The 72089-nt window shown below is 42.7% G+C and overlaps 1 long non-coding RNA gene across 1 annotated transcript; it reads right to left on the reverse strand.

The window, feature by feature from the left end:
* Positions 1–6920: 6920 nt before the first annotated feature.
* Positions 6921–41339, reverse strand: LOC140250455 (uncharacterized). Its single transcript, XR_011903176.1, has 3 exons — positions 41253–41339; positions 7472–7599; positions 6921–7158 (listed from the first exon to the last, which is right to left on the reverse strand). It is a non-coding gene; the product is annotated as an uncharacterized lncRNA (long non-coding RNA).
* Between the last annotated feature and the right edge of the window lie 30750 nt (positions 41340–72089).

A 72089-nucleotide genomic window follows, 5' to 3' on the forward strand; every position in this document is an offset into this window, starting at 1 on the left:
CCTTCCCACAAAATCAAATTACACCTGTTTGTCATTTGCCTTGCACTGTGAGAAGGGGCAGGTCAAGGCCATTCTCTGCTTTTGGCTGAACTGACAGGGTCTGAAGTCCTGGTAATCAGGACTAAGAATGATCAAGTGAAGTGGGTTTATCGTGAGCTGCAGGCATCCTCTGTGAAACTGGAAGATTTCAGGGAAATCTGGTTTTTGTTCCTGCCCCCTTCATCTTTGCACTAATTGGGATGTTTGCAAAGACTCTTCAGCACCTGTTTATCACCTCAGATGCAATGGATGTGCCTTTCTGTTTTGTCCAGCTAGAAAAAAAAGGAGGTAAAGTGACAACAGAAGGATATATGATGATAGAGGGGCCTCCTGCAAGGTGCTGTAGAAGATTCCATGCACATCATTAAAATTAAAAAGAAAGAGCAAATTCATATCAGGGTATAATATATATCAGGCTGTATTCATTGTCATCTGCTGCAAGCAGGCCCATTAAGAATCTTTTCCATGTCCTTTCACCTCTGCAAAATCATAGTACAGCCGAACATCTGAGAAGCAGCAGGCAGACCATTAGCTTGACCAGAAGGTGGTTTCAGCTGAATTTGCTCTTCAGGTATGACTGGGTGTGTGTGGCTGCAGGCTCCCGGGGAGTGAAGGACCCATCATTATAGTGCTTTGTAGACCTGCTCCTTCAGGGCTGTGAAGTTGGGACAGCTGGAACATGTGGGCCCCTTCTGTCACAGGGGCTCAGGAAAGTGCAGTTAAGCACCCAAAGCCGTTCTGCTTTCTTTAAGGAAAGGGCTTGCTAAGTGACAGACTCATGGATCATCTGCAAGAGAACTAACAGAAGCGGGAGCAGCACGAGTCCAAATGCAAGAATACTGCTGGTATTTTATTTCAGGGAAGACACTGAGAACAAACCTGATAGGTAATACAAGCAAGAAAAAGGAAAAGTATTAAGTGTGTTTAAGAAACAGAAGAGATGTGATGTGCTGTGGGCACAAGGTCTCCAAAACAATGAGGGTCAGTTTAAGATAAAGTTTTGTTGCTAGGAGACTGTAACCATGAAATAGAAATGCCAATGAGTTGACATAGTTGAAAGAGGATAGGAAGAGACATCTCAGTCTGTATTATGTCAAAACAACATAAAACAACATGGTCATTTTGGAAAAACTAAATACAACGATACAAATCCAAACAGCAGTAAATTCAGCCCAAGCGCAGCTGGTCACAGGCTCTGATTTAAAGTTTGATTACAAGAAGATAGCTGGAGTTAATAATTTAGATGACCCAGCAGTTAAATCCTCTGGGGAGGAGGAGGAAAAAGATTGGAAAGGACAAGCTGAACATATGCAGCTCCATTACTCTTTTCACACTGAATCAACCCAAACCTATTGGAGAGGGGACGGCTCAGGTGACAGGAGTTCATACAATCCATTTGTGCCTTGCTTTGCTTGTACTTTCCTAAAGACCTTGAGACTTCCAAAGAGTTACTGCGGAATGAAAACTATTCTAAATTTCAGGTGAGCATCAAAGAGAATAACTTGGAAAGAAATCTGAAAGATTTCCGAAAAATCTGAACAACAAAAAAAGGAGAGAGACAGTACAGTGATAGAACTGCACAAACCTGGGACACAGGCACAGCGGGAAGTTCCCTAAAGCTGTGGGTAACAAGAATGAAGAGGACAGTGGGATCCAACAAAACTCTCTGAAAGCTGGCAATCTGAAGTGAGGGGAAGGTTAAAGTCATGACTGTGAAGCTGTGTTGGGATTATATAGTCGCCCCCATTGCAGATGATGCCCATCAGTAACGTTTGCCCATTGTGCAAACGTGGATCAAAACGCTTATAAGAAGATGGGCCCCCAAAGCCAGGTTGGGTTATCAAGTTCTCTCTTAATATTAACAGGAAAAGAACACCTGGCAAATAAATAAATAAATAAATAAATAAAAAATAGTCTGCTCTTTCACGTCCTTCATAGTCAGAGGGAAAAGATATCTGTCCATCTGACGAGGTAGTTTTGCACTGCATCTTGTTCCTGACAAAGCTGGCAGATATCTGTGTAAAAGGAAACATCTGCAAAAATGTTTCTGCAGCCCGTGGCAACACAAAGCAAATTCCAGATGAAACCATTTTTCTGTGCTGATCCACTTTGAAATCTGATCAGGTGTGGAGAGAATCTGCAGTTATGAAAGCTTGCAATGCAAAATTTTGTCTTCAGTATTAATAATATTATCAAGTCAATAAAGTATGTTAAAGATACTTCAATATTGCAGAATATAATTATATTACCAGTGGGGAAATAGTGGGAACAAAAAATAAATAAATAAATAAATAACACCAAGAAGCAAGTTGCATCTTTTTAACTGAATTTTGGTTTCTTAGCATCAGTTTTGTAATTGCTTTAAGTAAGCATGTTTTCATTAGCAGTAGTTGGATGGTAAACATGACAGTAACATGCTTTCTCTCAGAAAACTCCACACTAGTCTCTTCTGTAAGAAGCTCTGATTGAAAATACCATATGGAGAGGATCTCGAACATGTAACCCTTGAGAGTGGCTGCCCTCAACATAATGCATCCATCACAAAGTAGGAACCGCAGGTCCACATGGGTTGGTGTCTTAATGTTGCAGGTTGCAGAGATGAGTGTGTGAACTCAGGAATGCACTCCCCAAGCTGTGCTTAGACATCTTTATAACGCCTCAGCAACTGGAGAAGCTTTATTTATGTAAGCCTGGCTCTAAATTTGAAAGAGGGAGCATAGATCAACCTGCTTGCAAATATCTTTCACCTGTGCCTCTAAGACTAAGAAGCAGCCTGAAGGAAACGTTCCTGCTGAGAATACCATGAGTACAGCTTGAAGACACAAATTTCTCCAGAAATTATTATTTAAAAACAAACAAACAAACAAACAAAAAACACAAACAATTTATCTTTACTCTTTCTTTATATGCTGTTCTGATGTCTGTAGTTCAGCAGCAAAGGCAGGTGCAATAACACACTCCAAATTACCCATTTGAGCTCAAATACTCATCTCTGGTTAGATTCAGCATAAGCATCAGTCAGTGCTGTGTCTCCTTTTACAATGACCTTACCTGTCAGCACAGATATAATATAATACGAAGGAGGGCAGGTTTGGATTGGATGTCAGGGGAAGTTCTTCACAGAGAGAGTGGTGAGGTGCTGGCACAGGCTGCCCTGAGAGCTGTGGATGCCCCATCCCTGGAGGTGTTCAAGGCCAGGTTGGATGGGGCCCTGGGCAACCTGGTCTAGTACCAGATCAGGAGGCTGGTGGCCCTGACTGTGGCATGGTGTTTGGAACCTGATGATCCTTGGGGTTCCCTCCATCCCAAGCCATTCTATGATTCTGTGATAGCATAAAGGGAAACCCAAAAGTAACACTCGTTACATCCTCAGCAAGAGTAGGCAACATTACCACATATGCAAAGTTTCAAGTCGTCAAGCACTCTTAAAAATCAAGAGGTTATAAGAAGGAAAACTTCTTCTCATAGGCAGAGTTTTCCTTACGGACCATAAATAATCACAAGTAGCTAAAGGGGAATTACAGAAAAGGCCAATTGAGGAGACCACATAGAAAACAACAGGGAAATAAACAAAATTATCACCCAGAAAAAGGCAGTGCTAATTGATTTGTACATTGTGGTGCAGCAGTATCTTCATTACACCGGTAGACAACAAAAATCACTCATAATGGGAGTGTTCAGCTAAACAGCATCGCTTGCAAGCTCTGATATCACAGATCAGTTACACAGCCAGCAGATCAGCAACGTTCATGGGGCAGCCACCTCCCTGCCGTAAACAAGTGCCTTTTGTTGGTGTAAGAAGGCTGGCTGAGGATTACAGGGACTCACATGTGTGATCTCCAGGCAATCCTTGTTTCAGGTTTCTTACTTCTTCTTAAAGGCTTAGAATAAATAAAATATTGATTTCCATTAAGACTTAAGAATGTGTTTGCTGTTAAAGTATTCACACTGCTTCAAAAGGAGGAGGGATTACTTTGCTTTTATGGCCTTCAGTACCAGTGTGGAAAGATGGCAACTCTGCCAAACCTGTCCATGACCTTATATCTCTCAGGAAGGAATTGTATACACATACGTTTAACCTACACAGGTTACTTCTTGGCTACTGATTGGAAGGGAAAAGGTATTTGAGAACCGTTTGTTCTTATGACCCTGTTGATACATGAATGTAGAGACAGAGGAGGGCCTTTATGTTGGGATTGGTGCAGTGGTCTGCCTGTGCTCTTTTCCTGCTTACCCTGCACTTTGGGCTGCCTGGTGTGGCAGCAGTATCTGTTAGAGGACAGGGTATATCTAAGAGCAAATGCCTACTTTACATAGTCTCTCTGTCTCTAGATTGTATTGTTATGTATCCTGGAATTTCTTAGTGCCGAGCTCCCAGCCTGTCCATAACATCTTGCTGCACTTAGCTGGTATGTAACCTCTTCTAAGTGCTTGGTTTCAGCAGACACACACACACACAAAACCCACCATTCTCAATAGCTGACCCACAGCAAAATGTATCCTGAGAGAACAAAAGAGATACAGATCTCCTGCTGGGGATTAGCTGATCAAATACACCAGGAAGAAAGCATTGAAGCCCTGCCACTTAAGCTTTGCTGGGCTTCAGAGTTCCCTTTCTCTTAAATGCTTATTGTTAATGATATTTCTCAAATCAGATTTATGTTATCAAGACTGAAATAGGATGCATTCACTGGGGGGTAAAAAGTAAGTGTTGGAAGGCATTGCTAACAGCATCTATCCTGTAAGTGAGATACTCAGCCCTCAAATAGGTTAAGAATAATGCATGCTAATACCTTGCTGGTTCTAGCATTCCATTTTCAGAAACTGCTTGTAGCAGGAACATTGCTGCCGCATCTGGAGCTCGATTGTTGCATGTAAGCTGCCTAAATATTAAATGTTCATTGATTTCCTGTCCTGATAGTTTCAGCCACCTGACATCTCTGTATAAAATACTCAGTCCTTGAGGAGGCTGAAAGCGGGGTGGTTTAGAGGGAGAACACTGTGTAACAGCTTTATGGGGCAGGGAGGAATGGAAGGAATAGGCATTACTGCAACCAAAGTGTTGCTTAGTGCTAAGCAGAATGGCCAGAAAAAAAGTGACTTCATTTTGTCTGCAGCTCTTTTGAGACCAAACTCTGGTCTCATTGGCCGCAGTGCAGGGTTGAGGGTGAAGGGGTTGTTTTCAGTGAATATTTATGCTAAGAGAATCTGATCTCTGGACAAGTGCACCGTCATCTGTGATGGGTAAGATTCAGAAATTAGGTAGTTCTTAACTCTGGGACTGAAGATAAGGGGTGCAGCCTTCTCCTTTTCCAAATCAACTGATTAGTCACTTGTCTGCATGTGCAGCGAATAGGAGTCCCACACTTACACCATCAGTAAAGGATTTTTCTTCTGTTTCTTCTGCATTTTTGTCTGTCTGAAATTTACTCCATAGCAGTCTGTCTGGACCCAGTGTCTATTCAAGCATGAAATGGAGCGCCCACTTCGCAACACATTTCTTGAGAAGGTTCCGTGTTTCAAAATCTTTGTTTGCTATTTGTTTCATGTTACAAAACCTGTGCCATATACTTTTTTTTTTTTTTTTTTTTTCACATGGCTTCAGTGGGGTCCAGGTTTGATCTTGATCTTAGGTCCATATTTTCATTTATTTTAATACTATTGTATATTTTACAATGAGCAAGCTCCTGACGAATAATTAATTTACTTTATCAAACTGTTCCTGCTGGGGTGTTACCTGAAGCTAACTCATGACAGCATCCCAACGCGTGCAGGAAGTGTTCTCCCTGCTTTGAGGTTAATCTCGTTAGCCACTTACAAAGTAAAGGTAAGTAAATTAGTATTGATTCCTTTGCATGATGGTACCACTTGTGAAAGATGTCTGGCTAATCCTTGTTTCCCTTCCTGTAGTGGGAGAGGAGTACTTTGAATGTTAGTTGCAGTAAATCAGTAGTTCTGTCCTCCAAACTTCATGGTTTCCTGAACTGCTACTATTGCTGACATGGACGTGAGTTCTGCTTTTGAAAATCTCATGGTGTTCTTGTTCCCATTTTGGTAAGCCGTATTCACACTCTCACAGCTGTCAATACAGACTTAGCAGCAGAGCTTTGGGAAAGTCTTCCTTTCGCTTCAGCTGGGTGGATCAGGAATTAATTGCTACAGTTAACTGGGAAGGGCACGTAAATGCACATAAAGAGAGAGAGATCTGAAATGGTAAAGATTGCTTCAGTAACTCTGTTCTCCTCTAGCCTACTTCATTTGTAGTAATTCCCTCCCTGGGCCTTCAATAAGCTAAAACCATCTTTCTTCCTGTAAACAAACAGTGAAGCACCAAGGCAGGATGATGCTACACTGGGCAATTTACATAAATTGCCATGCATAAAATCTTCTTCCAACAAGGATCTAAATACTTGTGCTGCTGTCAGACATGTTGCTGGTTTTTCCAGAACAAACAAAAGCAAAACGGGTGGGGGGGGGGGGGGGGGGGGGAGGGGAAGGAGGAAAAGCTGTACACCAGAGTAGAAAGGGTGTGCAATTCCTATTTCTTCTGAGAAAGGTCACTCAGATGTTGAAAAAAGGTCGTGCACAGCTTTTGCAGCGCATTTAAGACCAGAAAGAAGCTGTAATTAGTGGTGTTCCTCAGTGGTCAGTGCTGGGTCTGGTCTAGTTCAATATCTACTTCATTGCTGTGCATGATGGAATAGAGCGCACCCTCAGCAACTTTGCTGATGAACCAGAGCTGGGAGGAGGGACTGACATGCCAGGAGACTGTAATGCTATTCAGTGAGACCTGGATGGGCTGGAAAGTTTGACAGAGAAGAATCTAATGAGGTTCAACATAAGCAAGTGTAGAGTCCTGCGCCTGGGGAGGAATAACTGCATGCATCACTACAGGGTAGGGGCTGAACTGTTGGAGAGGAGCTCCAGGTAAAAGGACCTGGGGGTCCTGATTGGCCATGAGCCAGTGGTATATTAGGATGCATCACAAAGGGCATGGTCAGCAGGTTGAGTGAGGTTCTCCTAGCTCTCTACTCTGCCCTGGTGAGGTCACATCTGCAGCACTGTGTCCAGTTCTGGGCTTCTCAGTTGAAAGAAGGCAGGGATCATGTAGATGGAATCCTGTGGAGGGCAACAAAGACAGTTAGGGCCTGGACCGTCTCCTGTATGAGGAAAGGTTGAGAGACCTGGGGCTGCTCAGCCTGGAGAAGGCTGAGAGGGGATCTCATCAATATTTATAAATATCTCAAGTGCAAAAGTCAAGTCAATGGGGGCAGACTCTTTTCAGTGGTGTATAGCTATAGAACAAGGGACAATGGGCAGAAAGTGGAACACAGAAAGGTCCATACAGACATAAGATCTTCACTGGCACAGGAACCAGAGAGGTGGTAGAATCTCCTTCTCTGCAGAGAAGGAGACACATCTGGACACTTACCTGCTCAAAATACTGTAGGAAACATGCTTTTAGCAGAGGGTTGGACTCAGTGATCTCCAGAGGTTCCAGTCCCTACAGTTCTGTGATTGTGTGGAGAAAATTCCATCACACAATAATCTATTTGGTTGCTGTTCATGCGCAATGGGTAGAGACAAAAAAAACCAACAAGTTAGAACTGAATGTCTGAGAAATCAGTGCCTGAGCAATGCAATAGTGGGGCAATAGAACTTAGTAACAACTAAGGTACGTGTCAGAGGACAGAAAAAAAGGAACTGTTCAGAAAGGCAATGCAGATATTTTAAGAAAGCTAAAGAGTCAATACTACAATATCTTCATCCTCATCCACAATTATTATGTAATCAAATGTTGCATTTGTCATTGTGACATCCCCCAGCTGCTAGAGATGATCCCCAAATGTTCAACACTTTCACTCCTGAGTGCTATCAAAACACATCAGAACAACTTTATCTGTTCAGTCTTGTTGTTTTGTTGGTGATATGGTAGTGGCAACAAACTCCACAGCAATTTACAGTAAGTTTTACCTTCCAGAGCTGAAGATGCCTGACACTCAGAACTCCTTTGCCCAGCACCCAAAGGGCAGCCCAGGAATTGGTCAGCAAACCTATTCCCAGGATGGAGCTGTGTGTTGTGTGTTTAGACGGTAGTTCCCAATGCAATTACCTATGGAGTAAATTAATTTCTGTTTTCTTTCTTCAATGTGATAATATGACGTGAAAGAAATTCATTCTGCTCTTGGGATGTACAGCAAGATGAATTTCCCCATGTTCAGAGCATTGAAGCCCTTCGGGATGCCTTTATTAAGCATGAGCTGCTACCAGGCTGCCTCAGAAGTTAAAAAAGGAAAAAGCAATAACATCAGTCTGAAAACTTCGGGTCTTGCAAAGCCTCTTCAAAGCCATCTTTCACCTCAGCTTTTATTCCATTCATTTTTTTCTCACTCAGTCATTCATATCTGCTTAATTCTCCCAAAGCGCAGATCACGTTTGAAGTGAAATGTTCGTGTTGTAAGATGAATGCAGTTGCAGGTGTAACTGCTGCCATAGCGCAGTAATTATCACCAACAAGTGCTGTGGTTGTCTTTAATGGGGAGAACCAGCAGAAGTGTTACTGATCTGTTCCCAAAAGCGCTTGTAAATGGCTAGATGAAATTGAAGCCATTGAGTGTGATCCGGGTAAAACCTTGCACTGGTGCTTTGTTCAGGCTTTGATGAACCATGTGTGATGTGACTGCAAGCGTTCAATGGGCATGTTAATTTCAGCCAGGTTTCTGAGCTCCATGAAGTGAAGACATTTATCTGCTGGTAGAGAGTGACACTACCTACACTTGATCCCCTTCGACATTATTAATAAACCCCAATGTATCTCATAAAGAGTTAAATAACCTCTTATCTTGTTCTGTATGGTTGCTGAAGCTTATATACGTTAGAAGCTATGAGCTGTCCCTGTGGGCTTCATTACTGGGGGGGATACCTTGCATATTAAACAGAATCCCTCTTGTTATTACAGACTGGCTGGAACGCTTGTGCTACAGCTGGAAAACCATTCTCATCTCTACTTTTACTCCCTAATGGAGAAGCAAACACTGTTTGCTGCTTCCAGGAACGATCAGTGAAATGGCAGTAAAACTATCCTTTATGTGTTTTAATTATTATTTCCAGTTTTTTCTTAAATACAACTGCTGAGAATATACTGCGAGGAGCTGTAGTTTGCAGGACTAGCTTGTCAGCTGGCAATGGGTGTTGTTTTACTGTCTCAATTGTCAGCCGCAAGCAGATAGGGAAGCGAGGTTTAAAATAGCAGCATACCCAGAACATGATCAGCATACCTAGAAATGTTGGAGGTTTGAGCATGTTTATTCCCAGTCATGAGAAAACGCCATGAAATCTCTGCTCTGCTGAATCCTGAAATAAATCTCCCCTTGCATTCTCAATAGCATTAGGTTGTCACTTTCTTTCCATTTAAATTGCAGAATTGATCATCAACAGGTATCCTGCTCAGCTCAGAGTCTCACTGAGCATGTCAGAGTACCCCAGGGCTTGGAGCTGGAGTGTGCTGTCCCTGCGGCCCACCATGTGCTCACCCCATACATGGCAGGACAGCCGTACTTGGTGCTCCCTGTGCCACAGCTCCACCTGGGCAGCACTCCTTATGCCCAGCCTGGAGGCAGATCCCTTCTTGCTGGGTTGCACGGGTGTCATTGAACCAAATCTGGGGTGTGGAGATATTACACTGAGGCTACGGAGCACCCCAGCAAAAAATAGTGAGCCTCTTTCTCCCCATCACATCTCCTCTCAGCTGTGTTGTAGCTCCAGGTAAAATACTGACAATTTTAGCATCAATGTAGTTGACACACTTTTTTTCCTCTTTCTGTGATTTTAGCTTTTTTCTTTTTCTTTTTTCAGTTTCCATGGATTAGACAAACAGTAAGATCCCTTTCTTTCCTTCGAGCAATTTTAGCACTTGCCGCATGTGCTAGTCCAACTGATGTCTATCAACACATCTGTTGCCTATTTTTTCCTTTTCTTCTCTTTATGGAGGAGGAAATGTTAGCACAGTTCAGCATCTCGTAGTTGCTGGTCTAGGTTATCGAGGATATTTATGCACTGCTAAAACACAGGCTTCTAAGGGAGTTTCTGTAGGAATGGATTCTTTTCTCAGCTCTCTGCTAAATTGGTTTTTAGTGAAATCTGCCCACAGTACTTGAAACGAAGCTTGAGGCACTGTTTTCATTTGCCTAATGCACAAACTAACTGATAAGCAACAGATGGGCATTTGGGTCAGCACAGAGTTGGGCAGCCAGTGCAGCTGAGCGCTTCTAGCTGGTGTTAGGGGCTGTAGGACAGGTTTTCTTCAAGGCTCACTGCTAAAGGTGGGCACAAAAGGTGGAGACAGTAGGCTAATTGTAAGTGATGGATTAGGGGGAAAGTTATTATTCCTATGGAAAAAGAAATATCTTCATGATAAGTAATATTGAGAATAGTTTTCTGGCCGATCTGAATGCACTGATGATTAATATAAAATTAAGATAAATCCTCAGTGAGAACTCCACTAGATATGCACTGGAATCAGTCAAGTGTACATCATACCCAATTAATCATAGGGCTGTCTTCCCTCAGCCCCTGTTCAGCTGTGTTCACTGTGTTTTCACCCCAAGTCACAGTCACCCCTGCCATGCTGACACCTGAAGTGTCTTGCAACCACACCACTCCCCTTGTCCCAAAGGCTTTTTCTTCCACTTGGTACCCAGTTATGTCCTAACAAATTAACCATCACATATTAAATAGCATGGCACTCACACAAGGACATTCTGCATTGAAGGTGACAAGATATTTGTGGGTATTTAGTGTTGATAAGTATAACTGGATAGTTCTTAGTGTTTCCCACCCTCCCAGCCCCTCTCAAAATATCAGCATGTCCTAGAACTTTATTTGCACTGACTGCATGTGACAGGATGCAGGCGGAAAGCAAGCAGGAGCTACTGAAAGTTTGCACTGGGCCTCCCAGCTCTGCCTCTGCGAACCCATCATATCCTGCAAGCACTGCCCTTTGGCACAATGCTTTTGCCAATTACAGCCTCAGTGGGCTTTCCGGCTGCCAGCAGATCCTACCGCTGCCTATCTGCCCTGTGCTGGGGGCACCACATTGTTTGCAACATGCAATCCTTGCTACACGCTTTTTGCAGAGCCTGATGAAATGTCAGATACGGATGGCATTTCAGTTCATAATATGGACGTTTTTTTTTTTTAGAGCTTCATTTAAAATGCCAAGACTGTCTTTTTGCTCCACTGTGATTATCTCCTTGTCAGGCTACTTAGAATCACGTAATCATTAAGGCTGTAAAAGACCTCTAAGATCACCAAGTCCAACCATCCACTCCTAGCATGCCCACCCACTGACCTTATCCCTCAGTGCCACATCTCCACTGTTCTTGAACACTAATTGGTGATAACCCCAGCTCCCTGTGCAGCCTGTGCCAGCAATGTGCACTTGCAGCCCAGAGGGCCAACTGTATCCTGGGCTGCATCAGGAGAAATGTGATCAAGCAGATCAACTGGGGTGATTCTGCTCCTCTGCTCTGCTTTCATGAGACCCCATCTGGAACTGCATCCAGTTCTGGAGCCCCCAAGACAAGAAGGACATCAAACTATTGGAGCAGGTCCAGAGAGGGGCCACAAAGATGATCAGAGGGCTGGGGCACCTGCCCTGTGAGGATGGGCTGAAACAGCTGAAGCTCCAGCCTGGAGAAGAGGAGGCTCTGGAGGGACGTTATAGCAGCCTTCCAGTACCTGAGGGAGTCTACAAGAAAGCTGGCATGGGACTTTTTGTAAGGGCATGTAATGACAGGACGACGGGAAATGGTTTCAAACGGAAGGAGGGTAGATTTAGTCTAGATAATAAGATGAAATTATTTACTGGAGCGGTGGTGAGATACAGGAACAGGTTTCCCAAGGACGTTATGTCCCCTCCCTGGAGGCATTCAAGACCAAACCAGATGGGATTTGAGCAACCTGGTCTAGAGGACCTGTCCCTGCCCTGTAGAAGGGGATTGGAACTAAATGATCTTTAAGGTCCCTTCTAACCCAAGCCATTAAATGATTCTATATTTCTATGTAAATGAGTGCAGAATATCCACAATCCATATTTTTTGTTCACTTTTTTTGTTTGTTTTTCCCATTGATTGGCTGCAATGTCCAAATCAGTAACGCCTGCCCTTCTGCTGCATAATTTTTTGCATTTTTCTGCCCCAGTGATTTGGGGCTTTTACTCTCTTTGTTACCGAGTCTGACAAGCTGGCTGCTGCTCATTTTGTGTGACTGACAGGAACCTGGAGATATGACCCTCTCTGCTGCGTACGTGCTGTCAGCTCGGGTTATTCACATCCTGTGGTAGTGTTGAATTGCCCTTCTGATGTAGGCTGAGAGCCTATTTGTCTTTGTAGCTGCAGAACTGGCAGACTTGCTGAAGTTTAACCAGAAGGCCCTTCCAAGTCCCTACGGCTGATTTCGTTATGGCTTTTTTCTTTTTCATTATGTTTGACATTTTGAAGGCTGAGCCTCATTATGGGCAGGCAATCTACAGCACCAGACTGGGGAAATGAGTTCTGTAAGATGGTGAGCACATGAAAAAAGTGAAAGAGTGACCACAAAATTAAAATGAGATTTGAGGTACGTTTTTGTCCTGTGATGTAATCCTGTGCAATATCCGTTTGATACAGTGTGCCTGGAAACCAGAGAATGTTAAAATGGGAGGAAATGTGATCCCTTTTCCCTGGGCATCCAAGAAACGGAGAAGTATTCAGGTCACCGTAGCATTTATTCTGCTCAGTGCATAAATATCCTCAGTAATGTTTCAGCATTAAAATTTGCAAGGCTAATTCTGCTTCTGTAATGATGGAAATGTGATAGCTATTTGAGATTGCTCCTTGTCAAAGTTCTCCAAACCAAAGGCAAAATATCAGTGAAAAAATCCCAGTGAAGGAGGAGCCCCGTGCACTTTCTTTTAAGGTGATCATGCTAAAGTAACCTCAAAACACACCCAAAGCCATCCCATCTCAATTGTTTCATTGGACTGAGTCCCAGCTGAGGATGTCCTGGCATATAAAATGAGCTCTGCTTTCTTTGTCTCCCTCTGCCCTTCCCGAGGCCAATTTTATTCCCTATTATAGTTGTATACAGATTGTGTAGAGTTATACACCAGATTACGTTGTTTTTGTTTTTAAAATCCATCTCTCCTACTTCACTGTACTATACACATGCAACCACCGATGGGCTGCTGCACCAGTAAACTCCTGTGTAACTCAGGGCAAGGATAGGCTAAAGCAAAACATGATTCACACGCACTGAAATGCTGCACCTCCTGGCTGCCTCAGAGCAAGCAGGCAGATGACACAATGTGAGTATTTGATAAGATATTAACATATCACTGGCTAATTAGGTTTCATTTGTAAGCTTTGTTTCTGCCTTTCTTTGCCTCTTAATGAAGGTGATGTATCTTCTGAGAATGTTGAACGGCGCTTCCAAAATACAGTAAATTCTTAATAATGTAATTGGATGATTAGACGTTAGCACTTGTGACAATTCTGACATTAAGTGTTCTCATTAAACTCAATTTCCCCCTTGCCTGTGGCAGAGAAGAAGAGAAATGCTGAGGCAGCAAGATCCGAGTCTCCTGCTTCAGAGCCACCCCACTGCCCAGCTCCACATTAAAGTGATGTGGTGACCCTATGTGAGTACCTGAGGAACAGAGCCCTTCTCCAGTAAGGGGATGAGAGATGCCGCCTCTTCCCTGAGGCTTGTCAGAGTATCAGTTACCAGTAGATTATTCTATCTGATCTCCTTTCTGTGAGATTTTGCTCAGGTCGAGCTTTTGGGGTTGTGGATTTTGTTAAAATTGCGTGTATCAAATGAAAATGTGAGAGGAGAGGTCTTTTGCTGGAGTCAGCTGAGAAAAATGCTGGAGAAAATCAATAATGGTACGCAACATTTCTGCAAAACCAGAGAGAAATCCTGAAATGTGGGTTTTTGTGTGACATGATTGATTGTAGCTTTGCCTTCTGCTGAAAGCTGAGTGAGGCTGTGCCCATCTTGCTCTTTGGTGTGAAATAGTGGGCATTCGGTCCATAACTGCACAAAGCCACAGTTATAGTAACAAAAAAAAACATTTGGAAGTGGTGATTAGAAAGTAATTTTCAGAGGAAGTGAAAACTTCTCATGGGAAGTTGACAAAGTTGTAGATTTCCACCAGAAAATCTCAATGGTCGGTACTTAACCTGTATGAAGAAGGAAGAGCATCGCTTCAGTGGTTTTCAACATTAGGTCTTCCAGTGTATTGCACTAGTAGTTACTTCACATGGAAAAATCTGTCCTGAAGTACATCCCGCAAATAGGATGTAGAAACAGATTGAATTGTAAAGTTGTAAAGCCCCCGTGGCTCAAGGAATAATTCTTCAAAACAGATCATCTTTTAGAACCGCTGCTGGGGTCAAATGATAACATCTACTGAAGTCTCAGAACAAGGTGAAATAACAGAAACCACAGAGGGATGCGATCTCTGAAAGCGTCTGTATTCTGGGGAAAGAAGAAAAGTCTGATGTTCTCAGCTTGGATCTAGGAGTTGTCCAAAGTGCTGTTGAAAAACACTCTGGATAAATTAGAATTATTATTATTATTTTAACTGTGTGGAGAAAATAGCTTATCTAAGTGGAACTGGAGCTTTGCAGAAAGAAATATGTAGTACTTTTGCATTTTCTGATGTTGAGCGTCCGGTCTCCTAGCTTTGCCATTCTGGAGCAGGGCAAGACAAGAGAACACAAGCACTGTGTCCAGCCTCAGCTACCAGCAGCTGAAGCAGCCATAGGCATCTCTTAGCCCAGCTCTTCTCCACGGTGCTCCCCAGGAGCTGCCACGCTGCAGCCAGGCCCACTTGGCCACAACAGCACCTTTGGCAGCAGGCAGGCACATCGGCATCTCAGTTCTGCTACCCTTTGATGTTAACTCCCATTGCACTAGGTCATATTCATCTTTCTTGCTGAACCTGCTTTTATCCACTTGTTGCTGAGGCTGTTGGGAAAAAGCTTCTCGGCATCTCTGATATCAGTTTTAATCTGTTAGATTGACAGCTCCTACAGCTGCTGATGGGAGCTTCCCTGTCAGGACAAAAGGAGTCTGCAGACTTGGAAATCTTAGTTCAAGGAGAGAAAGAGAAGGAAGGGAAGAAGAAGAGATGGCAAAGAAAGAAAGGAAACATTCTCTTTAAAGCAAACTGAAAGAAAAAAAATAAATCTTAAAATCAGGCTATATAATAAAATGAACTTCTTACAGTGATGACAGACAAAAGTCCACTTTGGAAACAGGGAAGGTATTGTATCTCACTCCAGATTATTTTACTGGAGTGCAAAAAGAGCCGTGCTGAACTGAATTTTGTGCATGGCATCCCACCTTCAGATTAGCTCAGTAATCCACTGACTTTCATTAGATTTTTTTTTTTTTTCTGAGCACTGACTTTAAAGTGAAAAGTGTTTCAAATAGCCACTAAGCCTTTACTGTGACGAACAAAATAAAGGCTGCAAGGTATTACTATTTAAAAAAAAACTATTTGGATACCTCTTTGAAATGCCTTTCCAACATGAGTGCCATGCGTTTTGTTAAATAGATTGCATTCATATCTCTCTTTTAATTTAAAAGGAAATTTGATAGGTTTCATTTAAGCTACAATATACATGAAGGGATTCGTTTGATGGTTTCTCAAAGCTTTATACACTGTAAATTCGGAGAATACCTGCAGGACAAAGACAAGGGAGAATGATTTTTAACTAAAGGTGGGGAGATTTAGATTAGATGTCAGGGGAACTATTTCACTGAGAGAGTGATGAGGTGCTGGCACAGGCTGCTCAGAGAGGCTGTGGATGCCCCATCCCTGGAGGTGTTCAAGGTCAGGTTGGATGGGGCCCTGGGCAGCCTGGTCTAGTGCTTGATCCAGTGGTTGGCAACCCTGCCTGCAGCAGGGGGTTTGGAACTTGGTGATCCTTGAGGTCCCTTCTAACCCCAACCATTCTGTGATTCTAATACTTCAAGAAAATGTGAGCTATTTTCAAACATTTTCTTCATGGAAAGATGAAAATCCCATAGGTTACCAGTTCTCAAAGCATTTCTGCTGCTGGCCCTGGATATATTCAGAAAGCAAAACACGAAAACAAAGTGAATATTTGAGAACTCTGTGTTGGCTCTCTCCACTCAACTGAATTGGATGGCAGCAAAAACCCAGCAAGCCCCAAGTTCTCAAATAAAGGTATGTGCATGTTATACCTTTTGATAGTATGTTTCTGTATCCATGGTAAATGCTGAACTGCATTCTCTGCAGTGCTGAGTTCAGCTAAACTGATGGATAACCTGCAAATTTCTGGTATCCTCAGAAGTACAGAAAATCAAGTGGCCACTAAACCTGAAGGACATGCTTCAGGGAATGAACGTGATGCCAATACCCCCTTTTATTTATTTATTTGTTTTTAATTTACTAATTGAACTTAATTATCTTTTAAGTACTTAGTTGGCAAACAGAGTTTTTCTAAATGTGATAATTACTGAATAAGGATAATAATCTGCGTGCTCCTCCTCTTCCTTAGTAGGAAGGCACGTTGAATCGTCTGTATAACCATATTTTGGTTGAATGCCAGGCTGGCATAGAGTAGAGCTGAGTATCTTGGAAGTTAATAAAAAGCATACACATCCTGCTGCCATGTTTAAAATACTTCCAGTGAAAATGTGTGTGGGGAAAATAAACGACTGCAAACATAAATCCATCTGGTGTGTGAACAGCAAAGATTGCCGAAAAATTGTTTCTGCTCTGAAATGGGAATAAAACAAACAAACAAAACATCTCCCTGTGATACCAACTTCTTTCAGTTTCTTCAGTTTAGTAAATATGTTGTGATTGTTCTTCCTCTCCTGCACTGAAATTTACTTGACAAAACTTAGGAGAAAGAGCTGCTTTGAAATGAATAATTCAACCATTTAATTTTCATTCCCATCGAACAGTAAATTTCTGAGGTAAAGAAAACGTGTGAGTGTAATTTTCATCTCTTGCAAGAGTTCTTCAAAAACTGCAAAAATCCGGGTAAAAAAAAAAAAAAAATCACAAATATTTGATATGAAAATGGGTCCAAAGGCACTTCAGTCACAGTTACTGAAGAAAAGCCACAAATTACAGAACATAATCTTGAAGTAAAGTTCAAGTGATGAATAACTCTAAGGCATGAAACAAGATTGAGCTGCAATTATGAAATCAGGCCGTCCATGTTTTGATCTTCCAACAACACAAATTTACTGGAGTGAGTTTCAGTGGCTCTCGTTTCACACGTCGTTGGAGGCAATAACAAACATACAACGGATAAAGAATGCTCGATGTTCTAATGCACTAAAATGTAAGCTAAAAGGAGTAATGAGACAATTGTGCAACATCATCTAAATATGATATCCTGTTTATGTGCCTGTGCCTAAGCATGATTTTCTCAGCTGTTGATAATGGGCGACAGTCTTTAAATTTGTGTTGTCATTCAGGCTTTAAAGTTTAAATATCATTAAACTTTTCAAGAGAGACCACCATCTAAACTATCATCTTTGCTCCTATTTTAAATTCTTTTTTGTATATGTTATTTTCCCCTTGTTCAACATCATTATCATCACTGGGCAGGGTCTGTAGAAATGAGGAAAGTATCTTTAAATTTGCTAAGACAGAAATGTCTTCAATGTGAGCAATGCATTCTGTAAAACATCCATGATCACAGGTGAAGAAATATGAGTTATTCTTACGGATCTGATGAGGTATTGCAAGCTGACTTACATGGCGCATCAATTGATATTGACTTTGGCTTCAAGAAACTCACAAAGTCATGACAAAGTATTTATTTGTGTCTGCATATCTGTAAATTCTCTCTTAGTTCAGTCTCAAGGGTCATTGCATTGCTAAGGGTGTTGATGAGGAAGTCAGTACTTGAAGTGTAGAATGATTTGGATGACAAAAGACCTCCATTTGATGTGGGTGTCTACTAGTTGTCTCATTTCTGTCTGCCTACCATACATGCGAAACACTTTGAAAACCTTTTCATCCTTGATGACCTTAGCAGAGCGCATACCTATAAAGGAGGAAACTAAACATCCTCCTACCATTTAGCTCTGTTCACAGTTTTCTGTGCTTAGTGTTGACTCACAAAGTTATTGCATTAAAAAGCATGAGTTTCTGAAGTCCAATTATATCTTAGTGTTCTTCTCCTTTCTGACTATTTTTTTCTGTGCTCTCCAAATATTCTTCATTTAGTAATGGTTAATCTAGGGGAAGGAGGATTATAAGTATGGCAAAAGCTGACCAAAAGCTATCTGCTTTTAGAAATGAAATGTAACGTTGCTCTGAATTCTCTAGTCTGTAGTGTAGCGTGTTTCTGTGAAATGCACACTGACAACATGTCCCCTCCTCAAAAGCAGTCATCACAAGGTCCATTCTCCTCTTCAGGCATTCAGTGCCACAGCTTCTGAATATTTATCTGGAGATAATTTCAGATTCCATGCATAACAAAGACTTCATTCTTTCCTTTCCTGAAGTATCCTCCTTGACCTGTAACCTAACACTGCTTAATCTTTATCAAATTACATTTCTATTCTAGTAAAAACAGGAATATTGTTTGCATATTTTGTTAGTTGCATTGGTTAAAGTTGAGTTCTGTGTTCTCTTGCAGTCCTTTAAGCTCTCATGCTGCCAGATTTTTTACTAGATTATTGTAGTCACTCTGGGAGGGCTTGAGATAGTCCTATGTAAGGCAACAGGATGGAAAAGTAACATGGCACTGAGCAATGCTCAGCTGACTTCCCAGCTGCTGAGCTGAGATAGAGATTTGGATTGGAGATGATTAGACACGGTTTGGTACCCTACATCCAGACACAAAGAATGTTGCCTTGCTAAACTGAGTTAAGGGATCTGGAGGCACTTCTCATCCACTTGACAAGCTTTTGTCCCTGATAAATGAGTCTACTAAAGTAGTGGTGAAATAAAAGAGGGAGTTGTTAAACATCTCCATGGGGCTACCTGTGCGAGCGGCCTCTCCCCTGGCTATCTGCAGAGAGTTAAAACACCAGTTCCATGATCACAATGGAGTGGTTACTGCAGGTGCTGCAATCAGCCAGCAGAGTCAGTATACATCTGTATGGGAGCAGCTTTGCTTAATGCATTCATTACCTTAAACAGGGGCCAACACCAATTACAGCAAGAGACTTGATTTTACATTAGAGTGAAGGAAATGGATGGGTGGTAGCAGTAACTTTTAAAATTAAGGGTATAACTTCCTAATAGCCTAAAAATCCTAGTTCACTGTGTCATTCAATCAAATACTATACCTACTTTCAAACCTGCAAGTAATGAACTGGTATAAAGATTAACACGCCCTTAAATGGTCTCTTGAATCAGAGTACGTAAATCATACAGATTAGAAATCATCTCATAGGATAACATATTAGAAAAGTGGATGCTAAGTCCATATTGTTATATCAAGTAGAGGAAATAATATTATTTGATTGATGCACCCAACTAAAACTGTCTGAAAGAGCTCAAATGTAATCATAGTCTGAACGAACTGCTCACAAATGCTCTAATGACCAGTAATTATTTAAAGACATTATTTAGGAGAAATTCTGTAGAACAAACGTGCTGGAGAAAATCTAAACTACTCGTGATCATTTCTGGAGTAGGAGCTGCCAAAACGTATTAAATAATTCACTAGCTATCATTTGTCCTGCTCAGCCTATGACAAAAGTTATTGATTAGGGGGTTTATAGTGGTTGGATGTATTTACAGAAATTTGTTTCTCTTCCCTGCTTTTATTTTATACTGAACAGGGATTAAGTCATGTGTTATTTATCACATGCTTGGCTCTCCAATAGTAAGCTAATGGGCATTGTGCAGTCAGAAGGAATCTATTTCACTATTCCAAAATGAACAGCCTATGTCTGAATAAAATATTGGGGATAATGACAGAAAAGCAAAGCAAAATGCTCTTAAAATATACATGAAAGACTAAAAGCTTTCAGGTGGGAATCTACCAAATTCTTTTTTGTTTGAAACGCGTTACTTTTTTTTTTCTCTCTCTTTGTCAGCACAGCAGGGCTTCCCAAAGTGGAATCTAATAGTCTGCTAACCTACAAAAGTACAAATTCTAGATTTCTTTGTACTGGGCATTTTGACATGTGATATGTCATAAATATTTGAAAGTCCATTCTGTATCTGCAGACAAATACTGTTGGTCAACAGATATTAATCTCTATAGCAAGTGATTGGAAGATAATATTCACATTGTGAAGAGGTGTGCAAAATGGAGGCCATGAGCTCATTCTTCCACCTTGATAAGACCACAAATGATGAAACATCCACCAAAAATGTGGGTCTGTCGCTCCAAGTCAGTGATTTCCTCAACTGGAATTGTTACCTTACTGGCTATTTGGGTTTGTATGTTGCTGCTTCATATGTCACATGTTGGTATTAAGAATTTGTGGCTTCCATTAATTTTGGCAGTTCCTCCTTGCATTTGAGTAATAATCTGATGTTCACTGTTAAGTTTGAAAAATACTGCTATTTAAATACGGTGGGTTAAGGTATACTGTCCTTGATTTATGGACTTCCCTGCTACGACTAATGAGAAGACTATCATTTAAAAAACAAACAAACAAACAAAAAAACCAATGAAAGGCATTCTTCTTCTTCCTATTTGTCTTTTATCACTCAGGAGAAATATTGGGAGCTTTCAAAATGGCAGTACTGGTAAACAAATATTTAAGGGAACTTGATAGATGCAGTCGCTGCTGTATAAAACTCATTTTTTTCCCTCAGCGTTTTTTTCTCTTACCTGTCTGTCCTCTTCTATTGTTTTTCTTGTCTCCCAAACATCGTGTGTTGAGGCCAAAGTGTCAAACTGTCCAACCTGTCTCCCCTGAATGACAGCAGACTTAGCAGAAACTCCTGCAGGACAGCGGTAACAGCTGCCTTAGACCTTCCCACTTTTTTTCCACCTTTCTCCTAAGCTACAAAAATGGCAACAAGAAAAGCTCTGGATGTCATTACAAATCTGTGTCTCAGTCTTCTTATTCCACTTGAGATCTCTTGTCTCAGCTCCTGTTGATGAATGACTGGGGACCTTCCACAGGGCTGTGTTGAGTGGGGAAGGTTTGTAAATTGAATTCAGTTATATTAAATGATACTGGAATTAGTATCAGTTCTCAGCTTCTAGTGGAAAATCTTCTCACTTGGGCTGATTAAAAAGGCTTTAAGTGAGCACCAAGCCTTGCAACCATTACTGGTCTCAGGACAGTTACTAGCAATCTTTGGTGCTGCTTATATTTGAGATATTTACGCGGTAGGAAACATGAGGTAAAGGAGTAATTTTTCTGTTTATAATCCTAAATTTCTATCTAGCTGAGTCTGTCCGCAAACATGATTTGCTACTAGGCAAATTAAACAGTGCAGTAGGTTGTGTCATATAAGAATTGCAAATGGGCAGTTAATTGCATATACAGTAGTAAACCATGGAGTGGTCTTGATTGCACATGTACAGCGGATGGGAAACATGTCAGGTTATGTCAGGCTCTGCTTAGATTTAAAAATAGGCTGAGCGAATTTTGCTTGTCTGGCGTAACCGGCTTGTTTGATTTTGGTTTGGTTCGTACGCATGTGACTTCACAAAGGAGATGGATCTACCTTTGAAACAGTCAGAGGTGGAGGAAAGGAAATGCATTGTCATGCTGCAGGTTGCATCTCTGAGATGACAGTGGGATGGATGGGCTCTTCCAGACTTGGTGGTTATTTTTTGATTTTGAGCTATGCATAGAGAAGACCTTTGCCTGCAACAGAAATGATGCCCAAAATCTACAACTCTAGAAGACCATACCAGTACTATACTGGGACATTTAAAGGACATTTCTGCTAGTGCTCCTTGATGCATTTATTGAGCTTGTTTCTCTGAAAGAAGTACAAAGAAATAAAATTGGAGGTGGAGGTGAATATTGGCAGCACAAAAACTCATCTTTCACTTTGAATAAGCTTCATCATGAAAGTTTATTTACTGTTGCTACTTGTTACGGAAGACTTCGCATGAGTGGGAAGGAAGGGTATAGCCGTGTGTTTTGTAGCAGCAGTATGGGGAATTTTGGGCTAAAACAGGGGATGACTATGCAATAAGAATGCAGGTTTTGGTAGGAAGGCTTGAAATAAGGAAGTCTCCAATATTTCAGTGGTGTACTGTGGATACTGTTCATATACTCAACAAAGTTTGTCAAATCTCAGGTTAACATTTATGAGGCTGATAAGGGTCAGGGCATTCCCTGAAACGTCTCATGTGAAGAGTAACTCTTACACATACCCCTAAAAGATGAGAATTCACATAATCTCTTCCTTGCAGGAACCTACTATGGTCTGAATGGTGACTTGCTTTGAGTAATAAGAAAGCATTTTTAATAATTGCAGACTTAGTGCTCATCTTCTACGTTTGTACAAGCTCCCTAACTTTACAAAGCACTACTTCAGGATTTGGTCCACATGGGAAATCAGAAGTAGAAAAATTCCTTTGTAGTGAGGATAAAGACCATGGATGTGGAAGTATAACCTTAGATACGACTGTGAATATCTACCAATGATGCATTCGTGTGGCTGTGGGTCTTAAAGCAAGATATGTAGTGTGAGTGCTGGCTCATCAAACTGTGACTGTCCACTCAGCCAACATATATTGTCACGACAATTAGCTGCCAAGTAATTGAAGATAACTTCTGTGCAACTTCTGGAAGTTTCCAAGTCATCAGTGGCTTATGCTTGATGCCTAATCTTGAATGCCTAACAGCTGAATCTTGAAAGACTTTGAACCTTTTATTTTCTTCAACTACTCCAGGCTGAGATGGCTTTTTGTGGCAGCAATGTGTTGGGCATCAGTCCAAGGGGAGAAGTTGAGGAGCTGGAGGAAGGTGATGACTTGTACCCAGGAAATTCATGTCTTTCTAAGAGTAGGGTCTCGTGCCCCTTTTCTGTTCGATTTGTGAAGTCTGTCATATAGTGATGCCAAGCCCTTTTCCATCAGTTACCTAAAAGTAATATTTGAGTACTGCTGTTTATTTAGACAGAAGCTTCCTAGTTCATCCCTGTTCGGGCATCATCAGCCACAGGGAAGATGCATAATTATGCTCACCCAGCTGGATACATAGCTTGTGATGAAGCATCTGATCAACAAGGCTTGTGTTTGAGATCTAGCATTCCGAGTCTGAACTGCTTTCAAAGTAGTTGCAGGAATTAAGCAGAAATGAATTCTAACGAGGATCTGCAGTTGGTTCCTCACTCCCTTTCAAGCCAAAAAAAGACATGAAATCAATCAAAACTCAATGTAAATGATTCATCTGACTTTACGGTGACTTAACAAAGGCAACAAAAGGCCCTTGCGAGAGGTAGCAAAGCCCTGCTCAGGAGCCCAGGCTATAAGCGGGGCTGTAGGATGTGTGGCTGAGCAGCCTCCTCCCTCCATGTCTGCTCCAGCCACACGGCAGTCAGACATGGGGAATAGACCCAGTGAAGGTAACACCAACACGACACACCCAGTTTTAAAATCCCAGGTACCATTTTGCATGAAGAAAATAGTGAATCTTTCACATCAACAAACAAGTCCCGAAGCAAAGCAGTACTGAGACAGAGGTTTAATGAACTCGTTAGGGATGTTTTTTTCGGGTGTAAATTGGTACAGCTACAAAAATAAAATAAAATTCAAAGAACACCTAAAAGAGCATCCCTGGCTTTATATAAATACATAGTAATGATCTCTCCAACTCCTTTTCTGGAGCTTTTATCCTCAAACACTTTGTTCCATGTGAATGATTATGATGTTCTTCCCCCCAGTATTTTAATATTCAGGGAATAGACTCTTGTTTCTGTTTTTAACTGTAACATTTTCTATTAGGAAATAAAGCAGCACTTTCTAAGGGTAGCTCCTGCATTGGAGTCAGCTGTCAAAGCTGCTCATGCTGCTTTGGGTAATTGGCTACTCACAAATCTTTATCTAAAGCATGAAGGTAAATAACTACTAAAAGCCTAATCTAAACTGAAGCTGTAAATTATCCCACAAATTTCTTCTGCTGCACTGTTTTGCTTGGATTTACACAAGCTATAAATCAGAACTGAACAAGAAGTTTGCAGAATGATGGTCACAAGGATCTTTATGAGGTCTATAGCCATAAATTTCAAAGCTGAAGAGGTTGAACCTGAAAACATCTGAGCTTGCTTTGCTTCCGTCTGCCAACCTCATCTTCATGGCACAAAACCGATTCTACCTCATTATTTAAAAACACATATCATGTTTTGGATTTTGTTTTTAAAATGCCATAGGTTGGGAGGAGGCTGAGTGTGTCCAGCATTCTCTGCAAAGACTGGTTGTTAGAGCAAGCAGCCAAACCTCGGGAAGGCAGGATTTGTCTTCCATGTGAGCCTGTGAAGCATGGGTTGGCAAGTCCAGCTGCTGGAAGAATGCTTTTAGAGAAACACACTGTCTGTGGCCCATGGTGAGCAAAGGAAGAGATGGCTGAGAGAAGAGCTGTAAGGAATTCACAAGAAATAAGACTCGAGTGGCAAGGAGGACAGTGGAGGGAGCCATTGCTGCACTGAGCTTACTGTCTCCTAGTGAGCATTTTCCAGTATCATTCATCTTCCAAACTGCCGAACCTAAGGGAAGCAAATGTTTTAAGTTTTAAATAATTGGGTAGGGCTGAGTTAATGGCTCCAGCTCTGGAAGCTGCTGTTTTACTCTGCCACTTAGTAAGCTTGGTCCTTGCTTATCATGAATCTGATTAATCCACTTCCCAGGGTCTGACAAACCAAGTCATAAATTTCTGGGGCAGCAAGGATTACCTTGTTCAGTTTACTTGAGCTCCTGGTAGTGGTTTCAGCCTGCAAGGCAGAGAAAATCCATGAAATAAAGATGCATTTATCTCTGCCTGGCTTCCTGTCCTTGCTGTGGTTGGTTAAACGTGTTGGTTTGTCTACTCGTGGAGCTGTGCCGTGCATGGAACTCGGGGGCTGTTGTATTTATTTGCTTCTGGGCCCGATTCTCAAATCCACAACGTTCCTAAAAATGCGTGGTGTGGCTTTGTCTGAATAACGTGTATTGATTTCTTTATGTGAATACTGTAGAACTGAACAACACAACGCTGCCAAGATTTAATGCACGGAGCTCAACTGCTGGGTCCTTGTCAGAATATTCCTGAAGGTTTGAAATACTGCATTATGTCTGCTTTCTCTGTTTTGGAAGTAGGTCAAAGAGTTTGTTTTCTGGGAATTTTCCCTCTGTAGTTTTCCGTTACATCTTCACCATCAAACTCTCCTTTACAGAGCACATCTATTAACAGTTCAGCTCTTTTGTTCTTGTTAAACGTGAACATTTGGAGAATGACGTTTTGGGATTACGTCCTGCGTATGTATCTCAGTAATGCTTCTTAACAACAAAACTCAGTAAACTCATATTTCTCTGCACCTGGAGCACCTTTTTCTGTGCTGCCACTGTTCTGTAAATGCCAACTTTTTACTTGTTTTTGTGCAGTTAAATAAGGCCTTATTATTTATTCGAGTACCATCAGCTTCCTAGAAAAATTCACCCAACGTAGCCAACAAACATTTAGTCATACCTACAGAGGACAAAATGACTGGGTTTTTCCAGTGAGACTGAGGTTGGCTTTTTTCTCCCAGTCTTTAAACTGTATTTTCCTTCCAGAGAGAATGTCATATCTATTCTAGATGTGAATGATTATGACACTGGCTCTTCCAAACCTACTTGACACCACTTTTCATCCATTCTTGATGCTAATTTTAACAGTCTAGACCATGGATCCTAATCTGGGTCATGGTCTCCAAATTTTTCTGTACTCTGTTTATATTCCATACCTCTATTATGCCATGACATTCACCATCTCTAGTGTTTAGGGCATTATATCAGCATTAAACATAAATGATGTAAATTACTGTAGCTGAAGCATGGAAAGAAATAGCCAGAATTTAATTTCTTATTCCTCTGTCTTAAGTGTAGGAAAGCCAAAACTTTTTATGTGCAGTCTTTCCTGCCAGTTAATTACGTAAGGCTTAGGTTCAGTGTCTTTCATTTTGTTCAGTGCTCAGTGCTCTTACATAGCGAGCACGTTCAGTCTGTGTAATCTGTTAATTCTGTTAGTTTTGCTACACAAAAGAAATTGCCGATAACTTCCTTTGTCCCTGTATAAAGCCAGTGTCAACACCTGAAATGTATCCTTTTTGTTATAAACATTATTAAACATATTTTGCCATAGGTTCTCCATGCATGTTACAGTGTCCTCCATCACAAGTCACTTCAGCTGGAGCTTTAGCTCCTGCAACTCAAGTAGCGCAGCAATCAGACGCTGTGGTCTGTCTCCGTCTCTGTTACAAACTTGTCAATGAACTACAGAGTGGTATGCCTCACACCTATGACTGGGAAGATCATGGAGCAAACCCAGGATTCCTGGAAGAGATGTTAAGGCACATGCAAGAAGATAAGGAGGTGATCCAAGACAGTCAATACAGCTTCACCAAGGCAGACTGTGCTCAAAGTCTCATTGCTTTCTATGATGAAGCGATGGCATCAGTGGACAAAGGAAGGGAAACTGATATCATCTACCTGGACTTGAGCAAGGCCTTTGACATGGTCCCACACCACAACCTTATCTCTTGCACTTGCGTTGAGGTAATCCCAGATATGAGTACAGACTGGGAGAAGGACTCGGTGAGAGCAGCCCTGCAGAGTAGGACTAGGGTGTTTAGGTGGGCAAAAAGCTGGACATGAGCCGGCAGTGTGTGCTTGCAGACCAGAAAGCCAACAGTGTCTAGGGCTGCATCAACAGAGGGGTGGCAGCAGGGAGAGGGAGGGGGCTGTTACTCTTTGCTCTGCCCTTGTGAGACCCCATCTGCAGTACTGTGTCCAGGCCTGGGGCCCCGAGCTCAGGAACGTTGTGGAGCTGTTGGAGCCAATCCAGAGGAGGGCTATGAAGATGCTCAGAGGGCTGAAGCACCTCTCTTATGAAGAAGGTTTGGGGGAGTTGGACTTGTTTAGTCTGGAGAAGACCTCATTGCAGTCTTCCAGTATCTAATGGGAGATTATTAACAGGAGAGAAATCAAGTATTTTCAGAGGTATGTAGTAATAAGAAATGGAGAAATGGCTTTAAACTAAAATAGGGGAGATTTAGATCAGATGTTAAAAAGAATTCTTCACTCAGAGGGCTGTGAGGCCCTGGCACAGCTGCCCAGAGAGATGTGGGTGCCCCATCCCTGGAGGTGCCCAAGGCCAGGTTGGATGGGCCCTGGGCAGCCTGAGCTGGTGGGGGTAGAACTGAATGATCTTCAAGGTCCCTTCCAACACAAGCCATTCTGTGATACTATAATTCTATGAACTTTCAGTGTCCCACTTATGCACTGGGAAATTGTATCTTGGCAACGCACAAATGGAAGCCTCCTTATAATCGTTATGCCTTTTACCTTCTTAAAACTGTATTATCTTTACTGAATATTCCAGAGTTTATGTTTTAATACAGCAGTCATTGCCCCTCAGATTGGTTGTGACCTTCAAATACAGTGCAGGGGGACAGGTAAAGGAATTAACTCTCACAGTCATCGCTTTGTTATTATTTTTATTTCCTTTTGTTTCTCATCAATGACAAGACTAACACAAATCACATCAGCATTTGGAGATCAGTATTGCTTCCCCAGCTGCCATGCTGAAGCTCTGTTGGACGATGTTGTGTGTCTCTGTTTCTGCTGTTCAGGTATGCTCTGGTGTGTTGAACAGAATGGATTGTTGTTAGAAAGAAAGGTGAGTCATGACGGTCTATCTGTGCAAGATGAGTAGAAAGTTGTTGCTTCTCTCCTATTGTTTAGCAGCCCTGAAAATGTTTGCAGTCAAGTGAGGATCTTTAGTTTGTTTTCTGGGCTTTTTTTGTTTGGCTTTTTTTGCTTCAAACAGTGCCACTGACCTGGGAGAGGCTTAGTCCTGTTCTGGACTGCAGGAGAAGGATTTTCTTACCACTTTTGTAATGCAGTCGCTGCACAATGGGATGCTGAAAATCCCTTATTGCTTAAGATCTGATCTAAAATTAATTTTCTTTATTTTTAATGTAGTCTCTTCATGGCAGCAGCTGATGCTATCCAGGTACATGCATAACATTTTTAGCTCTATCTGCCCCCGATTTAAATTGTCTTCCTTTTGGCACACACATTTCTTCAGCAAGCCCTATCTGCTTGTCACCCCACTGCGCTGGGAAGGAACCAATTTCAGCTCCTTGAATTCAGGAGCAGCAATCTGAAGGATACATGAAGTGGCACATAGGCTTGAGATCTGCTAAGTGAGACTTCAGCATTTACATCAAAGAGAGTCTCTGTTCTCGCCATCCTCAAAACAAACAGAACATTTGCCCTGCAGAAGGAAATTTTAAGCATTTTTAAAGCCTGATGAGGGTAGGATGGTACTTTTTTTTTTTTTTTTCCATTTCTGTAGAAGAATCAGGAATGCAGCTACATTCTTTTCCTTTTCCCTGCAACCACATATCAGGTGTTGGATGCTGATTTGTGACACTTGGTCTCCCGGTCCCTGCTGAGTTGTTATGTTGAACGTTGAATGTCCATGTGGACACATCCAATGTAGAGGAGAAAATGTACCTGGTTCCTCAGATGGGAGCAGAGGTTGGCTCACGAGTAACTATGGCAACCACACCATCACTGTGAGAAGCAGAACATTGTATATCCAAAAGTAAAAAAGCCCAACAACATACATTATCACTCCAGCTCATCTGGGGGTCTGCCTCTCAGTTTTGCTCCTTACAGATGCTGACAGCTGTGGTTGTCAGATGTAAGTATTTTTCCCTGCTCCACCTGCAGCATCATCAGCATAAATCGTTTCTGGTGGTGAGTGTAATCACTTCCAATTAAAGTGGATATTTGAATTCCAAGTTGTAAAAACACCAAAGACAATTTTATATTCACCTTAAAAAGTTTCATCACGCACATCCAAAAGCAGCGTGCTCACATCAATATTTATAGCATTCAGTTCACCAAAGAGCCATTAATACAGCATATCAGCTCTGGTGACAAGTTACATTTTATTGCTGTCAACAAACACAGACGTTCTTTCTTTCTCAGCAAACCTCTGTTTTTCTCTTCTTTTAATCAAACTGAGTTTTGAAGGATATGTGTGAATGCCAGTATTTCTGGAAGGCTGCTAGAGAGAGATGACAGAGCGAGCTCATAAAGGCTTATAAAAGACATTGATTAAGACTTTCCTATGAGATAAAAAACATGAAGATAAGTTTTTTGCTTGGGTTGGAACTTAGCCAGTTTCTGAGAAAGACCCGGGAACCATTCACTGAAATAAATATTTGGCTTTGAAAACACCTCAGAATATCCATCGCCGCACCACAGTTCTGCTTTAAGTGAATTTTGACTTCCTGCTAGAGTAGCAGGGACAGGGAACAGATCTACCCCAAAATACTTATTGATCTCCTGCTCCCATACCACATGACATGATTTAAGCACCTCATACTGAGAAGCTCAGTTGCACAGAAGTACCCAGTTCAAACAGCTGTGTCTTACTGGTACAGAATTTGCTCTTTCAATCCTTGCACTTCTCTCCAGCTGCTGGAATCAATGCAGCAATGCCAAGCAACCTGCAGCTCTCCGCCATCATTCCTTAATGTGTCCACAGAGGCTCAGCAGGACGGCAGGAAATAAACCTCCAGGACAGACTGTACCACCACGTTCAGTTGCATCTGAATTTTTTCTGCCCAGACTATTGATTTCTGCATGTAAAGCAGAGGGAGTGTTTGCTGGTTTCATAGGTTGTGTTATGAGAGGGATCGTTCTATTTCCTTCCAGTTTTGTCTCTCATTCTCCCTGGTAGAATTCAAGCTACTCTGTATAATTTCACCTTTTGGTTGAACTGTTTTTGAACCTGGGAAGACCTGGAGACAAAAAGAAATGCACCTTTTCTTTGCAGATTTGTATGCTGTTTTCAGCAGTGCCTGTGCTCCTCAGGTCTAGACTGGCTTTTTGTTGGGTGTATGCTGTGCCAGCATGAGACTAGCTTTAAGCTTCCTTTATTTGAGAGCTCTCATGATCATTATTATCAGATGTACAACGCAGTTGCAGCAGTGGGATTCTCTGTTCCCCAGCTCATCAGAAAAGAATGCTCTACTTTTGTGTGTGTGTATTTGGTCCCCTTCCAGTAAAACTGGTGGGAATATTGGAAAAGACCTCAAAGATCAGCACGTCCAACCATCTAGTGGTTGGTGACCCTGCACATAGCAGGGGGGTTGAAACTAGGTGAGCATCGTGGTCCTTTTCCACCCAGGCCATTCTGTGATTCTTATGCTTCTGTGATCAACCCATCACAATCACGTGCTTCTAGTTCCACATAAGACACATGCCTAAGTTGCAAGATAGTCTCCTCTTTTTCTGGTAAAACAGCTCATGCTTTCATTTTTTTACCTATTTTCTACATCATTCTTTCATGTGGTTCATTTCTCCTGTCATTTTGAAAACAAGTGGAGAAATGAAAATAAACGCAGAGATCCCTAGAACTGTTATGACAGCTACCCTGGTAGGAAAAATCATCAGTTTCAGCTGTGTTAGCTCATGTGGCCATCTCATTTGAAGGTCAGCACTTCGAGCCTCTCTGCAAATTATGCACAGAGCTGTGTCCAAACTAGAAAAGAAATCAGGAATCAGGACTGAGATTCAAATCTGAAACGCCACAATGCAGACAAAAACCAAGACTCAAAAGCTGTTCATATACAAACCGTGAAGCAGTTGTAATTTGTGTAGGCTGGAGACCTATCCAAAAACATGAGCTGTCATTCAGGCTAGCAGGAACTGAAGGCAGCTCAGCAGTTCTGCCACCCTGGGACAGTGAAGTCCAACTCAAGTTGACTTTAAATAGGGAACTGATGACCTCCCTAAAAGGCAATTGAAATCCCAGCTTTACTGAGGTCAAAAATAAAAACTCCTAATGAATTTTAAAGAGACTGAGATTTTGTAACCAGAGCCCAGGATGTTAAGACTCATGAATCAAGAAAACAGCAAAGGGAATTACTTTCAGAATGTTTCATTGCATACTCCCAGTTCTACAGAGTGTGCACTGCTGAGGAATTTATGCATTTTGACTAGACCTGCCATTGAATATTTTGGCTATCAGTGTGAAAAAATAATTGAAGTAACCTACTGACAAAGTCATTTTGAAGATTTGCTCATCTCTTGATTTACAGAAGAGGGTGGCTTATGCTTCTCATGTGCAGCGTGCTCTCGGTGACCCTGCTTGAGCAGGGCTGGGTGCAATACCTGATCTCCAGAGGTCCTTTCAACCTCAGCCTTTCCGTCTGTCCATCTTTCTGCCTGTCTTTGATGCAGCCAGCAAATCAGTTTTCATGTTTCCAAAGTTGGCCATGAAGGACAACACTAATTTTAAGGCATATGTGAATGGAAAGAAATATGCATATTGCAATAAGCCGCATGTGGCATTACAAGTGAATCCAGTTTCCTTTCGTACTTGTGGTCTGTGTTTTACTGAGAATTTTAAGTGTGCAAGTGAACAGTGTGTACTTACTTGAGATGGAAATGCTCATGATTAAGGACGGTGAGAAACTTTTCATCAAATCTCATTCACGCGTATATTTTTGTTCTTAGCACTGGATGCTTGTACATCATTCTTCTCACTGCTATGTGGTAGGTATTGTACACCTAAGTGCAATCTGCTGCTTGTGAGTCTTAGAGAAAACCACATCCATATTAATGGATCACAAGGTGCTCCTGCTGGGCCTTCAGCAGCAGCTCAGTGTTTCTCCTGGTCCAAGGAAAAGCAGGGCTGATGGCTGAGCACCAGCTCTGGTGCATGGAACATAGCCCCAAGCACAGAAGCTGCAAGACATACAGCCCTGACACTTCATTATTTTGCCTTTTTTCTATGTGGGCGTTTTTTTTCCCTTAGGGAATTTCTGTGTATGGAAAGCTCACTGAATAGTGTTAGCTGAATAGTTATTCACAGCAGAAGAGTTTCCAGTCAAAAACATCTCCTTTCCCCAGTATAGACCAAAACCAGCCAAAAATGCAAGCAGCAAAGTACTTTTCTTCAGAGTCCTGACTGTAGCAGTCCCTAGAACTTGGCTCTGGGCTGTCTTCATTAGTCCCTCTACTTCCAAGCCTGAAATCACTGTAGCAGAAGTGTCACAAACCCATGTGGTTTTAAGAAATAATACTTGTTGGGACGTTCAGCTTTTGCACTCATCATTTCCATCTTTCCATGAAGTTTTCTTTAAAAAAAAAAAAAAAAAAGGTCTTGCAGTCCTATGCTGTGCACTCTTACCACCTGTGCTTTCAGAAAATAATACGTAATTGCAATACATTAAAAATCTCAAAAACCATCAGCAGTAAATCAGGTGAGAGGCTTCACTGGCTTTAACTGGAAAATCATCCGTTTGAAAACCTGAGTGTCCGTATCTAAACATACTGTGTGTCACATGGAGCATCAGGAGGAGAATGGCTGATGGTTATAATAAGATCAAGGACAACAGTGGGGGTCTTTAATTGAAAGCTGGAATTCTGCTGAAAATTGAATTACAGAGCCATGGGCTGGTTGAGGTTGGAAGGGACCTCTGTAGATCACCCACCCAACCCCTCTGTCCACGCAGGGTCCCCTAGAGCCCATCACACAGTAATGTGTCCAGTTGGCTTCTGAGTATTTCCAGGGAAGTACTTCCAAAGACCGCACAGTCTCTGTGGGCATTCTGTGCCAGTGTTCAGCTACCCTCACAGAAAAGACATTTCTCCTCATGGCCAGTCAGAACTTCCTGTGTTCTCGTTTGTGCTCACTGCCTCTCAATCTATTGCTGGCACCAATGAGAAGAATCTGACCCCATCCTCTTGGCACCCTCCCATAAGATTAGTGTACACATCGACCACATCCCCCTGAACCTTCTCTTCTCAAGGCTCAGCTGGCACATCTCCCTTAATCTTTCCTCATGTCCCTTCAGCATTTCAGCAGCCCCTCATGGACCAGGAGCTCCAGGTCTCTCTGAGCAACCCGGCACTGAACCCAGCACTCCTGATGAGGCTTCAAAAGGCTGGCTGAGCAGAGGGGGATAAGAACCTCCGTCAACCCTTAACTCTTCTCAATGCACTCTAGGATACCACTGACCTTCTTTGCCTCAAGGGCACTCTGCTGGCTCAGGGTCAACATGTTGGCCACCAAGATATCCAAGTCCTTTTCCACAGATCCCTTTCCCAGCAGATCAGCCCCTTACCTGTACTGGTGCATGGCATTATACCTTCTCAGGTGCAAGACTCCACACCTACTGCTGTTGAATTTCTAGAGATTTCTCTCTGCCCATCTCTCCTCCTCGTAAACAGCAGCACAGTACTCCAGAGTATCAGCCAGTCCTCTTAGTTTTACATCATTAGCAAACCTGCTGAGGATGTACTCTGTGTGTTCTTCGAAGATATAGATAAATAAGTTAAGCAAGACTGGACCAGTACCCACCCCTGGATGACACTGCTAGTCACAGGCCTCCAACTAGACTCTGTGCCACCGGCCCTCTGATCTCTGCCAGTCAGCCAGGTCTCAATCCACCTCACTACCCACTCATCCAGCCCACATTTCCTGAGTCAAAAGCCTTGCTGGAATGCATGTAGACAACATCCACGGCTCTTCTCTGCTCTATCCAGGTAGCTGCCCCATCATAGAAGGCAATTGGGTCAGTTAAGCATGATTTCACTGCAGTGAATCCCATGCTGACAATTGATTATCTTTTTCTCTTCCACATGCACGTGAAAAGCACGTACGCTTTTATTCTCCCCACAGATATAACTGCAATTTTCCCTCATAGGTGTTTTCAGATTTCCTATGCAACTCTCAGAACGTCTTTAGAACTTCTGCAGGGTTTGAGAAGCACCATCCTGGTTTTCTATACCAAAGATTGATATCTGCATGAAGGGTCTGATTATGTGAGAACATGCAGAAGTTAATAAATTATGCCTTTTCTCACCAGTGCGAAGTACTGCAGTAATAATCTCTTGTTACAGAGAGGATAAGAGGGCACATGCCACAACCAGTATTTTAGCCTGTGGCTGAGCTGTGAACTAAACCCAGCTCTCCAGAGCCAAGCTCAATGTGGAAGCAGCGAGCTCGTAGCTGCTCTCACCGGGCCATCCATCGGATGAATTACAAAGTACATTTAAAACTCATGTTCAGCATGTTTAGATGAGGATCCAAATTTTCTTCTGCAAAATTTGCCTTTATTACTCTAACACCAGCTCTCATGGGTAGATTTGACCTGTTAAAAAGATTCCCACTGTGGTTCTGTTTATTTGTTTGAAGTAATGTATGTGAATACAATGCAGAAAAGGACAATCAAACTTAGAAGTATTCCTCTTGCCTGCCTGTAGCTGAGAGCACGTGCTCCTCTCAGGTCATATGGAAATATCAATTGGGGAACTGGAGGTATCCCTGTGTTCTCAGATTAGAGTGTTGCTGGGATGCTTGATTTTGCATTTTTTCTTTGCTTCTTTTTTCTTCTCTCTCTTTCCTTCAGTTTGTTTATTTCTTTTTGTGATAAACTTGAAATCCTAAAGATTTTTTTCTCTGTTTCAAGATCAAAGCTGGCTGCTGAGAGAGACTACAGGGCATTCACAGCACAGGGCATTCACAGCACAGGCCATCAGCAGAGTACTGCTCTGGTCATGCTGTCCAAGTCTCCATTTGGGAGATATTTAGTAGAGATAATGCTATCCATGGGCAATTAAATTGCCTTTTTCAAAACGCTATAAATAATATTAGCTATGCTGGATGAATAATATCTCTCGGTGCTGTGCAAATTACCAACATACAGAGTGCAAGTGGAATAAGAATGATTTTATTTTCATGCAGAGACAGAAGTTTTGTGGCACGATGAGATGGAGTTTTGCTCATTTCCCATTTAATTTTATATGCAACTCACTAATAGCATCCCAATGTCCCTCTCCACATTTCTCTTCTTATAGTGTCTCTAATGCACCTTAAATGATGAGAGCACTACATCAATAGTCTCAATTTAGGCAATGTGTGCTTTTGGCAAAAAACAAAAAACAAAACCAACCCTGCAAAGTATTGCTAGCATAAATCTCCCATTACTGTAATGACACATTAAAATGGCACAAGGGTTTACAATCTGTGTTGCGAATTACCCATCCACCTGCTCTCTGAAACCGTGTTATACGCTTCTACCCTTTCCTTCACCCATCTTTGTATTAGACCGACTTGCCAAGAAGTTAAAAAAAGCAGACATTTGTCAGTGCACCAACGTTTTGTGTAGCATTCCAGAGAGCGTCTGGATCACATGTCCAACATTGTTGGTGAGAGATAAACAAAGGGAAGTGAATGTGGCTGACTAGTCAGCAACAGCTAGTTGTAGCCCCTTGCTTTTCCCCAGCCATAAATCGAAAACGATGCTGGCAGGAGGAATAGGGTTTTCATCTAGATGAGACATTTTTGAATGCGTTTTCTGAATTACAGGACGTACATTGATCTGGCTGTCATTCTCATCCATTTGGAGTGATAGATCTGCAGAAAGACACTTTTGTTTAATTGAGATAATATTGTGCTTTCCCCGAGTCCTTTAGGGGAGAACTGATTTATGGGGAATGTTCTTCCTGACATAGAAAGATACTGGCGTGTGAAGTCCTTGCAGCATAGGCCAAACTCAGAGATTGCTTTATACTACTGGCTTAACAAGCCATTGCATTCACCTCTGCAAGCTAAAGAGGTGGCTCATCTTTGAGGCCTAACTGATCTCAGAGTAGTGTTTTTTTCCCAAAACAGTAGCATTTAGGTAAGCTGGGCACCCATCGCATACTCAGAGGTATATGGCCCTCAGTAGAATCTGCCTCACAGCAGTGGTGAAGGACTTTGTGCTCCAGATGTTGCATTGCCTCTGTTGTGCTCCAGATAACACTTTGGGGTTACAGTGTCCTGGAAAACAAGGATGTTGCCCCACTAGCAAGACAGTACTTCTATAGAAAGACATATATTCAGCTTTCACCACCAGAAGGGTAAAACATTCAGTATATGCTCGGAGATTACAGACTAGAACCACAAAGGACCTTTCGAATTTTGCAGTTATTGTTGATGCCAGCACCTTTGTTTTTTATTCTGCATTGGCTGACAAGGAATGTTTCAGTATCTGCTCTCAGGTAGCTGTGTCACCATCTGGGAGCACCTGGGAAGTGCTCTTCAGGTCAAGCAACGGTTGCAAAGCGTGAGAGCACTTAATGTGGGGATCTGACTGTCCCAGATGTTCTGCTGCAGTGACTGCGGTGCCAAGCAGTCACTGTTTTGCCACAGGAAAGGGACCCAAGCTGAGAAATGCTACCTAGAATCTGGTAGAGACTTGTGCTAGAACTGCTGTGCAGAGGAGCATCGGGAAAATCTCCAGTAGCCTGCTAGCTGCATCAAAGCAGCCTGGCCCCCAAAACTGGGAATGTTGAGTGTGACATTTCAGCCATAGGAAGAATGTCTTCTGTCTGTTAAGTACAATCTGGCCAACTCCAGAACAAGTCTTGAACCATCTGTCTTGTGATCCTTTTTAGCATCTGTCCTCTGCGTGACATTTCTGTAATGTATTCTGCTTGCAGAGCTCTCCTTCCTAAGGGGCTGCACACCAGGGCTGTTCACTTGTTCACAAAAGCGTAGAGAGTTTTCAAACCAAAGAGACTTGGGAAAACTTTTGTTGTCTCTGGCCCGAGTTGCATTCACAGTTTGCTATAAACCTTGTGCTGAACGTATCACAGAGATGCTGATGGCAGATGTGTCTTGCCACTCCCGTTTTCCTCACCTGCTTCTGCAGATAGAAAAATTGGTAGCAGGAGTCTGAAATATAGAAGAAGTACCCAAAGCCATTCCGTTTGGAGCTGCAGCCTCTTTGTTTTGGAAATACTTGGTATGTTTAAATTTACCCTCTATAGGATTTCTTCAGTGACAGTCGTGTCCTTTAAACAACCTCCCTTGGTAAGGAAGCTTTATTTTCAAAAATATGTCATTTGTACCTACAGAAAATGAGGTTTTGCCTTGTTTTCTGTGCTTGTGCAGTGCTTAATGCAAAGGGGCCACGGCCAACCTCTGGCAGAGGAAACTCACAGCTGCTGCAACAAAACGATTAACAGCAGTAATGAGGAGATCTCTGTGACTTTTGTAGCGTTGTCCCAAGCCGCCTTCAAGATGCAGCTTACAGGAGCAAGAGCTTTAAATTATGTAACTTTATTTCTGCAATTTCTTTCAGGGTTTTTTTTGTTTGTTTGGTTGGTTTGGGTTGGGTTTTTTTGGAGGTAAAAATGCCCTACTTTACTTGTTCTTTGGCTGCGTATAAGAGATGAGGGAAAGGTAACTATTATTTCTTTTTATGCAGTATAACTCTACAGCCACAAGCTTTAATGGTCACATCAGTGCCAGGAGATGCTCTGCTAACGAATATCATGGGATCCAATTTCTCATTAACCACCACGGTATTGAGGAGATATTTTGACTTTAAGTAATCAACCAGACTGAAGGGGAAAGTCAATGGGAGCTGTACTTTTGTAAAAGGAAAAGACAGCAGGAATGTTTTGCAATGTGTTATTAGAATAAATGAATAGAACCAAAACTAGAGCTGGAATGTGGCTAGGCAGTATAGAGTGCCCCATTCTCCTGTGCTCCCCCACAGATGTGACCAGCAATTGCTGTCACATAGTATGCTGATATTAAACCATGAGACATCCATCGCAGTCAACCAACAATTCAAACCATGAGTGCAGCCTAATATAGTAAAAAAAACATTACAGCTTTTATTTCTTGGTCACCTTGTCCTTTAGGTGACAGTCTGCTCTGTCCAGTCAAACTGGAGGATCGGAGCATCATAGAAAGGCTTAAGTGGAAAGGGACCTCAAAGATGAGCTCCAATCCCTTGCTATGGGCTGGCTGCCCCCCACAATCTCAGGCTGCCCAGAGCCCCATCCAGCCTGGCCTGGGGCACCTCCAGGGATGGGCCACCCACAGCTCTCTGGGCAGCCTTCACCAAGGCTTCTCTTTATGCGAAGACTTTCTTCCTAACATCTAACTGAAACAGACTTTATATACAGCTAGATAACAAAATGCATGTATCAAAACTAACAGCTCAAGCTGTTACCTTGCTGTGGTACCCTATGCCTGGAGGTGGTGCAAAACGGTGAGCACCATACCATACCCACATCTAGTGCATTTTAGCCAACAAAACTGGTTAATAAGAGTTCTGGAGAATGTGGTTCTAGCCCCCCAGCCCAGCCCCTTCCTATCAAGTCATCCCCTCAAAAACAAACAAGCAAAAATAAAAACAACTGGAGAAACTGAGAAAATATTTTGAATCCTCACCCTCCCATTCTGTTCAAAAACCAGCACATTGCTTCTGGTGCAATAATGATTTCTTGATGGATTCTCATAAGTGGACTGTTTCCCACATTATCTGAAATAATTGGTTCATAGCAGCCACAAAACGAACAGCAGGTAGGAAATGAGTTTGCAGTTGCCAAACTTAATGGATCATTTAGTCATTCTCTGAAGATTTTAACACTCTTTTGGCTATCAGGCCTTCATCTAATTGCACTGTTTTTATTAGAGAGATGGCTAACGCAATCAGTGAGTTTACATGGATGGAATATCAGAATAAGGCCCATCGAAAAACATCATTTAAATTCAAAACAAAGGCCTGCAGAAAAAAAAAATACTAGAAAATAATAGATATATTCAAAGTGTTGTGACATTTTGCACTTGCTAAATCCTCTGATTTACCCAATATACATTACAGACAGGAAGGTTCTTTTTCTCCTGTTTTTAGTATTGTTTGATAAGGTAATATCTAGGGCTTATACAAACAGGAAACACCAATACTTGATGCAACTGTGATACCACCTACTTTCTTGCAGACAGCCTGAGTGGAGCACAGTGAATCCGTCAGTGGGAAGTAAGTGATGACTCCAGAGTAAAGAATTGCATGACTACTTCAGCTTCTTAACTGCCGATGTTGTATGCATTTGGAAGTGAAAACACTACCAATGTAGACATTTTCACTGCTCCAAGATTACCTTTCCCTTACTTAATTGTCTGATTAGTGTCTTAACGTGAAGGCTGAGCTGTAAGTCAGCTAACAGCTAAGCATTCACCTCCCACATCCATACACTCTCTGCCCTCCAGCCACACCTGAACACACTTTTCCTATGGGAAGCCTTATTTTTTTTCTTCTTTATATTTTGCATTTTTTCTAATATCTTTCTTTTTATTTTTCCTTAAAGACATTTCCAGCCCTCCTTCCCCATACTAATACTGATGAAAAATGGTCAGGCAACTTCTCAGTATCCCAAAGCCTTGAACAGTTTTCATTCTTACCATTAAGTCATATATGAAGCACCATCTCTGTGTCTGACCTGGCAAAAACTTGTTTGAGCAGAGCTGGCTTTCCATGTCTAAGCTCATCTCTGTGCCATCAGTCCATGGGTACCGTTTTCTAGAGCTGGTTGCATCATTTTATCATTTCCTTCAATAAATTAAACATTTTGGTGGAGCTGAGTTGCTTTATAAAAAGGAGCCAGACAAGTCCTGCTAATAAATATGTATTGTTAAATCCTTTAGTAGAAATCATATTTGAATTATATTCCTCACCCTACAGCTTTCAAAGTGCTAATATGTTGTAAACATGAAAGCAATCTGCTTTATTATTACTATTATTACTATTATCATTATTATTATTACTGATGTTATTATTTTAGAGAGTGTGATAGTGTACTTGTACACAAAGATATCATTTGGCTTAGAGAAAAGGAATGCAAGTGGAATGCCTGTAAGGAGAAAGCAAGAGAGATGCTATGCATTTCAGCATGGTTAGCTGAAATCAGCATTTGCAGAACAAAATCCAGTCTAACACTGAATTTATTCCACAGATGGGTTTGAATGGGAAGATTTCAGGTCCAGGAGGGACTGTTATGATGGAGTGTTTGTACATGAGATTATAAATTGGATGTTGAAAGCAACAAAAATAAATCCGAAGCAATGCTTTCAGTTCTGTGACAATTGTGAACAGAACTTTCACTGGCTTCACTGTAGCTAAGAATTCATTCTCAGGCATCACCAAACTGATGTTCTCTTCCACTTGAACTACAAAGCCGTAGTATAAAAGGGTTGGCTTCCAAAAGGATGTAGGAAATATTGTAAAGATACATTCTAGAACTACTCCAGAACATGTTAAACAGGAAAAGGGGGAAGATTTCAAAATCACATTACCCAGATGAGTATTTTTAGAGCTGTGCTGAGCTGAAGCAGAATTCATAGTTTTTGTTCCCATGTAAGTAAGTATATCTAGATAAATATGCATTTCCCAAGCGCTGCAGAAATAACGGACATGTGGGATCAGTTAAACATGCCTTCACTTACCCTGCATTTACCTCACTGTCACTCATCCCTGGGTCAGGACAGTGAGGAGGGTCACACTTGTGCTCTTTGTGTTTCAGAAACCAGGAAACAGCACAGGTCACCACCATGTCTGCTAAACAAATATGACTTCCTCTCCTTTGACAACAAAAATCACTGGCACCAGACACCAAAGCAACAGTGCAGAGCAGCTGAAACATGGGGCCAAAACTCTCCTTCAGAACAAAGTCAAAATGGAGCTCCAACAAGGCTGAGATCTCAGGTATGTTGGAAGGACAACGTTCTTCTAATTCTTAAACAGAGAAAACCATGATGAAATCAAACACAGTGTTTGATGGTAGAACACATCTAAAATATGATTTATTTTCTATTGGTCTGTGCTTGGGAACTGAGTTAAGAATCCCACACCATCATCAACGACTATTTTAACAAAGAAAAGCCGCTGCATTCATTCTGCCCATTCCTGACATTCTGGCACAACATATGGATTTTGTATTACAGAAATAGTTACTTGCTGCATCTTTATGTTTCTGCTATTTAATAAACACATTGCCCTGACTCTGCACTAAGCAGTCCCTAAAGTTGCCATGGCTGATGTACCTGAAGTAGGCAACTGGCAATGTCACCATCCTGCAAGTAAAGAGCCAACTCAGTGTTTTTCCAACAGCGTTCTTCCAAAAAAGCACATTCAAGTAGAAATGCTCACAAAATGAGTTAAACAACTCAGGAAATTTAACTGCCATGAATCTCACCTGCCTTCGTTTCAGTCCTCGCAGTAGTAAGATCACCAATGAATGTAATCTGCTACTCCCACCCAGCAGACACATCGGAGAGTCTTCTGGTAAAATTCTGTAGTATTTTTCCCACAAATCCTTGATATTTTGATTAGGAAATGCTGTTTCCTGTGTTTCATATCTGGTTGCTTCCTGCAGTTCCTTTCCTGGCTGAATGCCTGGCGGACTCAGATTTATGTACTGAAGTCTCCCCTCCCTGCCCAACCTAGGTTAGAAAAACTTTTTTTGTTTCATTCCTACCAGGTAAAGCTTCTCACTCCAGATATGCCTATGGTGGGATGCTACTCACAGGAGCACGGTGTTTGAGCCAGACTGGGTACTGCGAGACCTTCCTGACAAGCCAAAAGGCCGTGCTGCCTCTCAACACAACCTGGACAGGATGGAGAGTTGAACAGGGAGGAAACTGAATGAGGCTCAGCAAGTGCAAATATAGAGTCCTACACCTGGGAAGGAACAACTGCGTGCAACAGTTTGGCCATTAGCCAGCAGTGTGCCCTGTTGGCCAAGAAGACCAATGGTATCCTGCGGTGCATTGCAAAGAGCATGGCCAGCAGCACCCTCTACTCTGCCCTGGTGAGGCCATACCTGGAGCACTGTGCCCAGTTCTGGGCTTCCCAGTTCAAAAAAGACAGGGATCGCCTGGAGAGAGTCCAGCTGAGGGACACAAAGATGTGAGGGGCCTGGAGCTTCTCCTGTGTGAGGACAGGCTGAGAGACCTGGGGTTTATATTCTAGCTAGAGGTAAATATCACTCTTTGCAAGGTTGTCTTGGGTGGAATTAAGTTATTCAGAAGCTGTAAAAATAAAACAAATCACAAGGGAAAACAGAGAATACATCTTAACTTTATTGTCTTCCACTACTGGTTATGGTCTTAATGCTGTGTATGGTTATTCACTTTGGTTGCTAAATTAGATTTGGAGGGGTGGGCAAGGGGGATTCAAATTGTGGAAACAAAAACACCAGCTTAGCAGATCTTGAGGACTTAAACATTTCAATGATATTAAAAAAGAAAAAATCTAGAGTTACCATCGTTTGATATGCATAGCTGAAAAAGCTTCCAAAATCATTTGCAACAGGTAGCAGCAACTATCTCACAGCACAACCAAGCACCCAGACACTTATGACAAGCGTTGAAGTTTTATCACAGATACTTTGTGTTTCAGGTGGTTCCTCACAGTGGAATAGCCACCAGAAATCATTACAAAGAGCCATGTAAATCAAAGCAAAATGGGTCTTAAATGAAGTATTGTATGTAATGGATAGAAAAGGAAAGCTTCCCGATTTATTCCAAATCCTGTTTTAATTAATACTTACTTATGCCTAGTCTGGCTTTATATTTGCTTTCCATCTCCTGCCTGTCCTTTATTTGATGACTCTAGTGCAATGGGAGTGATACTTAAAATGAAATGGGAACACCGCAGAAGAACCATTTCCAGTGCTCTGATTTGAGAGATTCTGCTGATTCATATGACCATGTTCATCTTGCAGCTGGTCAGAATACTCATCAGGGTGTTGCCAAGGAACAGCTGAGTCATTAGCCTTAGAGACGGGTGCAAAGCATCGCATACTTTGGTTGTCAGCACTCTTCCCAAGGCAAGCTGTTGCTAATGGCACAGTTCCTTAAATCTCTTTCCTTCTGCCCTCTCCAAGAAACATGGTGCTACCAGGAGATTCTGATCCCCTGATTTACCACCACCTTAGTCACTGACATCAGCAAGGACAGGACCATACCAGTAGTCCAATAGAGTCTCCTTGCTGGGAACACCCCACCATTAACCATAAGAAACTTTACCAGGAGTCATGGAATCACAGAATCTGCAAGGTTGGTAAAGACCTCTAAGATCATCCAGTCCAACCATCAGCCTATCACCAGTATGGCCCACTAAACCGTGTCCCTCAGTACAACACCTCCAAGGATGGTGACTTCACCACCTCCCCAGGCAGCTTGTGCCAATGAACAAGAAGTAATCACCACCAAACTACATAACAAAATAAGAACACTGAGGTATATACCAGAAGGATGCTGTTTGGGAGGGTGTGTGTGTGTGTGTGTGTGTGTGTTTAGTTCTAAACCAGGTGGCCGTAAATGCAACAGAAAATAAGTTGTATCCTCCCTTCCAGATGTCTTAATCTTTGCAAAAGATTATTACTGACCAGTTTCTTTTCATGGTATCTCAGAGGAATACCATAATTCAAACAGCAAACATAACTTATGACAGAGTTTCAGTAAAAATAGTCAAATGTCAAACCCCAAACAATATTACCACCACATTTTCCTATTAAACTCAGTTCCTGGGTTGCTAAATGCCTCCAAAATCATCCTGATGCTGAGGCTTTAAAATCGTGATTCAAGAGAAAAGTAGGGCAGACAGGCAGAGGAAGATTTTCAGACACAATCGTGATTGCCATAAATCCCAGTTGCTCTGCAATCAGTATTAAAACACTCCTCTCTGCCCCTGCCAGCAGAGGTGGGCTGCTCTCCTAACTGGGGGGTTGTTGTCATACCAGTGTAGAATGGGGGGGCTCAAAAAACGTAGTGATTTGTTATAATCTGCCTAAAATCATGCCAACGGTCAACATCGTCATATTCACTTTCTTTGTATGCACAACACTGCTAAGTGCTGATCCATCACAGAGTTGCCCCTCATGCAGCTCAGTGGGTTTGACTGAGGTCTACATGGCAAGTGTCAGTTTAAATATGGCTCCATGACTTCTAGCTGGCCAGGAACTTAGAAAAAAAGCCAGTTCCTGCTGCAAAATGGCCTACTGTTAGCTTTGATTGAAATACGGTAGCAGATTGTAAGAACTCTTTTCTCTGAATTTGCTCACTTTTTTCTTTCAGTCTGCCTTATGCCAGTCCACAATTACATTGTCAAATCTGTATGCAAATAGACATGAAGTATGCAAAACCCGGATAATGTTACCAACTGCTATAAGTTTGCAGTCAAACTGTGCTAAACAATCCTGGCAGCTGGATATTACTTATTATTCCTATTGCCGTTCCACATTCCTTAATAGTTGGACCTTCACAGGATTGAGAAAGGAGGCGGAAATCAAAGAAAGCCTGACGAGCCCCCGGTCAATTAGCTCACACAGCGGTATTATTTCTTTCAGTGCGTTGAGACAAAGATTTCCTAACTAAACTTCCTATTGGCCTTTCTGTAAGCAGGGAGAGACTGCTGAAGGCTCAGTTTTGCACTTTTTTTGCCTCTGTACTGTGCTCTAGAGGAAGGGTTCAAAACTCTTCCAAAAGGCAGAGGCAGTCACGGGCTCTCATCACATGAGGCTGACTTCCACCAAACGCACTCTGCCAGAGCAGCTTCCTCAAAGATGAACACCAGGAGCAGCCCAAAAGGAAAACCCAGTAACAGCAGCTCTTCTGACACACCATCAGTCTATCGCATCACCTCATTGATTTTTGCTACACCTGACATCCCCCAAACTTGCTCCTACAAGAGGTGCAGGCTACCTATTTTTAGATACGCAGCCAATAATTTCATTTTCCAATATAATTTCTGCATGGTTTGATGCTAATTAGGCACCCAGGTTGTACTTTCCTGGTTACGTCAAGAGCAAAACTCTCATTGATCAATGTTGTTTCTCTGTCTATTTTACTCTCAACTGCCAGATGTGCTCTGAAATGCAAACGAGCCTCCAGCAACACACTGCAGCACAGCGCCTGTCAGAGCACAGCCACGTACTCTGTGGTCTTTGGGAAAGATGAGGCTATCAGGAATCAGGACCTGCCCGGTTGTGGCACTGACAGCCGGCGCCTTGGCTCCTGTGAATCATTTAGATTGTTGCATTCACAAAGCAAAAGAACTACAGGGTCCTGCATAATGAAAAACAAAAGGCAAGTTCAACCTTTTAACGAGTAATGAGTTAAAATACCTCTGTAGGGATGAAGGACAGTTGAACTACCTCAAACTGCCCAAAGAAGTCGAAATATTTGCAGCAAGTGATGTCCGTTCTTGCAGTGTTCACTAGCCCTCCTATTAACTGTGCTGGAGCTTTTAGTTTTTATAGAAACCAATAATTTTCCTGGGTACATTTAAATAACAAACAGACAAATTCTCATCTTGCTTTAAACAGTTCTTTTTCCCAATGTGCATCACACACCTAAAGAGTTGTAGATTGTCAACTGTTCTATCACATGCTTGAGTCAAAGGCAGGACTACCAGCATGCCCTCCAGGGAGCAGTCTGTATGCATCATCACCAGTCAGCCCAGGGGCTGAAAAACAACAGACTGAAACTGCAGAAATAGGAGGTAAAAAAAAAGTCTTTCTTATGGTAGAACAGTGAATCACTGGGAGAGAAACACTAGAGAGAACTGTAAAGTCTTTATGTGTCTTTACCAAGTTATACAGCCATCCGTTAGGGTGACACAACTACAACACTGCTTCCCTGAGGCTTGGAAATATCCTCCGGTCTGTTCCTGTTGGATGGTTCCATGACCTTTGCTGTAAAGATCAAGTTTACTGAAACTGAAGTCATGTAGGATTTGGGACCAGAATTACGTTTTCATTCTTGGTTGTGGACAATCTTCTTCAGTAGTTAGTTATGAAATAAATGCTTTTCTCTTTGCCTTGGTACATTGCTTGGCTGTTCTGGGTAGGCAATCTGCAATAACCCATGCACTAACAAAATCTCGAGAAAAAACTTACATGAGAAATGAAGCTGTTTTTCAGTTCTTCTTTCTGGTTATTCTACATCTAGACTGACGCTGGCTTTAGTGGGATGACTGGCATTGTTATCTCAGGTATTTGGCAGAGAACTGTAAGTCCCTCTCCTTCCATACATTGCTTGTACCCAGGGAGGTGTTCAGGCAGGTCTTGAATATCTCCATAGAAGGAGATTCCACCACCTCTCTGGGCAGCCTGTTCCAGTGCTCCATCACCCTTACCATTAAGGAGTTCTTTTAGGTGTTTGTTCCTCAGTCTTATGGCTCCCTTACGGCTGCCCCAGCCATTCCATTTCCAAAAATGGTTCCTTTCATGACAAGCTGGCAGCAGTGAAGCAAGGGCAATGTTTCTGCTGCGGTTGGTTTGGGACATGCAGGCATACAAGAAGCCATCAAGACAGCTCTGCTTTGGCTGTTATGGGATGTTAGTGGGGAGCTGGGGATTTATTTAATCAGAACCATTTTCATCCTTCTGAAGGGGAAGCCGTGGAGAGACTATTGACTTTTCTGTGCATGATCTAAGCATTGTTAAACAAGATTGCTGTATCACTTCCATAGTTAGCATATCACTTCCACAGTTAGTGCCATTCAGACTCGGATGTCAAAGCCACACGTTTTTTCAAACAAAGGATGGGAAAAGCTCACATCCATACAGCACTATGGGGACTAAAGGGGAAACACAGCTTTTAAATTTCACTTGGTGAACTCACACATAAGGAGAAGGGAGCAGCCACCAGCAAAACAAACCAAAAGCCATTCTCAGAGCAGGGAGTGTCACCTTCATGCCAGGTCCGAACGTTTTAAAGCCCTTTAAAGGAAGGGTGGATCTTGAAGGAGTTGCAAATGAGGATAACTGTGAGGCAAGAGATCTCAGACCTTCGGCTGTGGGTGTGTTTTTTTTAATCCTTTCCTGACTCAATCAAATTAATTCCTGGCACAACTCTATGAAAGTCACCCCAGGGAAGAGTTTGGACTGTTGGCTGACCGAGGTTTTAATACCAAGTGACATTTTGCCTTTGAATTTGCCATTTAAGACAACGTAATGAAGGGAAAAGGCTAAATCACAGAATCAAAGACAAGCTTGAGTTGCAAGGAAACTTAGAGATCATCTAATTCCAACCTCCAACGAATGCAAAGACAACAATTCTTAACAAATATCTTTCTTTTTCTACCACACCTTGATGTGGTATCACCTCGTGATAACTGGTAGTGCAATTGCAATGAAATTAGAAAATAATTAGAAAAATGACAGTGTAAGACACGTCATGAAGATACGGAAAGCATATGTCCCTGTGTGGAAATAGCTGTAGTGGGAGAAGAACAGCCACCAGATCCAACACTGCGGACTGCTTCTCATCACAGAGCACAATGTAATAATCTCCTGAGAGCCCCTGTTGCGAGGAAGTATTTAAAGATTAACATTAAGGGAAGAATAAACCTTTCCAATCAATTGTGAAAGTAAAATCAGCAGTGAATCAACAAAGGAAATTGAAACACAGCTAGAAGAAAATTAAAAACAGCTACCCCAAAATACCTGTTGTAATTAAATCTTGGTTGGGAATATGTGAATTAAAAGAGGTACGACATCTGAATTAATAAAATAGCAGCTAAAGGTTGAGGGTTATTTTTCTTTGAACGCCGGTGCAATTTACCAAGGTTCAAGGCATGTCTGCTGTCAGACAGAGCACCTTTATATGGACTCTCAGAGAAGAAAAGCTCTGTCCATAGGTAATCAAGCACTGTGCTGAGTCCCCTCACATCACCCATCCGTAAGGGCTAATCAAGCTACAAGCCACCAGGATGGCTCAGGTTGCAAAAAAAAGAAAAGCAAAAGCAGGCATGGATGATTTTTTTTCAGGCTATAAACAAATGTACAGATTGAACCGCAAGAATACTGCAGCATCTAGGCAGCTAAACGAAGATGTTGAAGTGTGCATGGTTGGTGTGAGAGAAACAACCTTGAAATCTGCCTGGAACATTTCTGTCCTAAGGAATTTTGCCAGTGCTTCCTTCAGTTCCAAACGTACGTACAAACAGAGCAATACCATAAAGCCCCAGCAATGAGCTGTGTTGGCTCCTGAGTGCCCCCCAGGTAAGGCTGTGTCTCAGCAGCACTGGAGGAAGGCAGTGCAGTTCGATGCTCATTAGAAGTCTGTGGGCAATCTCAGTCTCTCCAGGTATTGAAGATTCATCAGTTTCTTTTTCCACAGGAATGTATCTGAATGCAGCATTCTGAAAGTAGAGCAATAGGTACCAATTATATCCTCCCCAAGTCTGTGTCTGCATACAAAATTACTGTTGGGGTGGAACGGTATATTAAGGTTAACAGTATTTTGCCAGAATTTGCAGATATTAGCTATAAATTGTAACACAGTGACTAAACTATGTTCTCGCAGTCTGATGGAGCCTTAGAGGAGGAAGATTGCCCCCTCCCTTCCCTTCATCCCCATACAGGGAGCACACAGCCTTCTAGCTAACTAAAATACCAAGGGCATTTTTGTATCATAGTATCATCATAGTATCATAGTATCATAGTATCGTGCGAGTTGGAAGGGACCTTAGAGATCATCGAGTCCAACCCCCGGGATTCGAGCCCTCTGTGTAGCAGCGCGGCAGTTCTACCACTTGCGCCACAGGGGGGATTCGAACCCGGGCCCCCAGAGTTGCAAGCGGCAGTTCTTCCACCGTGCGCCACTGGGTAGGGTTGGCCATTCCCACTGCTCACGGCCCCAGTGGGGCTGCCAGCTCTGACCCCCTCTGCTCTGCCCTAATAGGTGTGAAAAGGAGTTAATGGCAAAATCAGCGAAGGTTTCAGGCATACATCAGCTCCTCCAAGCACAGAGCACGAGCCTCTGCTCTTGTCTGATTTTTTTTAGAATATCCAGGTAAAAGCTAACAAAGCACATAAATTAATTACAAACACAGTTGAAAGGCAGGGGACTTAAGGCTTCCGTATGTTTTCACACAAGCATGAGACATGAGTCACACAAGCACTTTCAAAAAGCTTATTTATCATCCTGTTCTTGTACAAAGTTGCCCTCGGTGCTTTGCAGCCTTACCACCAACAGTCAGTATCCTATTGCGTGGGCTCCCTGCACACACCTGCGGAGGAGGACTGTAAAATGCTGAAGAGAAGGCTCACAGAGGTAATAAATCAGACAAAGGAAATACCTGGGGTGGGAGCACAGCACAACCATACATAATAACAGGATAAAGTCGATAAATACGTGCCGATCTATAGTGCAGTGCCCAGCTTCCAGTGTAAAGATGTGTGAAACGAACCGCCTGGAGGAGCAGGGTATGAGGAGTGGAGGAAGTGGTGATTTGTGTCATATGAAGAGAGAACTTTCATTTACTGACTGTACGAGGTAGCTGGACCCACAGCCAGCAGTCTGGAGTCAAACAGGACTCCTTGGAAACCTACGAACCTGGGAAAACAGCGTTGTGATGGTGATTGCTGGGTGAGCTGGAATTAATGTGAAAGAACAATCAAAGAAATGAAAAATTAAGAATACTAAATGAAGACTGGAGAATTGAGAAAGAGTAAATGCAACAAAAAGGTTCACAAAGGATGGGCAGCCCATGATCTGGTGAAAGCAAGGACAGCAAGTCCATGCTGATGCTATTTCCACATCCAAAAACAGAAGGAATCTTGAAGTTATTAAAAAGCAAAACAAGAATAATACCATCTGTGTGAAGCAAAGAAAAAACCTCTGCTTTTAGTTCATTTCAGCATCACAGAGAATTTGTCCTAAAGGACAAAACTCCTGTGCCTGCCAAAGCAACACCAGAGGGTAAAACAAGCATTAACAGCAGAAAACAAAATTAAAACAATACTAGAATGACAGCACAGACAGTTCATCCTTAGCCCAAGGAGAAGGAACTCCCCTTTCCTTTACATTATTATCACTGTGCCTTCATGAGACCCCCAGTGGGGGACATTCCCCCAAGAAGAATGCAGGTGAAGGTGGATTTGCAGTCAGCAAGGATGGAAATTACAGCAGATAATACAGTGGTGAAAGAGAAGATGGTTTGCTTTTCCCCTGCTCAGCACTGTGGTCAGGCATGCTCCCTCACATGCATATCCTTCACACACTAACAAGAGGGTGTGCAGACCTTCTGGTGGCTGTCACATGTTTTCCTGTCCATTAGCTCCGTGTAATGGGAACTTCATAAATCAGCAGCAGTGCCACCTGATAGCCATGAGCTGCAGAACGTTCCCTTGGCTAATTTTCCAGGCAACTTTTGGAAGAGGGTCAAAAGTGGAGATCCAAGTACATGGCCCAAAGGAAAAAGGGGGTTAGCTGTGGCATTTCAAAGAGACATATTCAAAGCTCCTGCATATGAAAAATTAATAAGCTAACCAAACATTTGAAAGCTGAATAAATAACATTCCCCTAGCAAAAATAAAGCTGAAGGATCTATAACAAAATAAGGGCATTCATCCAGCAAGGAGAAGGAAAAGATAAGCTGTTTTCCTCTCTAAACTTTCCCAGCTTTCATTAGAGGTCACCCAGTTCAAAGAGGCTTGAGTTCAAAAGGGACTTCAGCATTTCAGTCCAACCTTGATCACAGTGCTTTTTCTTGGGCAAGAAAAGTTACGAGACAGAATCACAGAAATATAGAACAGTTTTGAGTAGGAAGAAACCCTTAAAGGTCATCTGGTTCAATCCTCCTGCAATGAACAGGGACACCTGCAGCCCCATCTGCACTCAGAGCCCCATCCAGCCTGATCTTGGGTGTCTCCAAGGATCGGGCATCCACCACGTCTCTGGGCAACCCTTTTGTAAAAAGAACTCTTTTAGTTAGAAACCATTTCCCCTTGTCCTATCACCACAGGCACAACTAAATAGTCTGCCCTTCACTTCTTACAGTCCCCCTTTGGATACTGAAAGGCAGCTCAGGTCTCCCCAGAGCCTTCTCTTCTCCAGGCTGAACAGTCTCAGCTGTCTTATCCTGTCTTCACCGTGAAGGTGCTCTGCTGGTTGATGTACTTGTAGAAGCCTTTCTTATCCTTCTTTGCACCCCTTGCCAAGTCCAGTTCCAGTTGGGCTTTGGCCTTCTTGAGCCCACCACCCCATCCCTACACAGCCTAGCTTACCCTTACTCCTCCCAGGGTACCTGTCACTGCTTCTGCTGCCTGTGCATTTTCCTCTCGCTCTCCAGTTTGACCAGCAGGTCCCAGTTCAGACATGACAGTCTCTTGCTTTTCTCACTTCCTCTACCTGAGATGAAGAGCTCTCATGCCCTAAGAAAACCATCTCTAAAGATCAGCCAGCTCTGCTTTGCTCCCTTGACACTGAGTACAGATTCCCAGGGGTTTTTTTTGACTACCTGAGGAGATGCAAGTTGGCATTCCTATAATTAAGCTCCCCGCTTTTACTCTTTGCATGTCCAATATCTCTCAAGAGTTTGAACTTCACTACAGCCCAGGCAGCCTACAGTCCTGATGTCACCAATCAGATTGCTCACATTGCTGAGCAACAGGTCCAGCACTGCATCCCCTCTGCTGGGGCTGTCTATTAATTGGCTCAGGAAGTTATCCTCAATATGTTCCAGTAGCCTTCTGGCTTGCCTACAGTTTGCCATGCTACTTTTCCAGCAGATCAGTTAATCTCCAAGCTAAGGTGACACACCAGAAAGCACAGGCCACACGCTATGCCTTGAAACAGGAGCTCTGTTTCCCCATACCCTCCTGGCAGCAACATTCAGCACCGGCTGGGACCACATGGGTTGACTTCCAACCAGCTCTGGAGTACTCAGATTGGCTCAGAAATAACTCACATCTTCTTACTCTTGCATGAGCCCCATAGCTCCCGCAGGAAGGAGGACTTCCTCTCCTCCATGAAGTCCATCTGGTTTGTCACAGAGCAAACCACTCAAATCAGTGCTCTTTGCCACTGTTACATTACCTTTCGCATGGTCTTCCACATAGGAAGGAAGTAAAATGCTTGGAAGGTGAAAAGAGGAGATGGGAAGATGCATCCCACAGAGGGAGATTCAGGCAGTGGCACGTCCTGCCTTCCTGCTTGTACATGCAGCAACTTTTGAGTCATTTATTCAAATTATTCAATTGTGATTCACATGAAAAGAATCTTTCCGATAGCGCTGCTCAACCCACTCTTTTAAGGCTTGAACATTCATTCTGAGTCAGGGCTGTCTATAAAAGCAGTTAGTTGAATATTCTTATTGGGTTCTCGGGATGCTTTTTTTCCCCTTGAGTTCAACATACTGTGCTGCAGCTATTCCCCGAGCCATGGAAGAATCAAAGCCTTTTGTCATCTCACCGCACCACCGCACGCCCATTTTCCCTGCTAAACACCCTCGTTTCAAAGCATCAGCTTGACTCACAACTGCACGCTAGGTCTGCAAACTGGGGGTAATTAATATACAATGTATGCCCAATAACAAACAGCTGATGAGTCACCTCCAGATTTGTCACGCATTAACTTCACAGCCGATCTCCGCTGGGAAACAGAGAGATGGTGCTTTGAAAGAGCTTAAGAAGAACTCAGGGGACGTGCTGAACTTTCAGCTTGCTCACCGAAAGGCACAATTTGGTGGTATCAGTAATGTTTTGAAGCGTCAGAATAATACACAGAATTTCTCAAGGCTTTCTTTGCCTTGATATACAGTCCCACCCAGCTTACAAACAAAGTAGTACATCAGATATGCTCACATAAATCTGCTTGCAAAGCTATGGTCAAGATGTAATAAGTCTACAGAAGATACTTTCCAAGCTTCACTGCAACGGATGATAGTAACAGCTTAAACGAATTTCATCTTATTTTTCTATTAAAAAATCTCTTCACCTCCAGAAAGCCTGCACATCAGTACTGCCAAGAGTGAAATGCAGCCTGAAAGAGTTACCATTCGGGTATCAGAAGGTGGTCAGAAATCAGAACAGCCCCATTGCTTTGAGTAGGAGAGTATGCAGCAGTTGGGTTCAGTCCTCACTCCCTCCATCTCTGAGCATGTATTGCGATCACCTTGCTTATAGTCCCACATTCACCTTGCAAGCTGGTGTAGGACTGACACAGATCATTCCTCCCCAGGTTCTGCTCACCCAGAGCGACTCTACCAGACAAGAACATGAGAAATGGGCCAGTGCTGCACCGGGGCCATGCCCCAAGGCACAGCAGCTCTCCATCCTTCGGCATGTCCATGTGCTCTCAGCAGAGCTGCTGCCACCACCCCCTCACAGGCTTCAGTGCCCTTCGAATTAAACAAGCTTTGTAGAAAGAAAGGCTTTTCTTCTGGAATGTTTCAAATCAGGATCTATGCTGAAGCACGCAATTATCCTACATGCGCCTGAAATCAAGGAGAGCCAGCCAGATGCCTCTCCATAGCAGCGTGTTACTTTCACAGCATATAATTTTCAGATCACGCACATCAGTATTATAATCGGGTTATGGAAGCAGAGGGTATCTTTATTTACATACATTTGTTTTAATTCAGAGAAGTGCTATAATTTCCCTTCTCCTTAGTAAATATTTTTCTCTCCCGTTCTGCACCCCGTTATAATGACTGTATGGCTGCATTTTGCACTTGAGATGAATGGCCTATGGCTGTGAGAGCCCTGATTGCTTCAGAGGTGATTTCATTTGGTAAATTAATTCTAATTGCAGGTGTAATTCCAGCAAAGTGTTCTGGATGGAAAGCTCGGTAGAGTCTTTTCGTGGCCTTAATCAGAAAACATTCCAACACAAACACTTAAAATTCCCAGAAATAAGATTAATAATAAAATTAATTAACACCACTTGGAAAAAAAAAAAAACAAAACAAAAAACAAAAAACAAACAAAAAAAAACCAACCAAACAAAAAAAAACATTACGTATAGAAGAGTTATAGGCTTGTCTTCATACTTGTGTTCCAGCATCTAGGAAAACCACGTGTACTAGGGAAAATAAAATAAATAGAAAGCTGGGGTCTCTTTTAGTGAGTACCAGAATGATGCGTGAGTGGCAAATCCTGATGAATCCATTCCAGATGATTTCTTCATTTTGTTTTGCTTTGTTTTTAACTGTGCTACAGCTATTTCCATCAAGCTTGCCTCTGCCTTTCCTGCAGTTAAGTGCCTTGCCTAAGGAGCTTTTGGCTCACAGATTCCCAGACTGACCTCAGTGCTGTCCTTGTATCTCTCACAGTGGAGCCCGTTGCTCTGCTGACGCCATTAAGTAGATTGGCTCAGTGAATGCACGTCTCTTCTGCAGTGGGGTAATTTAGGGGCAACTTAGTCTAAGCAAAGTCTAGATGCTTTAGCCTGTGCAGAGCATACATCCAGTCACAAATGCAACAGTTTGCCTTTAAAAAATAATAACTAATAACAACCAGTAGGATCTGCAGGACATTAGGGAATGGGAACGTATTGTCTTGAGGAAACAGAGGTGGGCAAGTTTTCTTCTTTGTGAGGAATAAAGGTATGGCTCCATCCAATGTTGTCACAGACACCTGACTACAGCACCAATGCCACATTGAAAAATACAAGAAAAAATTCCTTTTGACTAGCTTAAATAGCTCTACTGGTGTTCGTAAACAAGGTACTTGAATTCTCCCTTCAAATTCATGTGGCTTTTCACTTAGAAATGTCCATTTGCTTTTAGTTTTCAAAAGTTGTCCTTGCAATCAAACAAACAGGGACGTTACATTTTATTTTGATTTGAGGCTGTTTTTGAGAACTTGTGAAATTATTTCTATTAATTATGATATTCTGAGCCTCCAGTCAGCTGAAAAAGAAGTTTCCAAAGAACTCTGATTCTCTTATTGTCCTTCTATAACTCTGGCTATTACAGATGTTTCAGCATTCTCTCTGGGAGTCTCTGATCACTAGAATGAAATGATCAATTGCTCTAATTTTGCTTTTAAACCAAACAGAATCTAGTTCTCTATGATGTCCTTGCTCGTGGGTTTTCAAAAGCCAGCCTGTTAGAATAGGGGGAGAAAGGTACTCTTAGTAAGAGGTGGCTGCAACACAGCAGGCCAATTTCCTGCCATTTAATATCAGAATAGTGGAGTCACTGCTAATAACAAATTCAATTTATAAATCCATTAAACAACACAACAGCCAGATTTGCTACATAAAAAGTAATGGGTTTGTCCTAGAATAAAAGGTGTTTGTCTCAACATGACTGGTAAGAGTTGCTCTTGTGATTGCTGTCCTTTATGCCCCTTTTGCTCATACAACACGGAAGATTTGTAAATGTTCTTACTTCCAGCGGCTTTCCAGGGCCAGCTCCTGCCCTTAGCTGCTCTCATGAAAACCTGCTTAAATCAAGAACTGAACCAACATCTAATTGAGGGCAGAAGCTGACCCAGATGTGTTCAAGCAAAAAGAGTCAGGAGTTTGGCAGGAATTCAAGTTGAAATGGTGATGAGAAACAGCAAAAAGAGGGGATCCCATGCTGCTGTGGGTGCTGAGCTCCCCTTGCCACAGCGCAGGGGATTGGCCCCATCTGAGCTACTGCTGGACGCACACATTGTTGCAGAGCTCCTCACCAGCCTTCCCTTGGGTGCTTCACATGGAGGTCCCATGATAGGGCACAGCTGTGCCTCTGTAACAGCAATGGTGGGACCAGCAGTACAGCTGTTCAGAGGCAGTTATCATTACAGATTCCCACTGCAGCCATCATGTAGTCAAAACACTGGGGTGACGATTTTGAAGGCAAATATCAAGAAGTCAGATCACTTTACATGTCTTTCAGCAGAAATCTTTGAGCGCTGCAAACTGAATTACAACGAACAATGCAGACGTGTGATAGGGTAATTACTCTTAATGAGATTTTGACACAATCTTTGGGAAACAGGCATTTGAGTCAGATGAACCAATTTTCTCATGAAAAACTGTAGAAATGGTGGGGTTGTTCTGCTGAAAAGCCAACCACAGCAACTTAGTGCTAAGAGATGATCGTGTACATGCAGAAGGTGAGGGATCAGGTAACGCACTGTGAGGAGGTGCTGCAGGGACCCCAGGGCAGAATGGGAACAGCTGAGGTCATCCCAGCTCTTCCCATCCCTGGAAATCTCTCATGGCCACAGGGGCTCATGTGCAGTGAAGAAGCAGCACAGCCCAGCCTTGCAGAACCCCCTTCTACCTCCTCCTGCTGAATACCCTGTCCAGATTTCAGACGTCTTCCCATTTTTTTCAGAGTCCTATTTCCTGCTGTGTGCCTTCCTCACCTTGGTGTTTATGTTCATCTGCACCTTACTCACATCTTGAAAATGGCCATATACCCCATGAACTGCAATAAACCGACAGTAATGCAGAGTAAAAAGAAGAAATGAGTTCCCAAGTAATTCCAGGCAGGTGCTGCATCCCCTGGGCTGCAAGGTGCCTGCTGCAGAGACCACTTCTCCTTTTCTTATATAAACATTACAGGAAACATAGCTAGCACGGAACAAGAAAGTCTGCAAGCACTCGTTTCTGAGACTTTGATTAGACTTCAATGGAAAAACAAAGGAAGAGAAAATAGATTTTCATCAGAAAACAAGAAGGGAGAGAGAAAGAGCTGAGCTTTGCTTCACCCCTGCCCTATAGCAAGGAGGAATTCTCCACTTTTTCTTCCACTAAATAGAACCACTATTTTCTGGAAGCTAAAAATAGGTTTGACCTGTTCTTGGCTCTCTATGACTGCTTATTCAAATTTTCCATTTCTTCCCTTTATGCCATTTGCTTGAATAAATTGCACAGACTCATTGGTTTAATGTGTGGCATAGAGATGCTTTCCTCCCTTCATCAAGATCCCTCCCCAGGGCAAAGAGCCTACTCATGCATCACTCATTAGGCTCCAAATAGCCAAGAGCTACATCAGCATCCCCTTGAATGGAGTGTGGACATGGCTCAGCTCTTCCCACTTTCTTTCATGTCTCCCAGGCAGCCTTTGGTAATGTTTCTATTTGAAACTTCCATCTTCAAGTGGCTGAACTTCACTGTAACTCTTCTACAGTACCTGAGGAAGATCAGCACGGAGGAATCAGTCACATTCACTTTCTCTTTTCTTCTGCCTCCAATTAGCATTCCTAAATCTTAAATACTCGACTGCAGGTTTTGACTTCTGAGTAGCCAGTGGTTTCCATCAGCTTCCTCCCACTTTCTGCCCTAAGGAGCTGATGAGTACCTCATAAAACAATGCTTATGTCATGTTTCTTATTCCCCGTTCCATCTTCAGGCCTGCAGCATGTAGCAAGTGCACATGTCCTGACTGTGGGAAGCATGAGAGCAAAGGAAGTGTGTTTTACACCTATACACTTAAACTCTCAAATAGAAAAGCCAGTAATCTTTCCATGTTCTGTAGTGAAATAGGACAAATGTTCCTCCTGTGATTAGATTAACGCCTAGCTTGCACATAAGTTGTAACATTTCATTTCCCTGCATTCCTTCTATGTTAATTCCTTTTTCTTTTCTCAGTCTCGGTTGCAACCTGACTCTCATTCTGGGAGACGGACGCATTTGACTCTGCACACGACATCCTCTTCAATTGTCTTGGATTCACAGTAGCCCTTCCCCGTATTTTGCTTTTCTAACTCATTGAAAGGACGCTACCCCAAAATATTAGGAATCAAATTATCAAAGGTGACAAAACGGACAGACTCAGGTGTGTGCATTTGCTCAGGGCTCCCCATTTTGCAGTAGGAGGTCCAGTAGATACAAGCAGACATTTTTCAAGAGACCAGTAATCACTGTTGTTTGCCAGTGTTCTCAGCACAGAATTTCCACTTTATTCCCACAGCACACAAAAGGCTCAGTTCTGATTTAGGTACCACCAAGCAACAGGCGATCTTTATACACAGGCTTCAAGGAGGTTTAAAATAAGACAAAACAAACTCATTCTTCTCCAACAGTAAACACGAGAACAATAAATTGTCTTAGCACAGATCAGTAGTCATGGCCAGGAGAAAATAATGAGCATCGCTGTCTGCTTCTGAGGGATTCCCTGGGGATGCTGTACAACCAGCAAATGCATTTTTTTTTTGTCTGACCAAGAAAAAGCAAACTGCAGCCCTGTCGGCCCTTCTTATAGAACAAATGAGACAGAAATACTGAAAAAGCAATCGTCAGCAGGCCCATGAATTATGTAAAAAGCTGAATATTGGCAGGACTGTTTTGAATGCACTAACTTCATTTACTGCATGTAACACATGGGACGGGCACCTATGTAGTCAGCCTTGGATGCACACCACACCACTGCAAGCACAACCTGGTCCTGATGTGTCTATCTGAATGTCTGATGGTGTCACTGAAAGTCCCATCGTAATTGATGGGATTACCTGTCTGTGCCTGAGAAGTTTCCCCACTGCATCCCAGTGCAAGGCAGGAAAAAAATGACAGATAAATTAGACTAATTATTTGGTCTGTTCTTTGACACTCTGAAATGAAATTGCCCAGTTTAGCTCTAGACTGTCGGAAAGAGTCATAATTTAGCTCTGATTCATGGGGATATCTACTGTAGTCGTAATTTTATGAGAATTTGAGAGCAGATGAGTGTCCAGAGTGAACTGGGCTAACAGCTCATGCTTCTCTGTCATGAAGGGGCCTGGCAGCATCACTGAAGCAAGGGTCATGTGTACCTGCCCCACAAACAGCACAGAACTTCTGCTCTTCTTACAGATTTCAATTGCTGATTTATTCTAACAAGTCTTTGATTACGGAAATAATAATAACAATAATAATAATAATAACACGTTTTTTACCTTTGTCATCAATGAAAAAAAGAGATTACAGTTTCAATGGATTCAGGGTCAATAAAGCTGCCAATGAGTCGAAAACCCCCATGTCCATTAAAAGACCATTACTAAGATGTACCAACCTGATCCGGGGCTGGGATGAATTATGTAATGCTTGCAGACAGATGATTATCAGCAGAGGCTGACAATATTTGATCTTACAAAACTTCATAACTGAAGCTAATGAGAAATTTAAGAAAGAAGACGAAAAAGCGGAGATAAGAAAATGAACTGTTTCTTAAAACAAAAGTTGAAAAAAAAAACAAACAACAAACCAACAACCAGTAAGAGCAGATAGATACAACAGAACATTGCTTTGTAGCCCTCTGGCTCTCCCATTTCTGAGGTGCACACGTTGGGGTTTTGCATCTCCCCTACATTCTTTTTCCCTTCCCACTAACTCCCGCCAGGTTGCATTACCAGTGCTTCTAAATGAGAAGGCAGAGGACACTGAACCTGATTTCTCCTTTCGGTCTGCTTTCTCTGAGTACTTTCACAGTCTGTATTATTTACCTCCAACCAATTTTGTTTTCAACACCTTCAGGAGATGCTTTCTTCAGTAGCAGTTTGTCTGCTGCTCTAACTTGCAGATGCTGACTTTAAAGCAGAGGGGAACTTAACAGCAGTCAGCAGAAATGTCACCAGGTATAAGCAGCTCTTCCATAATAAATACAGAAAAGCCTATTTAATTGGCACAGCTCCGGTAGCAGCAGAGAGGTTGCAGCTCAGGGCGTCCTCTCCATGTCGCAGCAGGACAGGGGAACACATGGCAGGCAGAGGGACACTTGGGGTCACCTTGTGAACCCCTGCTACACCATTTACCAGATGGAGCAGAAAGGGCTCTGTCTAGCTGCTTTCCTTATGCACCCCAAAGCAAACAGCAGAGATGGATCGTGCAGGTTTTCGGGTGCATTCTGCATAGTCAACAGCTCAGTCAACAGCAACAGCTCTGCAAATGCATCTCCAGTACTCTCAGCTGGATCTGTTTTGCCTTTAGCAATCCTTCTCTCAGGTGGGTTTTGAGATGCAAAATGCCACCCAGTTTCAGGTTCCAGAGGACCGAGTAATAATCATACAACAGTACTGAAGAAACAAGGAAGAGATCTTGCAAGGTCAGTTAGTCCCTTCCTTTCCCCAAGGCAGGACAGCTCTGACAGATCAATCCTGACATTATTTGTCTAAAACGCTCTGAAAAACTGAACAGCAAACCTTACACAGGCAAGGCCAGAGTCTTGTCCTTCATACCTCTCCCAGCCACTCACTGTTCATCTCAGTGTCAGCTGAGCAGGGTGGCAGGGACCCCTTGCAGCAGTGACTCTGAGGTGTTTGGGGCTTCAGAGCAGGCTAATAACACATCTCCCCAAACAGCTGGCTGGAAATGGGGCTGGATTTAGGATCTACGGTTTGCACTCTGGAGTTTCCTTGCTGTGCTCTCACAATGACTTCATCATTTCTCTGCTGAACAAGAAAGTGCTTAATCCCTGTGTTAACTTTCTTTTGATATTCCAGGATTCTCATTTATTTCAGTCCCTCACAGCTTAAAGGCAACAGTAAAAGAAAATCCCATGGAACACTCCTAATGAAAGGCTAATGATATTAAACCAGCCTCCATCCTACAACAGCAATATAAACCATAGATTCATGTAAAACACCACCACATCATATATTCACAGCAACAAATGTTTTTTCTTCATGTGACACTGCCATGATAAAACCAAACGTGTTCACATCACAAAGCTGAAGGCAGAGACCCACATGCAGGAGAAGTTAGAGGAACATACCAATCTCCCCCCGTTTTCCATCACAGCATGATGGCTGAACAAGGACCTGCTGGTCAGGCTGATGGAGAAGAAGGAAAAGTATAAGCACCAGAAGCAGGCCATGAGTGGCCTGAAAATAATATAGGGATGCTGTCCAGATCTGCAGGGATGGGATTGGAAGGTGCAGATGAAATTGAACTTGGTGAAGGATGTGAAAAATAACAAGAAGGGATCCTTTAGATACATTGGGCAGAAGAGACAGGCCAAGGAGACTGTACTACCTCTGACAATATGAAAAATATGAAATATATTTCATATTATATTATATTCATATTTCAAAAATATGAAAAATATTTCTCAGACATAGAGAAGGCTGAGTTCTTAAAGAATTCTTTGCCTTGGTCTTCACACACCACTCTTGTCCATGAAATTCTACACAGGGGACAGGGAAGCCAAATCCATCCCACTGTAAGAATGGAGCAAGTCAGAGACCACCTCATGAGGCTGAATGTGTACGAGTCCTTGAGACCCAATGACAAACATCCCAGGGCCCTTAAAGAACTGGCTGTTGTGGTTGCTGAGCCACTCTCCATCATATATGAAAAGTCATGGCTGTCAGGCAAAGTCTCTGGTGACTGGAAAAAGGGAAACATAGCTGCCATATTCAAGAAAGGGAGAAAGGAAGACCCAGGGAACTACAGGCTGGTGAGCCTCACCTCTATGCCTGCAAAGATCATGGAGCAGCTCCTCCTGGAAAAGATGTTAAGGCACATACAAGAAGATGAGGAGGTGATCCAAGACAGACAGCTTCACCAAGGGCAGACTGTGCTCAATTTCATTGCTTTTTATGATAAAGTGACACTATCAGTGGACAAAGGAAGGACAGCTGATGCCATTGACCAGGACTTGTGCAAGGCTTTTGACATGGTCCCACACTACACTCTTATCTCTAAATTGGAGAGAGATGAATCTGAAAGCTGGACTGCAAGGTGGATAAAGATGGTCACAGCCAGAGCGTTGTGATCAATGACTCTACGTCCAGGTGGAGGCCATTGACAAGTGGTGTCCCCCATGCCCATGGCAGGGGGTTGGAGCTCAGTGGTCTCTGAGGTCCCCTCCAGGCCAAGCCATTCTATGATTCTATGATTCTAAATCCCAGAAAGATCTAAAATGATAATAACAACAAACAGAGATAAAGAGGGAAGGGCTCAAGTAAAGTCATATTCTTACACTGCTGTATTACAATAGCAGTATCTGTCTGCCTTCAAGCTGTTAAAATAACAGTAATGTTTTTCTTGAAAAATAGTGCTGCTGAAATTTAATTCTAAATCACCCAAACCACAGTCAGTTAGAGGTGATAAGAAGGTTAAAGAAGCTGAAGCAGTGAGAAAAGAGATGGTGAAAAACGACCCGTTTGACCAGCTGTTGATAAAACAAGTCAGTTGTACACCCCTGGACTAAGGAAAATCTTCGGACCTCTGAGAAATCATAAAGCTCGGGCATTTGTGAGTCATTTCCATGCTTTCCACTGTCACTTTTTAAAGTGACTTTGAACAGTGTCTATCACTGAACGGGGTCAAACACGTTCCTTTTGACAGCAGGAGGAGAAAGAAAGCACCAAACAGGTTTTTGCTCCCAAGTGTTTACGCATTAAGCTCTTCAGTCAATTAGACATTCACAAATATGTCATCTCACTGTTTTGTAACAATATCTGGTACATTATCCTGTCTGTCCCTGTAAGGAAGAGAGCTTGGATAGGGGCCAGCCACCAGCTGAGAGCTCTCCTTGCCAAGACTGTCTCATAAATTACTTTCTCCCAACATTTGGGCTTTTGGAGCAAAAAGAAGCCATACTTCATCTGCTTTTTGCTCTGAGGTCTTGCAGCAAAAATCTCAGATCTGGACCAGAAGATGAGAAGTGTCACCCTGCAACCCCAGTCACCTATGGAACTTACGCAACTGGCCTATGTTTGAGCCATCCAGTCACGCAGTCTTCTTCTGCTCTGGTGCTAAGTCACACGGTCATACAGGGGACCAGAGGTGTCCAAAAAAAAGCTCCCATTCCTCAAAAACAGCCCAAATCCAAATCACACATGAGTCCCCACATACTCCTCATGCTGAAGACCAACTCTGTCATATAGTACATTGTCCCAGCTCCTATCAAGCCCACTGCAAGAATCTGTGGTGAGGCTTTATTGTTTTTTTCGTTTGTTTTGCATTTCCATCATGCAGCTGTTTCTGACTTCATAAACTGTTCCTGAAATCAATAAAAATGAGTAGGCTTGTAAAAAAAACCCATCAATGGAAGGTATTTGTTGTAGAGGGACATTGCTGTGGTGCACTGCTGCCTCAGTCAAAAATAACCCTCAAGAGCAGTGAAAGAAACAAAATCTAAAGCCACTGGAAAAAACAACAACAACCCACACCTCTGCTGTCATAGAACTCTTATGATTTCTCTTGAGTTTTGCAAGAAGGGAAGAATAATAAGACAAAAGCTTTTGTAACGTAGAGATGCCACATTTCTTGTTTATGGATGTGTTGCAAATCAGCCCCTCCTGCAAATTGGAAGGAGCTAATTGAAGTAATATCTTTTGTGGAACAGTGCAGCAAAGAACAAACATCAGTGGGGCCCTTGTCAATGCCAGCTGTACAGGTGATGCTCTCTGGTTGCCCAGCCCCAGGAGCATGTGTTTAGTCCCCTCCACGTGTTCCAGAGCCATGCACCTTGTGCAAGCACCAGAGCTCCTCCTAAAATCTCCACGCTGGCTTCCAGGTTGGAAAAGTGCTAAAATTGACATCATTTCCCCCTCAAAGCATGGCATGCAGAGCGTTGAAGTCCAGCCCACCACTCTCACCTCTAATATATCATCACCTCTAACTTCGTCCTCCAATTGTGTTGGTTATATCTAAACATTCATTTAAATGGAAGGCTGATAGCATTGATTTATCTTTAAAAAATAGAAATAAAAAAAATAGAGTGCTACAACAAGCCATAAAAAAATGACTATCTGAACCATGAGAAAAAATTGGCAGAGATGTGGAAAGCTTGGCAGAGCAGACTTGTAATCATCACAGCTGGAAACTGAGTACGCTGATAGCTCCACTCTGAGTGAAAGCAAGAGCCCAGCAAAAAGACTTGCTTGAGGCTCCAGAGATCACCCCAATGTACACCACCACATTCACCTGCTGGCTGCAGGGCTCAGATCCTGCAGATGCCATTCAAGGTCAGGCTGGATGGGGCTCTGAGCAACACAATCTAGCTGTAGATTGCAGGGGAATTGGACACTAGATGACCTTCAAGGATCCATTCCAACTCAAACAATTCTATGATGCTATGATTCTTCACATGCTGGGTACTCCCAGGAGGGCATACAAGCAGCACCTCGGCATGACCCAACCAGGCCCTCCACATCACCTTCACTCTGTAAAGCACCACACAAAAGCATCTGACATTTTAGCAAAGAACCCACAACAACATGAAGGGTCAATGTCTGCTCCATTCAAACAAGTATGTGCCGTTTTAAAAGCATCCATCTGCTGTTCTTTTGTGTAAATGCCATTTAGTCATTTGGTGAAATATCATACAAATTTCCTTTGCTCTCCTTCTGAAATGCTCTATGATATATAAGGGAGGAGGTGATTGGGGGGAGGGATCTGTATATCACTGCTGACTCAGTGCTATCTAAAGGGGAAGCCTGTGCTGGATTTGACACAGTTTATTGTTTACCTCAAGCTTATTAAATATGAATGCCGAAGTTCTTTATTTTCTGCTAAATAACAGCCTCTCCAGAGCCAATCTCCATAAATAAAGGAGCAGTTTAGTACACATCACAGCAAAAGATGAGATTTCATGGTGCTCAAGCCGCCAGCTGAGCACTTGTTGTTGGGAGGGCAGGAGCCAGCCCACTGAGCAGCCGCAGTGCCTGCAAAGCAAAACTCCATCCCAGTTTGCCAGCCTGTAACGCCAGCTCACAGAGAACAAACCAGTCAGAAGAAAACATTGGTGGCTCTTCTCACCCCAGTAAGCTGTGACATGAGCCAAGCTGTGGAACAGCAGCTGCTGGATGGAGATGTTGGGTCGTGCGCGCTGTGCTCATTGCTAAGGAGGCAACACACGTGTGCAAAGTTCACCTATGAAAACAGGAAGGGAATGGAAATGGCTGACAGAAATAAGGAGCCTAAACAGAGCAGATTCAGTGTTCGTAGGGAAAATAATAATAATAATAATAATAATAACTGTACAGGTTTTTTCTTTTTCTTTTTATCTTCCCCAAAATGTCAGGAACTCTTTCCCAAAGAATTCACCAGGAGCTTTTCCTTTCCAAAAAAAAACCAAGACATAAAAGATTTTCAGACAGTTCTGGGGAAAGCTCCTCACTGTCTCGCCAGCAGAACTGATTGCATATAGAATGTGCATTTTTTTTCCTTCTCCAGTGACTGCAAGCTGGGTTTCTTACAAGCCTTGTGCTCTATCTGTGGCTCTGCTGCAGGAGAGGCTTTGCTGAAGCCCACAGTTAGCTATGAAGTATAAATCCATCAGAAATGAGGCTTCCATACCTCCTGGCTCCAGCAGACTTTCCTCATTTAGCTGCTGGCAAAGCACAGCTCAGCTGGTAAGGCTGGTGCTGCCTTTGGAACATCCCTAGTTTCCCTGTTCTGCCTCCCCACCAGACAGGCTATCACTCCCACTGTAGTGCAAAGAAGCATAGTTTCTACCAGAGACCATCACCATAAAGATGAAAGGAAACTCAATAGGTTTTTAGGAGGTTTTAAGATGTATTAGGCTCAAAACCGTTGACTGTTTTATTACTAGACTTAATTTTGCATAGCTGTATGTGCGTAACGCGTGTAACCTTTCGCTTCCAACACTGAAAAAAAAAAAGATCATAATATCCCAAGCTTCAAGAGTGCACTAAAAAAATACATCAACTGTCAAAACTCTGCTCCTAAGGAAGGGTTTATTTTCACAGTCTGTCACTATAATCAGATCAGTGTCTTCATCCCACCGCAATACCCTACGTTTTGCCTTGGCAGTAACAGCAGTCACAATAACAACACGAGTCAGAAAGACATCAAAGACACCGTACTTTGAGCCCGTCCCCAGCACACAGTCGTGCCAGTCTGTGCAACTTCAAACAAACTTTCCTGGTAGCTCCCTGCGGAGCTGTGCCTGCACTACCCAGACACGCAGATGCATTTTAAAACCTGAGCTACATCCCCAAGTGCCACGCTCCTTCCTCGTCTGGGTTCACAGTGCTGATGTTATCTTAATGCACTTTCAGGTCTTGCAGACTTCTGGGAACCTTCTGAGTGCAGCGCAATTGATTTTGTCTCCTCCAAGCGGTTTGTGCCCAGCCTGTTAACCATCTCCTTGGCATATATATTGGCTAACTGGTATCACTTGCTTGAAATCATAGAATCAAAGAGAAGGTTGGAAAAGACCTCTAAGATCTACCAGATCTACAAGATCTATCACCCAATCCATCCCCACGATGCCCCTCAGTGCCACATCCCCACTGTTCTTGAGCACCTCCATGAACAACAACTCCACCAGCTCCCTGGGCAGCTGTGCCACTGCCTCACCACCGGACTGTTTAAGTATCACAATACTTAACCACTCAAGTACCACAACAAAAGAACAGCCCTATTACCTCCAACATTCTACTCAGGCTTCCTCTAATGGCACCTTAAAGAACACTGCAAGGGAAAGCAATGCAGGAGGACAGGGCACTGACTCCACCCGAGGCGCAGGCACACAGTGAGGCTTGCCTCAGGGTGATGGCAGAGGCCAGATGTCAGGCTGGTTCAATTAGCTCATAATTCCAATAGAGGAAGACTAAAAATGCTCTCAGGATAGCAATAAAAGTTGCTTGCCCTAAAATGATTGGGCAAAAACCAAGGATGCTGAAAATAAAAACACCAAGATCAGTTCCTTAGGAATGGTGAGCTGTAGTTCCCCCTCCCAGCCAAAAGCTTTGCTGGGGAAGTTGGCTCCTTAGGAAGAACACAAAATCTATTTACTGAAAAGGGCCAAGCTGGAACATTTTTCAAACCTCTTGCCAGGCTACAATCAATAGAGATACAAAGGGGGTCAAAGCTCCCCTGGCTGCCCATGACAGTAGATCCACCAGCCAAAGCCTTTGGCCAAAGTGGCTGCAGCACTGCAAAACAGCTGGGATCAGAATCAGATCCCTTCTAAGGAGCAGCAAGTGCCCTTGAAAAGGGGTATGAGAAGCAGACGCTTTGTCAAGCAGTTGGTTATACTGGTGGGACACTTTTAAAAGAGCAGACTCGCAGACTCAGTGCACTTCCCTCATACTCCAACCATCCACTTCCTTCCTGGACAGCTGGGCAGCTGGCACCTGCTTATCCACAGTGGGGCAGCTCCAGCATAAAAGGCAGGAGCAGTGTGTGTATGTATTTTCTCGTTTCTGTGAGGCTTATCCAAGAGAAAAAACAAACAGACATTTGGTTTCCTTACAAAATCCCAATCCCTGCAGAACAACTGAGGTGAAAGCCCTACGTACAAGGCTGGGGCCTAGCTAGGAGCCAGTTTTTGGCTCTCTGTAAGTTACGCCTTCCTTTAGAAAGCAACTTTCTTTAACAAAGGCTGTTCTTCAGCAGAGGTTCCTTCCAATCCATCAGCTTCACTGCCACTTTTGTTGTTATTTATAAAAGTCACACCACCTTTTAAACAATTCTTTTGCCATCAAATCCTAAAAATCTAAATCAGTGTTCCTTCCAGTCCCATACAGCTCTTTTTTAGCTCAGTGCAGACCTCCAAAAAATACACTATCTTGACACCAGAGCGGTGGGAGCTCTGCAACCCACATCCAGCTGGCTCCATTCGACACTGGAGGAAGCCAGGCACTGACACGAAGATAACAGAGGCAGAGAAGCAACCCTTATCTGGTCCGGCCTCCTTTCATCAGGGTGTCAAGGATCCATCTTCAAGCACTAAGGCTCCTTTGCCTAACATTCCCTGAACTCCTGAAAGGCCCTAGAGCAGCTTCCTTGAATTAACAATTTTCAGTGCTAAGAAGTTTGTAAATGGTTCTGGAGCTCAGCGTTTTGGAAATGCCATATTGTCTCTGCCTGGCCCTCTCCAAAAGCACCTATTTCTTCCCTTCACCTGCTGCACATGCAGCAATCCTGCTCAGAGCCCAAACCAGATTCCAAATGGTCAACAATGAAAGGACAGAAATAGCCACCTAACTCTTAACGTCTGGACCAAAGCAATGAATACGTGTTGTGGCAGAAATCTACAGACTAGGATGGCACGGTCTCTGAATTTGGAAAATAAATAAATAAAATTTAGATGAACTAATCCTCCATATTCTGCTCCACGTCATGTATTTTCTTGAGCAGAAACAGAGATAGAGCCATTGGCTAAGCCCAAATTTTGTGTATCTTAAGTAAAGACTCTCAGCCAAAGGGCTTTAGATGGAGGTCATCTAGTCCAATCTCTTGGCAGAGCTATTCCTTTTTATAACAGTGACAATACCTACAACTTGGGAAATAGCCTTTTGATGCCTTCCACGTGGTTACCGTATCCAAGCTGCTCTCCAGAAGTACCCCATGCAGACCCATGAAGTGCCTCACTGAATTGCAGGCATTCAGGCAAGTTATGCATCAGTAAGGAATCCAGCATCCAGGAGTTTTATCACTCCTTATCTGCCTGATGAAGTGATTAATTCTTCAGCAAACATAGTATGGTTGCACTTGATGATCTTAAAGGTCTTTTCCAACCTATATGAAAATGATTCTATGATTATTACCTGCATTTCCACAGATTGTCCTGTGCATTTGAATAGAAGTGAACATCAGCACATTTATTTATGTACTTCATTGGCCTACAGAACAGCTCATAAATTGGTTGCTTATTTTACAAGTTTTTAAAATACAAGTACTTAGCCTTCATTAACAAGGACATTACAGTCAACTGAACATATACCCCACTATCTCCACAACAGCAAGCAACAAAGAAAGCAACACCAACCCCAGAAGGCTGGTTCTTCAGCTGTATCAATATTTTTTGTTTGCCTGAATTATTCCCAAGCAGCTGAAATCCCTTAACACTGACAGTTGCATCCAGAGCAGAGCCACCAGACCACACTAGGGTCAGCTTGTATACTTGGTGTTGAGCCCAGGTCTGGGAGTAAAGGTTGGTCTTCCAATGGTAAATACAAGCAAGGCTCAAGCTTTGGGGAGAGGTGTTCTCAAATCTGGTTAGACTGAGATACTCCTGAGTGACAGAAAAGAGTGAAACAGGGCAAAATGTAAACAATGATACTTGGAGTTCAAGAGGATCCAATCTATGAAATTGAATTTATTTTGGTTGCTTATTCGCTTATGGCCAAATTGGCACATTGAGCACTGAAGAGAAGTGGGAGGGAAGGTGGAGCAACAAATACGTTCAATTTTTATGAAACTTCACCCTCCTTTTCTGTTACATTTCAAGATACTGATGAAAAAGCCTACGCATCTAATTTGAAGTATGGGAATAGCCCAGAATGGTTCAGTCCCACATGTGAAGTTAAGTACATATATGCAGGACCGTAGCTTTGTTGTTGTTTCATCTTTATTTGGAAGTAATAGCCCACTTTTTAACCCAATGTCAGATCTTCACAGAAGATATTTTCCTTAATGTTCACCACCAGAAAGTATACCTTTTTTTTTTTTTTCCTTTTTCCTTTCCCCTAAAGAGATTAAAGTGCAATTATTGCTGGAATTCATCCTACTTCTCTACTGAACTGTTAAAGGAGACAAATAGCATTTTCACTAGACTTAATTAAAAGTCATGTTAATAAGGTGAAGAGTAGCACACTGAATATAGCCAATATCTTACTACTATTGACTATCTACTAAATATTTATTATGTATTTCTACATTTGGTGTATTACGTTATAAGAAATGGTTTATTGAATGTAAGTATCTATTAAGTATAGCTATCCAAGTGTATATAGATAGATGGACAAATAGATGGATATAGATGTATGCTTAAATTCAAGAAGATTGAATTAACATCAATGCTCTCTAAGTTACATTGCTCTCCCCCATGGTAGGTAACAAAATTAGTGATTTATCACACAGCTAAAATCAATGTGTCAAGGTACCGAGCACAGTGAATTGTAATTCACAGGCTCACTCACTTCTCATAGCTTGGCCCATTTTACCATCTGAGCAAGAAGCATATTTACAGCTGGCAAAACTCCGCCTGGGTTACAAACAGATCTGCTTTTGAAGTCCGTGCCCATCTGCTCTGCAGCAAGGAGTCAGCAGCTCACAATAAACAGAGCTGGGGTAACCAGCCAAGCTCCTTACCCACACCTGTTAGCTGTAGCTTGAAGTGCTCTTACAAGGAACGCTGCCCTTGGCTTTAAGATCTGGTTTTGGAACTAGCGTGGTGTCAGGAGCAAGTGCTCGTCAATCTAGGAAGTTTAGATTGCATATTAGGAGGAAGTTTCTCACCTGGGGGGTGGTGAAGCACTGGAACAGATTGCCCAAGGAGGCTGTGGATGTCCCACCCTGCAGGCATTCAAGGCCAGGCTGGATGCGGCTTTGGGCAGCTGACAACCCTGCACATAGCAGGGGGTTGAAACTAGATGATCGTTATGGTCCTTTTCAAACCAGGCCATTCTATGATTCTATGTCCTCCCTTTCATTTGTCCTCACTGTGCTTGTCCACATTCCCTCTTCCAGAAAAAATCAAGATGCAGATTCCAGCACAATAAACAAAAAAAAAGAGGCACAAGACTTCATTTGCATCATAGCCCTTTCCTCCTGGTCAAGCACAACACAGAGGAAGCAGGCTCTGGGTTAGACCCCAGCTCCACAAAACAAAGCAGGTATGGATTACACTGTCTTCTTTACCATTTAGCTGTTCTGCCATCACTACAACTCAGATTTTAAAGCTCCTTCCAATTCCTGCCCATGACATGGACCAGAAAAACCAACAAACAGAAGCATATTGACAAGAACATCTATATTGTTTTATTGGACATAAAGGAGGAAACGTGCTGTAATAGGCTGCAGATGTTAAAACTTCCAACATCCAGGTGGCCACTTCAGAAATTTAAGATCCCACCTTTTAAAAAGCGAAAGAAATGAGCTACAATTCACATTTCTTTCCCTTTTCCACTTCCCCACCAAAGATTGTCACTCCATGTGCAATACTTCTATTTTCAAAAGCTGTCAAGAATTTAAGACATTTTGGCTTGAGGAAAAATACACGACTTTTACTTAACTGTCCTGAAAGATATTAGCACACGTTTCAACCTGGACAGAGTTGCAGCAGCTGTATGTATGTGGATTATACTTCATGAGACTTCCTCAAGGCAGGGGATGATTCCTTTTGGAGTGAAAGGCTGAAGCTCCAGGAAGGGCTCTGGAAGGACCCAGAGAGCCCTCCCAGCTGTAGGCTCCTGTCCTCCATCAGCTGGAGGACTAAGTTTATCTGCTCCAGCCCTTCCCAGAGCATCATTTCTCAGCTATAGAGTGTGAACACAGAACATCTCGTTCAACTAATTTCTGAGCATGCTCCACTGTCATTCAACCTTGGACTTATTTTGCCATTCCCAACCTTATGTTTTCGGTGCTCCCAGCAGAGGAGACCTTCAAAAAACAAAGTTGTTTGTCTCTCACATTTGCAGTGCTTTTCATCCCTTGAACAGTGCTCTTTCACTGTTGGCTGGGTGAAAGGTGTTTTCTCACAACTCTGAGCACCCGTATTTCTTTACAAAGCAGATTTTACTAATGCAAAGCCAAACAAAGGCAACAGCTTTCATCCTTCCTTTCTTTTTCAGGGAGAGCAGAACAACTTTGGTACTCCTTCACCTCAGATTTCTTCTGTTTCTTCCAGTGTAAACCCTGCATGGTGCATATCAACAGCTCATTGCTGTGAACCCGGAGCTCCTGACAGATACGAGGTGGCACCTCTTTCTCCTGACTTCAGATTAATCCAGGAACATGTATACCCTTAGAGGGGAATTAGAACTTTCAGTGTCCCAGCACTCTGGCTCAGTTTTGCCTTAGGTAAGGGAAACTTCCAAAGGGAATGTAGGATATAAAATTACTAAGGTTGGAGAAGATCCCTAAGATCATCTAGCCCAACCATCACCTTGGTGCTTCTGTTACCAATCAATATGCTATAAAACACAAGCTGAGGTTTATGCTGGGAGGCAGTTTATGAAGTTACAGCCCCATCACAGCATCAAAGCAGAGCCTTCCAGCAGTACTTTGGCTTCATAGGCGCCTTTGCCCTGCAAAGTTGGTTCTCACCATGCCCTCGCCTGGAGGACAAAGCTAAGTCATTGCAGAGGGCTGCAAACAAGCAGCTGATTACAATGCACAATTAAGAGTCAGCACACAGTCCCTGCAGACTGGTGCAATGTGCTACTCTCCATGAACAAAAGGTCAAAGAAAGTGCAGGAGCTGGGAAGTTGAATTCCTGCTGGCCACACAAGCAGATTCTTGTATTTCAGGGAATGCACAAATATACACTTCGATTTCAGTGCAAGCGGCACAACAGTACAGCCAACCAAATGGCAGCAAGGTAGCCTATCACAAGCAAGTGAACTTCAGTCACCAGCCCAACCCAGAGAAAATGAACCCTAAAGGCTTGTGAACATTTA

Source organism: Excalfactoria chinensis, chromosome 3 (genome assembly GCF_039878825.1).
Source record: "Excalfactoria chinensis isolate bCotChi1 chromosome 3, bCotChi1.hap2, whole genome shotgun sequence".
NCBI classification, from domain to species: Eukaryota; Metazoa; Chordata; class Aves; order Galliformes; family Phasianidae; genus Excalfactoria; species Excalfactoria chinensis.